At 44.9% G+C, this 72,089-nt stretch overlaps 1 protein-coding gene across 1 annotated transcript; it reads right to left on the reverse strand.

Annotated features, from left to right (window-relative positions):
• Window positions 1-9,664: 9,664 nt before the first annotated feature.
• On the reverse strand, window positions 9,665-12,287 carry LOC142488476 (speriolin-like protein). Its single transcript, XM_075588996.1, has 4 exons — window positions 11,993-12,287; window positions 11,578-11,625; window positions 10,547-10,689; window positions 9,665-10,116 (listed from the first exon to the last, which is right to left on the reverse strand). The coding sequence occupies exons 1-4, from the start codon at window positions 12,231-12,233 to the stop codon at window positions 9,784-9,786; spliced, it is 765 nt and encodes a 254-aa protein (XP_075445111.1). The 5' UTR covers window positions 12,234-12,287; the 3' UTR covers window positions 9,665-9,783.
• Between the last annotated feature and the right edge of the window lie 59,802 nt (window positions 12,288-72,089).

Consider the following 72,089-nt stretch of genomic DNA (forward strand, 5'->3'; position numbering starts at 1 on the left):
CCCTCCTTCATCGTGACGCCGCGTTGTCATGGCAACGCAGGGCCAGCTTGATGGCGGTTCCATCGGTGCCATCGCATCGAGCGACGCGTTTACACAGGACCCGCGCTCTTCCCTTCTCTCACCTGGTCCGGCAGGATCTCCCAGCATCTCTCCCTCCGTGCCATGACAACGTGACACCGCATGGTGTCATGTCAAGGGACGCCGCAGCGTTGTGATACCACGTGACGCGGCCACGTCTGAGGATGAGAAAGGTCCGCCGGCCCCGCAAAAGCCCCTTCACCGAGCCCCACAAAACTACAATCCGGCCCTGTGGCAACGCAACGTCACATGACGCCGCTGGAAGAGGGCCAGCAGGTTACTGAAATGCCCCGGGCATTATTTCACTTCCAATTCGCCCCTACCTGTGGAGGAAAAAAATCTTAAAATGTATATTTACACACTGAACGCCAAATCGAGGCAGAGTAATGTTTCCTCGCAGAATTCACATTCATTGTTTCAACATCATACCACAGGTATGTACTTAAGAACAGTTTGTATTATATGTCAAAAATGCCAAGCCTGTGTGCACGTGACTTGTGTATGTGAAAGGAGCTAAAACATCCAGCTATCCAACTGACTCACTTACCTCCCCGCAGGGCACTAAAACTGAGCTGCCACCATCAAGAATCATTGAAGCGTTTACCATCAGGAGTCCTTGGTCCCCTGACAACTGGCAAAATATGTAATTAACAACAGCAAACAATGTAGCAAAATGTGTCTGAATATGTGGTTAATCTCTTCAAAAACGTACTCGTTTCAATTAGAGCCCAAAGGCAGTACAGGCATACCCCAGTTTAAGGACACTCACTTTAAGTACACTCGCGAGTAAGTACATATCGCCCAATAGGCAAACGGCAGCTCACGCATGCGCTTGTCAGCACGTCCTGAACAGCAATACCGGCTCCCTACCTGTACCGAAGCTGTGCCCAAGCGGGGAGACTATAGAGCCTGTTACAGATGCGTTATTTACATCAGTTATGCACGTATATGACGATTGCAGTACAATACAAACATCGATACGTGGAAAAAAGGTAGTGCTTCACTTTAAGTACATTTTCGCTTTACATACATGCTCCGGTCCCATTGCGTACGTTAATGCGGGGTATGCCTGTACTTATTAAATTTTAGACTTAATATAGGAAAAGTGGTACAGTGCTTGCTTACAGAAAAGGAATGATACAAAGGTGTAATATATATATGGAGACCGTTTAAAAAAAAAATAAGGTATATAAAAAAAAATGATATACAATCCACACGTGATCCGCTCAGCCTCATTGGAAATGTGGGTGCAAGAAAGGGAATTATTTGGGTAAGTTTAAGCAAGGAAAGGTCCCTCATAATATCTGCATTCACAACTCAAATAATGTAAAACATACTGTAACTTTTATTATAAGTAGGTGCTACTATAAATCACCTTTATGAATAAAACATCCTGAACTGACCAAAGTCAGTACTAATTAAAATAAATATAAGAACAGAGAAACTATACCTTACCCACGAACAATATCAGTTCTCTCCAAAGAGGTCTTGGAGTTTGTAATATGAGAACTCACATGTTATGGAGATAACACTCTATGTTGAATTTTAGTTTTGATACTCAAATGAATGTTATTTATGCTCAACACCGCTAGTGTGACCAGCACAGGCCAACCTTGTGTGAGTGTTCCTTATCTCCCACTCATTAACCTTCATGTGACATGTATGGCTTGGTGAGAGCATGATTTTAACTGAATGCGAGCGTATAAAATACGCTTAAACTCTCCCTAGAACGTTACCCTCGCCGTTGCATTCGTACGACTTTAATACGTCTGGACATCTGTCCTGATAGGGCTAATTTTAATCTTTGAGGGGGAAACAAATATCTGACATACTGATGCAGCAGCGAGTATCCGAACACTTGCCTTTGAAAATCTGGGGCAATCTCCCAGTAATGCTGCAACATTTCTGTGACATTTCTGCAGACAGACTAATGGCCCATCGGATTAACACAGCGGGGGTCCCTGGCAGTCTCATTCAGTGTGCAACTGAGGCAACCAGTCATATTTGGTATTGCCCGCCACGAAACTATATTTCCTGCCTCTTGTGTATGTGCCTGCGTGGGTGGGAGAGGGGTGGCACGCTGATCTTCTCCGCTCTGCTAAGCTGCTGTGCCCGGGGTAGTTATCTCCTGGGAATGATCCTCAGTTAACCCCTTGTCCTGGCTTGTGCTGCTTTGGCTGGGGCTGGCTGGCTCTACTTCTCCTCCGTGAAACCCGGATGTGACGTCGGAGTCTGGACGTGACGTCGGAGTATGGATGTGACGTCAGACATCGGTCCGTGTGCACTGGAAGGATTCCCAAGGCTAGCAAGTTCAGTCCCAAAATGAGCAGGCAGGGCTCAGAAGCAGTGATTGCTGGAATGCTCAATGCTTTGTGACCCTCAGTAGGCTCCTCCTACGCGTTTCACCATGTGAATGGCTTCTTCAGGGATCTGGCACAAGCCAGGACAAGGGGTTAACTGAGGATCATTCCCAGTAGACAACTACCCCAGCACAGCAGCTTAGCAGAGCGGAGAAGATCGGCATGAGACTTTCATCAGGCAATTAATTATACCTTTATATTCTCTTCTTTTTTTTTTAAATCATTTTTTTTTTAATCAATTTTTATTTTTAATAATTTTGTTTTGTGTGAGTGCACAATATTGTATTGCCTTGTTTATGATCATTTAAAGTGATTTATAAAGTATTTATTTGGATTGCGCCCTTCACATTCTTTTCTTCTCACTGCGCATGTGCGCCAGACTCCGGCCGCCACTGCGCATGTGTGCCAGACTCCGGCCGCCACTGCGCATGAAAACCCTGTAGGCGCCAGCAAAGAAGTTTCACTTCAAAACCGGCAGCTTGGACTGCTGCTTTAAGATAATCTGGAGAACAGGTCACATTTCGGGTACCTCTGCACACTTTCTCCAGTCACTACTATGATATACATTGTTTTTCATTGTTTTGTTGGCTCATACTGTAAATGCACAAGCCAGGTCACCCCAGCTGACCTCACCGGCGTTAACCCCTTGGTTGCTGTATTGTTACTACAACTGAGCAGACTAAAGGCATTAATGGGGCATCAAACATAATATTAGACACTATTAAACAACAAAAACCCAATGACAGAAGATTGAAAAGAACATAGTCATAGTGTGTGAACAAAACAGGTAATCCAATCTAGTCATACAAAACTTAAATTTATTAAATATCAAAAAGTAGACAGAAAATATCCGGACGAGACCATATATTAAAGCAAGTAGGAAATCCTGAATGGTGAAATAATAAGTGCAAATAGCGCTCGTGCAAACAAAATACAGTGAAATACAATAAATAAAACCTGTGATACAGAGAACGATGAAGGTAGTACTTAAGCTGCCTGAAAGGTTGATCTGGTATCTCCCAACCAGATGAGAAGTCTGCAGAAAAGAAACCTATGGCGCTGAGGAAAGAATGGAAGTAGAATCTTGTGCAAAAGTTCTTGTCTTGTGCTGTAAACCTCAGAAAAGGAAGACAAAGAAAGGCAAAAAACACTACAATAGTGTATTACCCAGGGACATAATATGGTAGGTATAATAAGAGCATTTATCCTAAAAAAACAATGGGTATAAAACAATTAATATAAAACAATTAATCAAACAGATGTATAGGCATAAAAAACTTCCAAGCGCTTGTGCTTAAGGAAGATGAGCTGCTCCGCCGTGGTAAAATTGAAATCCTACTCACCGGACATGAGTAGGACATGCGCAATGGTTTAGGGTCTTTATCTTCAGATGACACCGCTCGCCGTGGGGTGCAACCGCCTGTTGATGCGGGAGGATCGCCTGAAATACTCGTGGACTCCTTGCCGACAGAGTTCGATCGATCGCCTCCTCCGCTGACGTCACCACCTGGATAGCACTGCTGCGGTGTCCCTGAGTTGCCAAAAACCTTTCCAACGCGTTTCGAAACTCCTATTGATGGGTTTCTTCGTCAGGGAAAGTAGGAAATCCTAATGAAAGAACCAATTAATGAACTTATGTCAGTCAAGCTCAGGCATAAGGGGAAACCAAGTTTCCAACTATTACCTAAATCAATACCCGGATACGACGTCAATCCTAAAATAGATAATAATGAAAGGCTGAAAAGCTATATAGGACTTAACACAGCATGTATCAAAACATATAATGATAGTAAGGTTCAAAATACACAAGAGACTCATGAATACCTCATAAATCACTGTATCTGGATATGGATTTACGTCTCAGCCAAAATAGAGAGGAAGGAGAGAGATATTTTGTAGACACAAAAAGTGCATCTATATCAAGTCCCGAACATTCCAGGTCATGGAGCAGCGTGGTAATCACGTGAAACAAGAAATTCAGTACAATTAATCATACGTGTCAGCCCCAGGAACTTTAGACGGTATAACACATGACCTCTCCACTTGGATCAGCTGCGTAGAGCCATCCATGAAGCCTAATAATATTAGGCTCGATAAAATAGAAGATCGTGGCAAAACCATATTTTAAAAAAATGAAATGATCTGCTGTTTGCAATATTTTCACCATACCTAAAGAATACTATACTGCCCCGACCCTCCCAGGACTCTTGCTCTTTTTTTCCAATTAGCCGAATGCTCAGTTGTGCAGTGGCTTTCTGTGGGTACTCTTTTCCACAAACACCCATTAAGGTCGAAATGGCTGTCTGTGGGTGGGTTCACTGGCTATGCATCTTAACCCTGGCTAAAGCTTTAAGCTGTGACCATGCAGCAAGCTTAAGCCTATAGGAAACCATGTTTAAAATGGTTTTGAAGCAAAAAGTGGCACTGTGTGCTCATTTCCATGTCATTTCCCAGAATCCCTTGCTGCAGTGGAAGTGCTGTGTGCAGGGTGATAATGGTGAAAGGCGGGGTTGCTGACCTGTCTAAGACATGCAAATGAGCATACAGTAATATTTCCATTATATATATATTAATTAGGCATTCAAATATGTTCTTAAACGTAACTTCATACATTCAGCTACCGTACTTGTCTATTTGAGGAACCTTTTTCTTTTTTTTATCATATAACATTTCATGTTGACCCTTTGCCTTCAAGGCTTAGCAACAACAATTATGGTGCAGCAGCATGTAAGAGGGGAACTGTAAAACAAAAAGTCCGACCAGGAAGGAAACTCGTCACCTCTGAAACCTGTATTTCTGGTTCTAACCTTGAGTGCCATAAAAAATGAATTAGGTCATAAGATGATGTTTGTATTTTCTTTAGAAACAATACATGTCTAAGGCAAAAGGATATAAAGTAGCACTGCTTAGTGCCTGGAGCTTGGGAAATACTAGACTTTGTATTTATACAGTGCCTACCAAATACATAGATGGGAGGATTAACCCTTGCCAGTGCAGGACGCACTGGCAGCGAATGGTTAAAACCAATGGGGTTGAGAGAATCAGACATAGGACAGTGGGAAAAGGAATCAGAGCCGGCCGGTCAGAGCTATGTTGGTGAGGCAGGGGAGGTGGATATTCATTCTCCTGTTGCTTAGTTTCTCACCACGAGTCTTGAACAAGTGTGAAAATAGCAGGAGGGATTGGTCGAAGTGTTCTGGGGCAGGGGGGGTGCAGAGCCCCCCTACTCTTTATTTGCACACCCAAAGTACACGTACTTTTTCTTTACAGACTTACAGTTTCACACTTTCGTTTGAAAGAAATAGGAATATATTTGAGAAACCGCTTCCTGTTACTACGTATCCTGCGTGTACAGTGCTCAAATCTTTCCAAAATACAGTCCAAAGAGCTTTGTCCCCACGCTGAATAACGAAGGCTCTTTATTAAATTAAAGACCGCACCATTACTTATTTTTAAGCCACCTCGACCACTGGTAGGAGGGGATATAATGCATGGTAAATATATATATATATATATATATATATATATATATATATATATATATAAAATCGGTAATAGTATACAGGCATACCCCGCATTAGCGTACGCAATGGGACCGGAGCATGTATGTAAAGCGAAAATGTACTTAAAGTGAAGCACTACCATTTCCCCACTTATCGATGCATGTACTGTACTGCAATCGTTATATACGTGCATAACTGATGTAAATAACGCATTTGTAACAGTCTCTATAGTCTCCCCGCTTGAGCACAGCTTCGGTACAGGTAGGGAGCTGGTATTGCTGTTCAGGACGTGACGACAGGCGCATGTGTGAGATGCAGTTTGCCTATTGGGCGATATGTACTTACTCGCGAATGTACTTAAAGTGAGTGTCCTTAAACCGGGGTATGCCTGTAGTCAGTTTACTGAACAGAGAGACAGTGATCTTGCAGAGGAAATCCCTTCTAAATGTGTATTTTTCTCAGGAAAAAAAGAAAAAAACACATACTGGGAAAAAAGGTATTGTAGCCCTGGTAAGATTATGGGCTATATTTCTATCCTCCTCCTGTGCAGTAATCCCTGTTAAGGGCAGGTTTGCCAGGAGTTATCATGGGTTTCCCCCATCTCAAGCACTTGCCCTGAGATGGTGAAGGTAGGTCACCTGACCCTGTGTCCAATCAAGAAACACAGGGGCGGTGCCTGCTGAAACCATAAAGAGCAGTGCACTTCCTATTTAAAAAGCTAGTCTAGTTAGTGTGTGTTAGTAGAGTGAAGAACAAGGTTAGAGCCTGATGAGTAGAGCTGATAGATAGGTGGACCAAGTACCTCTCACCCTGCTTAGGGGGTGAAGGAACAGCTAGCCCCACTCTGGGTGCCCCTGAGGCTCAGAGTGGAGGCAGGGACATCCTGAAGGAGTACAGCTGGCTGTATTCTGTCTGCACCTGATTGTATGCTGTTGAGAGACGCCAATAAAGAGCTGCTGCTATTTGGAAGAGACCTTGTGTGGAGACTGGAATCTCTCATCCCTGTGGTAGGGATTCTGTGGTAGGGATTCCACCCTGTATCCCTGGGGCCTACTACAGATGGAGGCGCTGCACCATTGAAGAAGAACAAAGGCATTCACCCCAGAAACCTGTCCTGTTGTCCCCCATGTCACCCACATGTCCCCCATGTCACTCAGGCCCTCCTGTTGCCAGCAGGTATGCACCACACTCAGACATGTAGCCAGACCAAGAAACACCCTAGGGTACCCGATATGAGATTGGGTGGGGTTATTGGGCTACAGTGTGAAGGGGAAGAAATAAGGAACAATAAAAAGGAGTAGAAGGCAGCACTCAATCAATAAGGCAGCATTTTAATTTTTCAGAAGCATGTAGCTGGTTTGTTTCTGGTCTCCATGGGCCTTGCATCAGGCTGCTGGGTACCAGTGACAACTGAAGTGCCTTATATCAGGGGCGCTCAACTCCAGTCCTCAAGCCTCCCCCTCCCCAACAGATCAGGTTTTCATGATATCCCAGCTTTAGCACAGGTGGCTAATTCAGATGCTCAGTCTACCTATGCTGAAGCAGGGACTGATTGAGTCACCTGTGCTGAAGATAGGACAAATTGAGTCACCTGGGATATCCTAAAAACCTGACCTGTTGGGGAGGGTGGGGGGGGCTTGAGGATTGGAGTTGAGCACGCATGCCTTATATAACCCCCATAGTAATTAATAATAATAACTTTATTTCATATAGCGCTTTTCCCCCAATGGGACTCAAAGCGCTTCACAATTACAACAGGGCCAGATCATTTAGATTTTTTTTGTATATGGTTTTCCCACTATCTTCTAATTTATTGCGTCTAATATTATTAGGCTTCATGGACGGCTCTACGCAGCTGATACACGTGGAGAAGTCATGTGTTATGCTGTCTAACGTTCGTGGACTTTCTGGGGCTGACACGTATGATTATTTGTACTGAATTTCTGGATTCACATGATTACCTTTCTGCTCCCTGACATTGGATGTTCGGGACCTGATATAGATGCACTTTTTGTGCCCGTGAATATTTATCTCCTTCCTCTGCATTTTGGCTGCGTTGTAATTCCATATCCCGATGCAGTGATTTATGAGCCATTCATGAGTCTCTTATGTATTTTGAACCTTATTGTCATTGCATGTATTGATAGATGCTGTGTTTAGTCCTACATAGCTTTTTTATAAATGTGTGCGGTACACTGCCCATGTAGGATTGTTACAGACACAGTCCCTGCCCAGATGAGCTTACAATCTTATGTTTCTGGTGCCTGAGTTAAAGTGACTAGGTCACAAGGAGTTGACACCAGGAATTGAACCAGGCTCCCCTGCTTCAAACTCAGTGTCGCTGTTTACAAAGTCAGTGTCTTTACTCACTGAGCCTTCAGCCCTAAGGTGACATGTATGTATTTCTCAGGATACATAAAAGTGAAGGCAAGAGGGACCTTTGTATCCACTGTAATCAAACTATGGAACCGGTTGGAAGCACAGGTGGTTGAGGTTCTTATCATCGGGGAGGGGGGGGAAGATTGGGTCTCTGGAAAGGAAACGCTTAAACATTTAATTTCCAAATAGGTTTATGATTGATTGCAAAACAATGGGAGCAGCCAGAGCCCCCAGGCACACTTTGCAGGTTACCTCAACACAACAAATACTAGAATTACCATTGTGTTCATATGGATTGTGTGTATTCAGGATCTGGGGAATTCAGTGATAAAATTGCCAGGCACATTATAAATCCTTATTATATTTAGTCATGATCAATCTCTATGATTGTCACGTACATTTTTAGCGTGTGCGCGGGTGTGTGAGGCGTTTTCAACAACTGACCGTCCAGGAGGAGTATACAAATGAACAAGAATCCAAAGTAGTGTCCACAAATGAGGGCAAGCCCTTCAACGGTGATATGTTTAATGAGTGCGCAATGATAGTACTTTAAATGTTAGATTTAATATAACAAAATGTGATACAGCGCTTGTACAGGGAAAGTAAAGGATTACAAAGTTATATACTGTACAGTACAAATAAGATCAGACAGTAATGTAGAAAACCTACAGTATACTGTACATCACGCTCAGGGTTGTCACCACTCCGGGTTTGACCTGGAGACTACGGGTTTCGGCTACGTATCTCTAGGCTATGGGTTTACCCGAAAAATCTCCCGGTGGCGGCATCTCCCCCTGACATAACGCAGCATTCCGTTGCCATGACCAAAGGGCATCACGGGACGCCTCGGCGCCATAAAGCGTCCCGGTGTCATGGCAAATTGCCGATGCATGTTGCTGTGACATCACGTTGTCATGGCAACACGCGTCATTTGACATTGGGGGTTGCTTAGTTTATGCTCTTCCCCCCCGCCCCTTTCCCCTTTTCTCAACCCCCTCTTCTTCTTATACTGTATATGACTCTCAGACACCGGGTGCTTTGCTTATGCTCTTCCTCTCCCTCTCTAACCCCCCCCCCACCTCACACTACTACCCTTCCATTCTCTCTTCCCCTCTCTCCTTTTTATACATGACTCTCAAACAACTGGGTTGCTTAGTTTATGCTCTTCCTCTCTCCTCCCCCCTCCCCTCCTCACGCAACCTTTCCCCTCCCGCTCCCTTATACATGACTTTCAGACACCGGGGGCTTAGCTTATGCTCTTCCTCTCTGCCAGCCCCCCCCCCCCCCAACTCTCCCGTCCCACTCTCTCCTTATACACATGACTCTCAGACACCGGTTGCATGGGCTTGGTCTTTATTATCATTGTGGTCTTATTATCATTGTTTTCTTCTCTGTATCTTTGCCCCTTGGAAATGTTTCTGCTGTCGCTGTTGGGTGAGACCGCTGGTCCTGCCTTCACCTCCTCACCACACAAACACTGGCTTCCCATCTTCCTTGGACAGGTTGGACAGACATTCCAGCAGGATGAGAACGTCCTTTAGATCACTCGCTGGAACAGTTGAGTTGGCAATTTTCTTTAGGTTCACTGGGTCTAAGAGGTGCTGCAGGTCGATGGAGCCGGGAATTGGGTACTCCTTGATGATCCCGTACACATTGACAATGTACTCTGCGAAGGTTGGGTGTATTTTCGGTTCGTAGCCATGCTTTTTGAGCTTCTCCATGACCTCCTGGTACTTTTTCATAAGCTCAGATTTCTTCGCCTCGTCAAGCTGCCCTGACTTGTCCTCGGTGCATGTCTGTGAAGGAAGAACACGACGGGAGAAGGTCACACGAGTGCAATATCACATTGCTCATTTCCCCACTTTGGCTGACACAAGAGAAGTGTCCTCATCTCAACCTGGGAATGTTTGTTTTTTATTTGTTTTATGTTGCCCTCAAAAATATTGGAAGTTCGCAAACGCACACAATTGTGAAAATTGGAATGAATCAGTGCCGGTTTGAGGGCAATGATAAGAGAAGTCAGTAAAAGTTGGTGATCTATATGGTTTGTACTGGAAATTGTTGGTGAACAAGGCGACTGAAGTCCTGAAACTTACACATCAGGGATATTAATGCAGCCCTGTCCTGTGTGTTGTGCTGTGTGTTACATGTTGAGCTGTGTGCAATGTGTTGTGCTGTGTGCCTCTGTGTGTATAATGTGTTGTTGTGTTTGCGTGTCACTCTTACCTCAGTGATTTTCTGAAGGATGTTGGTGACGGTGATCCCGTAGAGGCGCACGCGGTCCTGGAAGATGGACGCCAGGATGCGGCGGTCTAGTTGGAATGCGATCTCCCCTATTATGCGCTGCATGCGGTGCAGCTGCTGCGAGTCTGTGGAGGACACGGGTGTGAGGGTACACTATTAGTGGCACCCCCAATACCACAGCACAGACTCTCGCAGACAAAGCAAAGCCAGAGATCTGCCCTACACACAATTTCCCATAGCCTGTGACAAGACCCCAGTGCTTTTTACACCACTGCTCATTACAATAGTGGAATATATTATTGGGATTTTGGGATGGGTAAAAATGGATGCCCGTGTGCTTCCTTTTTCTGTGTTGTTACTGATAGGCTCACAGACAGGAAGTTGCCCGGTAGCCATGTTTGTTACTGTTTCTATAGACTGTTCTGCATCAACTACAGCACCTGATTACACTAACTGGAATAAAGTTCCCCTCATTATAAAAATGGTCGCTACCCCTTGGTCCTAGCTTGGTGCTAATTTTTGAGACCCTTTGATCTGACATGAAATCTTTGTTTTTAGAAAATTAGGATTAGGTGTCCCACAATCCTGAGTTTTTAGGGCTGTGACCCTGTTCAAACACCCAGATCAAGCCCTTAATAATGTATTGATTGACCCCCTTCACTGTCTGCTATAACACAATAAGCACATGGCATAAAGAGCGTGTTAAGTCACATATAACATGCAACATAATGAGATTAGGACACCGTAACGTGCCACTTACATTGTTACTCTAGGAATAAATACGCCAAATAAGCGTCATAACAGGGTGGATATGTTCTGTTCAGTAGTATTCAGGTGGGAGCGATGTATCAATCTCTTCCGAATGACAGGAGGGGGTCATTCGATATTTGGGGGGGGGGGGGGGCAGGGTTGGGGCTATTTTGGTTTTGCACTGTACTCTGGGCTTGTAGATTACATATTGTTAGCCATCTTTAGTACACCCACTGCATGAAAGAGGTGGTGGTGATACTTACTTTGTGGGGTGTGCATTCCTGCACCGCCATTACCATTACCTCCTTCTTCTATCCGGGATATGAAAAAAAAGAGAGAGAGAGAGAGAGAGAGAGAGGTGAGGGGGGTGGAGAGACTAAGAGTAGCAGCATATTGTTGTCCCCGGCAACCTGACATCCATCCTTTCCTTCGTGACATCACAGGCACTTGAAATGACCTCACTCACTTCCCTCCCTTACCTCCCACTTACCTCCATTTCCCCCCTGCTGAACCTGATGCCCCTTTTCTGTCCCCCCTCTTCACACTTTCTCCCCCACCATCTGTCCGCCTCTTCCCCCTTTGTTCCTCACAATTTCCCCTCTAACTCTTCCCACTCTCTCTCCTCTAACTCTCCCCACTATCTCCCCCCTCCACCCTCTTTCTCTCCATCTCACTCACCTGTTGATTTTAACTCCTTACTTAACGATGAATCCTCCTTATCCTCTTTACTTGCCGATGAATCCTTCCTACTACGTATCGATGACTCGTCAATCCTACGGCCGGTTTTTTCCAAGATGTTCCGGAGCTCCACGTTCTTCTGCAGGAGCCCCACCAGTTTCCTGAGCTCTGTGTTCTCCAGCACTAGACGGTCATTCTCTTTAATAATGACGTCCATTTCCTTGTTGTCCAGCCCCTCCATCTTGATAAGTAACGTTCAAGGTAGGAGCAAATCAATAACAGCAGGGGGCCCTGGGCCCACCTTATATACAGCCAAAGGGCTCTATGACCTCACTCTTATTATTACAGCTCCCATGACACGGGGGGAGGCTAGAGTCAGGTGCTGGGTCATACATAGGTATATATGTATATGTGTATATATATATAGTGTATAATGACCTACGTAAGGTTTTCTCTTTAAGACATATTTAATGTACTCATTCTAAAAAGGGGGTTTTGTTAATACTCTGAGATGAAACTTAAAATATAGGATATTATTAATATTTTTATTATCTTTTTTTTTTTGGTTTTCTTTAAAGCTCCAGCATAGTTTTCTGCGCTATACAATGAGGGTAAGGACGTTTGGTAAATACATAAACCGTTACATACAAATAAGGGCAGACATACAAAGGGTACCGAGGGCATTCCTGATCTTGAGATCTTATAATCTGGAGGGAATGAGGGACAATGTTGAAACAAAAGGTAAAGTGGCTGCTTATTGTGGGACAGAGTAGGCCTCGGGGTAGAGTATAGTCCAGCCGCACAGCTGATCCCATTCATGTTTGGGGGGGTTGCTTGTCAGGGGATGTTACATAGCATGCACAGTTCACCCCAATAGGTTTAAGGGGGGGGATGGATGATGTTAGGAGTATACCAGATAGGCTTGCTTTAAAACATACATACTTTATTTAAGTGTTGTAAGCTCTGCCTCTGTGTTTGTGTTGTTACATACAGTACATGGTATATATGTTCTGGGCTTCCACAAAGGCACAGTACAGTTTAACCCGTTGGGTGCCCTATAGACATAGTCACTACGTCATGGGGTCTGGCACTGCAGGGCCCCCCGTAATATAATGGCTACGTCCTAGAGGACGTGTATGCTTTAATAAATGATTTCTTTTTTTGAAATCCATGTGCCCCATCTTCATTCCTTCTTGTATGCCGTGGATTGGATGCAGCCGATCGTACATTGATGGGAGCACCGGTAACTGTTTCAATCTCTTTATTATATTATGGTGTGCAGCATTTACTCCTTGTCATATTACGTCCTAGAGGCCCCGCTCGATTTTGGAGGGGAGATCACGTTCTGTGCTCCTGTGGATCTGTCACAAAGTGGAACTGAAGGAGAGGACACCTCCCCCTCTGTTCCATCATCAGTGACCCAGCGATCACGTGATCGTGAGTGTCGGTGGGAACGTGGGACTCTGGTGACGCAACCCGACCAGCATGCAAAAGGGTTAAAAATGGATTCCACAGCTCTCAAGGGGTCAGTCCTTTCCTAGGACCAAAGTGTTGTAATGACAGTGACATGTTTATGGGGTCAGTCCCTTCCTAGGATCAAAGTGTACTAACAACAGTGACGTGTTTAAGGGTTCAGTCCATCCTAGGACCAAAGTGTACTAATAACAGTAACATGTTTTGGTTTAAATATATTTCTTTATTGACTGAACCATTTTCGGACGTACAATTATGACCATTTTATAAAATCAGTCATCAGCTGAACAAATTGTACCAATATTTTGTTAGTGACCGATGAATGTCCTTGATCTTCTCGATATAGATGCTATAGTAAGGAGTACAGAACTTTAACGATCACATATATTATTTATTTCTTTATAAAATATTTTACCAGGAAGTAATACATTCATTGAGAGTTACCTCTCGTTTTGCAGTGTGTCCTGGGCACAGAGTTAAGACAAATAATACATGGTTACAAATACATAGTTACATAAGTGAACAGGGTATACATTATATACAAGACATTGCATGCACAGTTAAAGATAACAATATATATACCCAGCTACCTGAACAAGCTCCTCACCCCTACCACATGCAGCACCTATCACCTGAGATCAGACTCCAAAAGACTATTCATGGTCCCAAGGCTCAACAAAGTATCCGGACGTTCCTCCTTCTCCTTCCGTGCATCCCAAAACTGGAACAACCTACCGGAGACTCTCATATCCACCACCAGCTTAAGTTCTTTCAAATCTAAGGCTGTCTCACACTTTAATCTGGTCTGTAACTGTTTCATACGCTCATAGTCTATATTTTCTTTAACTGTGCATGCAGTGTCTTGTATATAATGTATACCCTGCTCATTATGTAACTATTTGTAACCATGTACTATTTGTTTTACTCTGTGCCCAGGACATACTTGAAAACGAGAGGTAACTCTCAATGTATTACTTCCTAGTAAAATATTTTATAAATAAATAAATAAATAATAAAAACCTCAAGACAATGTCACGTTTGTGTCACAATCAGGTTCACAGAATTTTCCCTATTTTAAAGTGTTTTAATGCTAATAAAACAATCTAACCAAATGACAAGGGAAACAAACCAGTAAAGCAATGTCCTTAATTAACAGGCGTGTGCAGCCTTATATAATAAAAAAAGAAACCCTACAAAAGTCGCCCGCAACGAAGATACAAATCGTATATTTTCTAAATCTGCCTGTAGTGAAAAAGAAAAATGAAATGTTCATATTCCAATAGTGTGAGGGAGGAATAAAACGTGTGAAGTACGAGCTGTCTAAACTAATAAGACTTTAACGGTTAATGCGAGTATCAAACTTCTCCCACAAATGTCCCGTTGCTTTGAAAAAAAGATAGAACATATTATGTGTAATATTATCCCGATATGTTCTCAGAGCACCATACGCCATCCTCGTGTACAGGGCTCGACAAATTGCAAAAAATGCTACTCACCAGACCAAAAAAAGCTACTCGCCCCTGGCCACGCCCCCGTTTCTTCTTTTTTCTTAAATGGAATAAATTCCTAATAAGAACTGAGAGGCTGGGAGAGCAGTGGGGTGCAGGGGAGCAGTGAGATGCAGGGAGCGCAGTGAGATGCAGGGGAGCAGTGAGAGGCTGGGAGAGCAGTGAGAGGCTGGGAGAGCAGTGGGTGCAGGGGAGCAGTGAGATGCAGGGGAGCAGTGAGATGCAGGGGAGCAGTGAGAGGCTGGGAGAGCAGTGAGAGGCTGGGAGAGCAGTGGGGTGCAGGGGAGCAGTGAGATGCAGGGAGAGCAGTGAGATGCAGGGGAGCAGTGAGAGGCTGGGAGAGCAGTGAGAGGCTGGGAGAGCAGTGGGATGCAGGGAGAGCAGTGAGAGGCTGGGAGAGCAGTGAGATACAGGGAGAGCAGTGAGATGCAGGATGAGGCTGGTAGAGCAGTGAGAGTCTGGGAGAGCAGTGAGATACAGGGGGAGCAGTGAGATGCAGGGAGAGCAGTGGGAGGCTGGGAGAGCAGTGAGATACAGGGGGAGCAGTGAGAGTCTGGGAGAGCAGTGAGAGGCTGGGAGAGCAGTGAGATGCTGGGAGAGCAGTGAGAGTCTGGGAGAGCAGTGAGAGTCTGGGAGAGCAGTGAGAGTCTGGGAGAGCAGTGAGAGTCTGGGAGAGCAGTGAGAGGCTGGGAGAGCAGTGAGAGGCTGGGAGAGCAGTGAGAGTCTGGGAGAGCAGTGAGATGCAGGGAGAGCAGTGAGATGCAGGGAGAGTCTTTGAGAGTTGGGAGATCTAGTGAGAGGCTGGGAGAGCAGTGAGAGGCTGGGAGAGCAGTGAGAGGCTGGGAGAGCAGTGAGAGGCTGGGAAAGCAGTGAGAGGCTGGGAAAACAGTGAGAGGCTGGGAAAGCAGTGAGAGGCTATGAGAGTAGGGAGATCTAGTGAGAGTCTGGGAGAGCAGTGAGAGTCTGGGAGAGCAGTGAGAGTCTGGGAGAGCAGTGAGAGTCTGGGAGAGCAGTGAGAGTCTGGGAGAGCAGTGAGAGGCTGGGAGAGCAGTGAGAGTCTGGGAGAGCAGTGAGATGCAGGGAGAGCAGTGAGATGCAGGGAGAGTCTTTGAGAGTAGGGAGATCTAGTGAGAGGCTGGGAGAGCAGTGAGAGGCTGGGAGAGCAGTGAGAGGCTGGGAGACCAGGGAGAGGCTGGGAAAGCAGTGAGAGACTGGGAAAACAGTGAGAGGCTGGGAAAGCAGTGAGAGTCTGGGAGAGCAGCGAGAGTCTGGGAGAGCAGTGAGAGGCTGGGAGAGCAGTGAGAGGCTGGGAGACCAGGGAGAGGCTGGGAAAGCAGGGATAGGCAGTGAGAGGCTGCAAGAGCAGTGAGATGCAGGGAGATGAGACTGGGAGAGTAGGGTGATCTAGTGAGAGGCTGGGAGAGTACTGAGAGGCTTGGAGAGCAGTGAGAGGCTGGGAGATGCAGGGAGAGTAGGGAGATGCTGGGAGAGCAGTGAGATGCTGGGAGAACAGTGAGAGCCTGGGAGAGAAGTGAGTGGGTGGGAGAGAAGTAAGAGGCTGGGAGAGCAGTGAGAGTCTGGTAGATGCCGAGAGAGCTGTAAGATGCAGAGAGCAGTGAGATGCTGGGAGAGCAAAGAGATGCTGGGAGATGCAGAGAGAGGCTGGGAGAGCAGTGAGATGCTGGGAGAGCAATGAGGTGCTGGGAGAGCAATGAGGTGCTGGGAGAGCAATGAGATGCTGGGGGAGCAGGGAGAGGCTGGGAGAGCAGTGAGATGCTGGGGGAGCAGTGAGATGCTGGGGGAGCAGTGAGATGCTGGGAGAGCAAACCAGTAAAGCAATGTCCTTAATTAACAGGCGTTTGCAGCCTTATATAATAAAAAAAGAATCCATAAAAAGGTCGCCCGCAACGAAGATTCAAATCATATATATTCTAAATCTGCCTGCAGGGAAAAAGAAAAATTAAATGTTCACATTCCAGTAGTGTGAGGGAGGAATAAAACGTGTGAAGTACGAGCTGTCTAAACTAATAACACTTTAACGGTTAATGCGAGTATCAAACTTCTCCCACAAATGTCCCATTGCTTTGAAAAAAAGGTAGAACATATTATGTACACCGATTTGATCCTAGGGGATCAGAAGCACCCCAAATTAATACACTCAATACGTGTTGTAATAGTAGTCAGGACAAGAATAGTCCTTCAGAAAATTCTGATAAGCAATCATGAATGATTTAATTGGACCAGCAAAATCTTAAAAACCTCAAAATAACAAAATTTTATTACATCCAAATAGATAATATTTACACAAAATAAGTATTTACACTAGGAACAAATAAAATCCTCGGTGTGTTGTGGTGATGGATATCAGTAACTCTATTGTAATATTCTATGCATCTGCAATGGATACACAAAGAGAGAGTTAGTTGATACTGCCGGGGAATCCAAATGTATAGGGTTGTATATAAGTGTATATCCTACTGCATTGAGGTATAATAAACCCTTATACCAAATCCTGAGTTAACACAGTGAGTGGTAAGAAAGTAGTAAGACTGGCCCCCAAGGGTATTCAATACCCATACAATGGACAAGATGACTCAAGATACAGAGTTAGTACGTTGGTATGTAAGATAACATATTCAAGGCAGTACTATAAAGTAACAAATACTCTCCACTTGCAATTAGTGGTATATAGTAAAAGTAGCTGACAGTATATAGTTATGCTTATAAATGTTAGTATCAGTATATATCAGTGTAAACCAACTACAGTTCGATATGGCAAGGAAAAAATGATTGCTGATGCATTGTAAACAGACACAGCTGATTCAGTAGCCGCTTGCAGGCACTAGCACGTTTCCCAGTGGGAAGGACTCCTCTTGTATCAGTTACAACGTGACGCTGCGATGTAAACGCGGAGCCGTGACACAGCAACCAAAAAACATATGGTATCAAAATACAATGGACACGGAGGACCAACAAATCTAGTGGAACCAAATGCCCCAAGACAAGCCGTGTCTTCTTGAGTTCACTCAGCCTCTGTTCACTTCCTCACTTGCGTCACATGACGCGACGTCTTATTACCCAACATATGTTTCGCACGGAAGCTGTGCTTCATCAGGGGGAGTGCACTGGGCAGTGAAAAGAGCAGCAAAAAGAGCATACGGGAGTCAGTCTGGTTTGTACCAGGAGCGAGTGAAGGTTTCTTGGTGGGGTAAAAGGATTGCGGTGGTCGTAGCTAGTCCCGTGGTTGTTGGCTAAGAAAGGGTTATTTGGAGATACCCATGGTGTGTTGGTTTTACATGTTGGGCTAATGATTTGGCTGAAGTGCAGTTGATGAAATTGATGAGGTCTATGAGAAGGGAAATCTCCCAGTTGTGACATCTGAATATCCCGTTTCTGGTGTGGTCAGAAATTTCCCCCACATTTTTGCGCCCCTATTTTTATTTTTGAGGTTCTTTTGGACCAAGAGGAGTGGTTACCCTTGAATTTTGGGGTAGCAGGAGTGACTGCCTGTATAACTTTATATCATCTTTACTGACAATTGTGAAAACTATATTTTATCAGCACATACTGTACTCACCCACCTAATCCCCCACACACATATATATACTCGCCCACCTAATCCCCCACACACATATATACTCGCCTACCTAATCCCCCACACAGATATACTCGCCCACCTAATCCCACACACACATACACTCGCCCACCTAATACCCCACACACATGTACAGTTGTGTGAAAAAGAAAGTACACCCTCTTTGAATTCTATGGTTTTACATATCAGGACATAATAACAATCATCTGATCCTTAGCAGGTCTTAAAATTAGGTAAATACAACCTCAGATGAACAACAACACATGACATATTACACTGTGTCATGATTTATTAAACAAAAATAAAGCCAAAATGGAGAAGCCATGTGTGAAAAACTGAGTACACCCTTACTGCTTCCATAGGAATTAAGATGCTAAGTAGCAGACAGGTGCTGCTAATCAAGTGGCCTTGATTAATTGATCATCAGCAAGTGTGACCACCTCTATAAAAGCCGAAGTTTTAGCAGTTTGCTGGTCTGGAGCATTCAGGTGTGTGTTAACACAATGCCAAGGAGGAAAGACTTCAGCAATGATCTTAGAGAAGCAATTGTTGCTGCCCATCAATCAGGGAAGGGGTATAAGGCCTTTTCCAAACAATTTAAAGTCCATCATTCTACAGTGAGAAAGATTATTCAAAAGTGGAAAACATTCAAGACAGTTGCCAATCTTCCCAGGAGTGGACGTCCCAGCAAATTCACCCCAAGGTCAGACCGTGCAATACTAAGAAAAATTGCAAAAAAAACAAGAATTACTTCTCAGACTCTACAGGCCACAGTTAGTATGTTAAATGTTAAAGTTCATGACAGTAGAATTAGAAAAAGACTGAACACGTAGGGTTTGTTTGGAAGGGTTGCCAGGAGAAAGCCTCTTCTCTCTAAAAAGAACATGGCAGCACGGCTTAAGTTTGCAAAGTTGCTTCTGAACAAACCACAAGACTTCTGGAACAATGTCCTTTGGACAGACGAGACCAAAGTGGAGATGCTCCACCTTTGGCAAAAACCAAACACAGCATATCAGCACAAACACCTCATGCCAACTGTCAAGCACGGTGGTGGAGGGGTGATGATTTGGGCTTGTTTTGTAGCCACAGAACCTGGGAACCTTGCAGTCATTGAGTCGACCATGAACTCCTCTGTATATCAAATGTGAGGCCATCTGTCCGACATTGGGTCATGCAACAGGACAATGATCCCAAGCACACCAGCAAATCTACAACAGAATGGCTAAAAAAGAAAAGAATCAAGGTCTCGCAATGGCCCAGTCAAAGTCCAAACCTCAACCTGATTGAAATGCTGTGGCTGGACCTTAAGAGAGCTGTGCATAAACAAATGCCCACAAACCACAATGAACTGAAGCAACGTTGTAAAGAAGAGTGGGCCAAAATTCCTCAACAACGATGTGAGAGACTGATAAAGTCATACAGAAAACGATTACTTCAAGTTATTGCTGCTAAAGGTGTTCTACAAGCTATTGAATCATAAGGTATACTTAGTTTTTCACATATGGCTTCTCCATTTTGGCTTTATTTTTGTTAAATAAATCATGAATTTACCCCATTACCCCCGAATTACCCCATATCCACACACATACTCACCTACCTAATCACCCCCAACATATATACTCACCTACCTAATCACCCCCATACCCACACACATACTCACCTACCTAATCACCCCCATACCCACACACATACTCACCTACCTAATCACCCCCATAGCCACACACATACTCACTTACCTAATCACCCCATATCCATACACACACTCACCTACCGAATTACCCCATATCCACACACATACTCACCTACCTAATCACCCCCATACCCACACATATACTCACTTACCTAATCACCCCCATACCCACACACATACTCACCTCCCTAATCACCCCCATACCCACACACATACTCACCTCCCTAATCACCCCCATACCCACACACATACACGTTGTAATATGTCATGTGTTGTTGTCCATTTGAGGTTGTATTTACCTAATTTTAAGTCCTGCTAAGGAACAGATGATTGTTTTATGTCCTGATATGTAAAACCATAGAATTCAAAGAGGGTGTACTTTCTTTTTCACACACATGTATACTCGCCCACCTAATCCTCCACACACACATGTATACTCGCCCACCTAATCCTCCACACACACATGTATACTCACCCACCTAATCCCCCACACACATATATATATACTCACCAACCTAATCCCCCACACACATGTATACTCGCCCTCCTAATCCCCCACACACATATGTATACTCACCCACCTAATCCCCCAGACACATATATATACTCACCCACCTAATCCCCCACACACATATATATACTCATCCACCTAATCCCCCACACACATGTATACTCGTCCACCTAATCACACACACACATGTATACTCGCCCACCTAATCACACACACACACACACACACAAACACACACACACACACACACACACACACACACATATATATATACACTCACCCACCTAATCCCACATACATATATATACTCACCCACCTAATCCCACACACATATACTCGCCCAACTAATCTCCCACACATATATACTCACCTACCTAAAATCACCCCCATAACCACACACACACTTACCTACCTAATCACCCCCATACCCACACACACACACACCTACCTAATCACCCCCATACCCACACACACACTCACCTACCTAATCACCCCCATACCCACACACACATACTCACTTACCTAATCACCCCCATACCCACACACATACTCACCTACCTAATCACCCCCATACCCACACACACACTGACCTACCTAATCACCCCCATACCCACACACACACACTGACCTACCTAATCACCCCCATACCCACACACACATACTCACTTACCTAATCACCCCCATACCCACACACATACTCACCTCCCTAAGCACCCCCATACCCACACACATACTCACCTACCTAATCACCCCATACCCACACACATACTCACCTACCTAATCACCCCCATACCCACACACATACTCACCTACCTAATCACCCCCATACCCACACACATACTCACCTACCTAGTCACCCCCAACATATATACTCACCTACCTAATCACCCCCATACCCACACACATACTCACTTACCTAATCACCCCCATACCCACACACATACTCACCTACCTAATCACCCCCATACCCACACATTCTCACCTACCTAATCACCCCCATACCCACACACATACTCACTTACCTAATCACCCCCATACCCACACACATACTCACCATACTAATCACTAGAGATGGGCAAAACGTCCTAAATCTGTCCCCAGAATTTCCCATTTTTTCCCTTCAAAATCTATTTCGCGATGTAAAATCCGCAGTTGGATTGTTCCAACTCCAATCCCTGCCAATTAGTTAAAATCCTATGTGCCTCATTTGTGCGGCTTAAAAATAACCCCACCCCCCGGCGGGATTACCGTAAATCAATTCCGCTGATTTTTTTTGGGGGGGGGGGGGGAACGCTGACGTATTAATCCGTCGTTAAAAATCACAACAGGAGCTACTGAATGCCACGTGACACTGCCACGCCCACTTATCTGCACAACGGTTTGAGAGAGAGAGAAGGTGAGACAGGACACAGGCAGGAAGCTAGCTGCAGTGAGAGGGTGAGAGAGACACACACAGACACAAACACCACGCAGAACACAGACACAAACACACACAATTCTATTTTTGTGAAATATTCTTTTTTTATTAATATTTTTTTCTTCGTTTTTTAGTTTGTTACCTTTTTGTTTTTTATTTTTTATAAAAAGTGGTGGCAGCGGTACCCAGCGACGGAGGGGCTCTGCCCGTGCCCGTCCTGTGAGACCGAGTAGCCCAACTGTTTTAGGTTCAGCTGGCAGTGCGGGCGGAAGAGCCTTAGTAGTGGTTGATGTACAGTACCAGCGACGGGTTCCTCCTGGTACCAGGAGTATGTGAAGTACCGGGCCTGCCTGAACGCGTGTCCGAGGACGCGTCTGCTCCTGTGCCTGTGCCTGAAGGAAGACAACACATGGAATAACAAAGCAATGTAACTGAACAGTAACCGTGCTGAATACACATTCACCATGTACAATCCCAAGCTACTAAGAGTAAGGCGTTTAATATAGTGCGTGCGAGTCAATTAGCATTGGCTGTGTCCAGGCCTGGCGTTCTATACTTCAGCCGCGCGCGCCCGGCAGTGAGCGGTGGCGCGGCAGATCACAGCATATACATGAAAATTTATATTTCCGCGCTGCTGCCGCGGCACGTGACGTTGCCAAGCCTATCACAGCGCGGCTATCACTGTGACGCCTATAGCCATGCCCCTTAGCCGCGCACGACACCGCTTACAACATATAAACGAACCGCGTGTGCCACGTGCATGCGCAACGCCGAGCGCTCTGCATTACAAGCCTAACATGTTGTTTGTTCCCAGTTTAAGTTCAGTTTGTAGGGTTCGGTGAAGTAGCTGGTACAGCCCCCTTTATAAGTAGATTTGAAGCCCTCCACTCAGTTTGCGGTGAAGATCTCTTGTCCCTGCACAGGAAGATTTCCGGCCAACAGAATGGGTAAGAGAGAGGGCTGGGCTCAAAAAGGGGTGTGCCAGAGCCTGTTCCAGAAGAGGAAGGGGATGTGACTTTGTAAATGGTTGCTATAGAAACAAAAAATGCTTTTTACATTAGAATACATTAAAAATGTCATTCACAGTTGTTCTTTTTAATGCTACAAGTATTTTCTCATAGTACAGAACTAATTTTTTTTAAGGATATTGCTTGGTCTGCAGCTTTAAGGAGATGCATTTATACAGCTAATGAAATAGTACCTCCAAAGTGAGTTAAAAAAAAAAAATTACCTGTTCCTCCAGCAATGTCGTGTACCTCATCATGTGCATGAAATGCCCAGGGGGCTGCTACTACATAGGTCAGACGGGGTAGGGGCTAAACAAGAGAATGAACCTGCATCGCCACAGCATCACACGCGGTACAAGAGACAGTCCTGTCGGCGAACATTTCTCTGACTCTGGCCATAAGATGAACGATCTGAGGGTTGCCATACTCAAAGGTAATCTTAAAACACCGAAAGAGAGACGGTTGCATGAATACAAATTTATGCAACTGTTCGGGACACTTAGCAGTGGCCTAAACAGAGATCGAAATTTTATGAGTCATTACTGACACAAGTGAACTCTCTTCCCATGAGCGCTAAAGGCCATGTCTGTACATACTGTGCTATATGTATGTACACACAGCTGTCTCTTACACATACTAATACTCCTTGTTTTTCCATCCTTATACACCAATAGGGACCACATAGTATCTAAACACACTTTTAGTTATGCTACAATCTCTCACATTTCCACACCTACCCACACCATTTATATTAACTCCCACTCCACACACACCTTTTGTAAAGCACTGTATACACTGTGGGCTCTCCATTCATTTATATTCACACAGATACACACACACACTCTTACATCACTAACTTTCAGGAACCATTTAACACCTCTAGCCATAAATCACATCCACACACGGGGGAGGGACAAGCACAGATAACATTCCAAGAGACACTGTTTTTAAGTATACCCTTTGCTTGCTTCATTCATTGTAACATCGCCGGAAGAAGAGATCAGTGTATCTCGAAAGCTCGCACAAATAAAAGCATTTCGTTAGCCACAGAACGGTATCATCTATTTTTTGATTATTGAAGCTCGGCTAACACGGTACTGATACCTCTACATATATATATATATACACACACACTAATTTTTTTTTAAACACTAACATGGAAGCATCAGAAATAATGTTCAAAAGATTAAAAAAAAAATTCACATTTAATCACGTGACAATTTGAAAGTGTAATATATATATACTTTGATACTGCACAGATACAGGAGGAAAGAAATGAATGTAGGAAAGGACTTGTTAAACGGGTACGTCAAGAAAGACATCTGTAAAAACAAACACAGACTTGGCTGCTACATGACAGTTAGGTGTAATAGGATAAGACCAGCCAAAAAATATCTTTAAAGAATCAACCCAGTGTAAGTATTTTAATCCTGCTCACAACTTTCCAGTTGCTTTCAATTACATTGGGATATTATTATTATTATTATTTTGTGATCATACTGAAACATAACTAAACCTAAATAGCGCCAGGTCAGTTTAATCTCCCATCTCTGTCCATCCTCTCACAGAGCTGCCAGACCTGCTCTACTCCTCACCACTCTCCTGGCCAAGGCAAATAACTCCTCCCACTGTTAAACCGGTGTTATAAAGAGGTAAAAAAACACTGAGCAGTACAGAGAGCAGTTTACTACAGAATATCGCGATCTTGGCATTTTGTAGACTATGGAGACATAGTATATGGCACGGCAACCCAAACGCACCTTGGCAAACTTGATACCCTCTACAACTCAATATGCCAGGTTGTCCCCCAATGCAACTACAACACACATCACTACGAAATGCTAAAAGAACTAGATTGGTCATCACTCGAGTCTAGGCGCAAAGTTCATCTCCTGTCTTGTATTCAAATACTTTCTGCGCAAGCTACCCATCTATCTGAACAAGCTCCTCACCCCTACCACATGCAGCACTTATCATCTGAGATCTGACTCCAAAAGACTGTTCATGGTCCCAAGGTTCAACAAAGTATCCGGCCGTTCCTCCTTCTCTTACCGTGCACCCCAAAACTGGAACAATCTACCGGAGACTCTCACAGCCGCCAGCAGTCTAAATTCTTTCAAAACTAAAGCTGTCATATTTTTATCTGATCTGTAACTGTTACATACGCCTATAATATATATTATCTCTAACTGTGCATGCTATGTATTGTATATAATGTATACCCTGTTCACTTAATGTAACTATTTCTTTGTAACCTTGTGTTTGTCATTATAACTCTGTGCCCAGGACATACTTGAAAACGAGAGATAACTCTCAATGCACTACTTCTTGGTAAAATATTTTATAAATAAATAAAATATTAGGTAAGTGCCTTAAAAAAGAAATGGTACAGTATTGGGCATCTAAATATGTCAGCTATTGGGGCAAGTTTTTATGATATAATTTTAGTAACACAAAAATGGGGGCTGCACTGCTCAACAATATTGTAATGAAGATATATAAATTGCCTGATTAATTGACAGGATATTATAAGGGTGCTACCTACGCAAACAACGTAATTCCAATACTAGAAGGGAGGTCTGTGCAAGGGAACACAAACCCACCAAAATAGTTGCGTTATAGGCGCACACCTAAAGAAATTATAACAACTTTTAATACAGCAATAGTGTGATGGAAGGGAAGTTACTTGGTTGCTAATCTGTAAATCTGTTGCTGTAATGCCGATGTGCTGCCTGTACCTAGTATGCTAAACTGCCTGGTTATGACGTCATCATGTCATGACACCTACCGGTTTTGCTCACTACAGAGCTTCATCAGGGGGGATACTAGGTGCAGGCAGCACATTGGCATTACAGCAACAGATACACAGATTAGCAACGAAGTAACTTCCCTCCCATCACACTATTGCTGTATTGAATGGAAGAGTAGCCGTTTGAGGCACTGTTATTAGAAATAATAGATACAGAGATTGCGCTGGGACTATGCTAGCTGGTTAACGGAGCCTGCTCCGTACTGCGCCTCACCCTACTGTATCTGCAGGCCGCCCACTCTCACTCAGCGGGTGTTACCGGGTGTTTATTACCCTTGCTTTCATTCCTAGCCTCGTTGTTATAACACAGGTTTTAGATCTTAGTCCTTCCCGGTTTATTAATGTGCAGGATGAAGGTAACTTGTGTAGTTTGTTAACTCATTAGGGTGTGTCACAATTTTGGCTGTGTCCCTGTTAAGCTATTACTTGGCAACATTGAGGTTATTAACTATTAGAGCTCCACAAGCCCCTCTATAGTCTTAACAGGTCACTACACAAACACCATGTTCCCTCCTGGTTTTTTAATTTGTTTGACCACTTGCACAGGTATTTGCACATTTACACACTATGCCGATTTTTCTTTGCCATCTCATTTTAATATACCCATTAAAAGTTGTTATAATTTCTTTAGGTGTGCACCTATAACGCAACTCTCTTGGTGGGTTTGTGATCCCGTGCACAGACCTCCCTTCTAGTATTCTAATTTTAGTAAGAATAAAAATATCACTTGTGAGCACATTCACATGTCTCAGACAGGTCTGCAACCCTGCTTTTCCCCATTATCTTTTAACACATACTTTCCCAGCACGCTCAAACACCAACACCCACTATATATATATATACACACACACACTATACTCACTATATATATATATATATATATATATATATAAAATCAAAAAATAAATAGATGATACCGTTCTGTGGCTAACGAAATGCTTTTATTTGTGTGAGCTTTCGAGATACACTGATCTCTTCTTCCGGCGATGTTACAATGAATAAAGCAAGCAAAGGGTATACTTTAAAACAGTGTCTCTTGGAATGTTATCTGTGCTTGTCCTTCCCCCTGTGTGGATGAGATTTATGGCTAGAGGTGTCAAAAGGTTCCTGAAAGCAAGTGATGTAAGAGTGTGTGTGTGTGTGTATCTGTGTGAATATAAATGAAAATAATATTCACACAGATACACACACACTCTTACATCACTTACTTTCAGGAACCTTTTGACACCTCCAGCCATAAATCTCATCCACACCGGGGGAAGGACCAGCACAGATAACATTCCAAGAGACACTGTTTTTAAGTATACCCTTTGCTTGCTTCATTCATAGTAACATCGCCGGAAGAAGAGATCAGTGTATCTCGAAAGCTCGCACAAATAAAAGCATTTAGTTAGCCACAGAACGGTATCATCTATTTATTTTTTTATTATATATATATATATATATATATATTGTGTGTGTGTGTCAAAAGGAGTGCTACTGAGCGTGGCAAATATATACAACAAAAGACCGGGGAGCCCAATGCTACATCCGATTGACAAAACAAATATGATAATAAGTATAAAGTTAAATACATCAATAATAATATTTTCTGGGTTATTTAGTTAACCCTTTGGCCAAAGCGCTATAAGCCTGCATGCCAACGTCAAGGCGTAACCAAATATGCAGGTCGTAACACTAAACTGTGAACCTTTCCTTTTATCTCTGTATGAGGGGAAACAACCACAATGGATCTTGTCCATACAGCAAAATGAGAGAACACCCCAAGTTAAAAAGGTGGGGAGGGGTGAGCTTTGGGAGGAGGGGGGCCAGCTTTGGGAGGAGGGGCCAGCTTTGGGAGGAGGGGGGCCAGCTTTGGGAGGAGGGTCCAAACAACTGTTGCCAGTTAGAAATTTAATTAATGCACACTTTCCCAGTACGATGAAACCCCACCACCCACCACATTGTGTGTGTGTGTGTGTGTGTGTGTGTGTGTGTGTGTGTGTGTGTGTGTGTGTGTGTGTGTGTGTGTGTGTGTGTGTGTGTGTGTGTGTGTGTGTGTGTGTGTGTGTGTGTGTGTGTGTGTGTGTGTGTGTGTGTGTGTGTGTGTGTGTGTGTCAAAAGGAGTGCTACTGAGTGTGGCAAATGTATACAACAAAAGACAGGGGAGCCCAATGCTACATCCAATTGACGCTTTGGCCAAAGGGTTTAACTAAATAACCAAGAAAATATTATTATTGAAGTATTTAACTTTATACTTATTACCATACAGTATATGTTTTGTCAATTGGATGTAGCATTGGGCACCCCTGTCTTTTGTTGTATATATTTCCCCGTTATCTCTTAGCATACAGCGCTTCCACTGCAGCTAGGGATTCTGGGTAATGACATGCAAATGAGCACACTGTGTCACCCTTTACTTCATATCCATTTTAACAAGGACACTTATAAGCTTTTGCCTGCCGCATTGCACAGCTTTCAGCACAGGGTAAGGCCGCGATTATACAGGAAAACGTGCGCGGTGCCGTGTGCCAGAAAAACAACTTTAAAAAAAAAACAACAGCAGCGCACATTCCTGCTGAGGCGTACGCGCCGCGTGGAGCTGCAGGGCGGCTGTCTCCTGGCGCGGTCTGCAGATTTGTTCTTGGCTGGCGACGCCCGCGTCACGTGAGCGGTTCCAGCCAATGAGGGCGGACCGCTCATGGCCACGCCTCCTTGCCTGCTCCACACCGGGGCTCCCTGGTATAGTCACGATGCTGCTCGGCGGCAGCGCTGGGTGACGTCACATAATAGCGCTGCCGCCCTGCAGCATTTGGTACAATTGGGCCCTTAAAGAAGTGCATAGCCAGTAACCGTACTCACAGAGCCGGCGGTTTGGACCTTTTGGGTCTCGTCAGTGTGAGGAGGCTGGTTATACTGGCATTGCAATTTGAAGCTGGGATAGGTTTCAACTACATATTAAATAAGTAAAAAAGTGGCAAAAACCCGCCACCATACGGTGTAAAGCCAGTGCCGGATTTCCCACTAAGCTCGGGCCTAGGGCGGCAAATTTTCATTTTTTCCCCCCATATACCGAGGCCCAGCTCTCTTCCCCACTGATTGCCGGGGGAGAGCGTGGGGCCTCTGTAAAGGTCATACGTCCTCCTTCTGTAGCATTGCAGCATGAAATGGTGCTGTGGTGTCACATGGCGTCGCGTAGCCTTGGAAACGCATCATCACATGACGTTGTGGAGGAGGAGGGGCGGCCCTGTAGGCGGAGGGAGCCCAGGCGGTAAAAAAAAGTAAGTGCCTATGAGCGGCAACATTTTAAATCCGCCGCTGTGTACAGCAAATAGTGAATGGGTAGGAGAAATCCTGTAGCCGGTGCTACAATAACCCACTTAGAGTGTTTCCGTATATACAGGAATGCAGGAGGCGGTAATTATATCCCGTGGTCCGAAGGAGTATAACATTTATAAGCATATTGTCAGGTTATGGCCAATGAACGTGTGACGACGAGTGTCTCCGGTGTGAGGGGGAGGGGGAGGGAGGAGGGAGGAGGGGGGGAGGGGGAGGGAGGAGGGAGGAGGGAGAGAAGGGGGAGGGAGGAGGGGGAGGGAGGAGGGAGAGGAGGGGGAGGGAGAGGAGGTGGAGGGGGAGGGAGGGGGAGGGGGAGGGAGAGGAGGGGGAAGCCCGCTAGTGAGGCGGGTCGCCGGCTCTAACCCCTCCCGCATGAGCCCCTGATGTTAGCCGGTAACCACACTGACCTCTTCATGACCCAAAAGTGAAAGTGTCTCGCTCACGGTCGCTGAGCCTGATGTGCTCTCCTCGGGACGTACTGCCCTCGGGAACTCCTTGATGTGTGTGTGTGTGTGTGTGCTCCTGCGCAGGTAGGTAAAGGTGAAGAAATGGGAAACCGCGGCGGAGCACTACAAAAACAGGTCGCGAGGCGTAGAGATGAAGAAAGCGGCAGGCAAAAAAGACAATGCATCCTGCCGGTGTGAAACGCGTTAGGGGACATTTTTTACCTGCCGCCGAATCTACATTTTGGTTAATTAAAGTTTTTTTCCTCTCTACTCTGCGCCTCTCTAAGGCTCCGCCGCTGTTTTCTATTTCTTCACGTGTACAGCAAATATAAATATCACGTGTGAGCACATTCACATGTCTCAGACAGGTCTGCAACCCCTGCTATTCCCCATTATCTCTTAGCTTGCTGGTTCCACTGTATGGCGCTTATTCAATATCCACCTGTTAAATGTCTTGTTTTTTCTATAGAGTACGGCAGAATAACAGCACTCAGCATTCTAGTCTTTGCACACAACAACAAACAAATATAGTAAAAATGGCGATGACGTTCCCAATAGGTTTAGGATATAGTCATTGATGATTGCATAATCTTCTTAATCTTTTCTATTAAATCCTGGTATCTTCTGATGTTAAATCCTCATCTCTCTAGATCTTAACTCGTCTCTTCTCCTTGTCCCCGCTTGCTACATCATGGTGGTATAAAGATGATCTTCTATCTCAGCTTAACTGCTGTCTATTTATCCAGATAAAACCACCCAGTCAGCCATCTTAACTTTAAGTGTAATGTCCTAACATGGTATTTACATACAGTATGTTGTGCAGTACCACTGATGTCACAATATCTCCTTGTGATAATATAAGGCAGTGGTGTGCAAACTGGGAGGCACGAATCTTTATTGGGGGGCATGTGGTTAGAGCCGTAAAATTACTTACTGGTACTTGTCCACGCGTCTCCATGGCAATGCTGCCTCAAATGACACCCGTTACCATGGAGACGTGACGTCAAGTAAAGTATGCATCTTCTCTCAGCTAAGAGCTACAATAATCACTCAGTGTCAACCTAAACAGGGCAGTTCAAGCAACTTAAAACCATCGTATGACCTGTCTATCTACACTAGTTGTTAGGAATAGGACAATCACGCCTCTTTTACTTAAAATACTTCACAGGTAACTGAATCTAGGGAGATTTAGCATTATAAGTTCAAGAAGGACCTTCCGAGCTTATTCCAGTGTTAAGACACATCTCCTTATCTCGGTAAGACATATTTTCAACAATTTGCCCCGTAATTACCATCCATATGCTAAAAGTTTAGAGGGAAAGACAATCTTACACCTCCAAAGCCCCCAACTTTCGGCGGAAATCTCCAATCATCTGCTTCAGCGGATATATAACAAACCCGGACGTACTGTATGTTCTGAATACAACAGGAGTCGTTTATTTTATTTAATTTTTTTAAGAAATTGGAACTGTTAGTTTGCAAATGAAAATGTAGTGGTCCTAAAGGTTTGTAAATAGGAAGTACATCACACTGTGACCAGTGCAAAACAAACAAACATTGAATGGAATATTTACTTAATTCTTCAATTAACGTGTTAATGCAGAGAAATGTCTTGTTTTGTTTCTTCGAGCTGTGTAAAAAATAGGCAGATCATGTGTCCTTAGCCCTTTTTTGAAACTAGTTCAAATGGTCATGTTAGTATAGAGCAGAGAGGAACATGTTCGCCATCTAGTGGATGACTAGCAAAATACACTCGATAAGAAGATGCACATGTAATAATATGTTTTATTGTGTACCGCTGACATTGTAAGTGGCGCTGCACATACCATTTTTGCAGGCAGGGGTCCCTGCACCCCTTGAGTTTACAATCTATGATTTTGGTGCCTGAGGCACAGGGAGATAAAGTGACTTGCCCAAAGTCACAAGGAGCAGACACCAGGAATTGAACCAGGTCCCCCTGCTTAAAACTCAGTGTCATTGTTTTCAGAGTCAGCGCCTTAACTCACTGAGCCGCTCCTTCTCCCTGTGTGCCAATTTACTAGACTATCTTTGCAACCTTTTAAAGAAGTTGCACGTTAGCAAGAATATTTAGTCAATTACAAAAAAATCCACCAATTTTCATGCAGTTCCAAGACACAGTCGCATTTACAAAAAGCAATATTTTTCATATCTCAAATATTTTACCAGGAAAAAAATACATTGGTCCTGATCCACCGAGGTCCGTTTAGTGACTAAACGTAACGTTACCATAAGGCCTTATCATTTATGTTCAAAGCTCAATAACATTACATTAAGTCCCGTTTACGGCCAGAAAGGGCATTGAGGTACCTATAATGTTTGTTGGTGCTAATGATATGTAAAAGAGACGTTCCCCCAACAATGAATATCTATCTTTTAACCACTGGATATCCATGACATATTTGTGAGTAACTAGCATCCCATGTGAGAAAGCCACAGCAACAATTAATATAATCCACTCAAACTTAGATGGCTCCCATGATCTGTGCAACACTATGAGGTTTGGCAAAATCCTTTCCGGGTTTTCAGGTTCTGGTTCGGGATTTTGCTCTTGCTCGCCCTCTGTGGCCGAATCGTCCATCTTTGTCTCTGGCAACTTCCTTTAAAAGGACAGCCCTCTGAGCAGGAAGTTGCTGAGCAAAGTTTCAAGTTAATGATGAGTTTATGGAAGGCGCTTATACCTATTGTCTTCCACGTTACCAGACACGACTCACGTACTTCGACTATCCTTGTCTACAGCCCACACCGACCACTGCATGTACCTCGACTATACTTGTCTTCACATATACAGAGAATTAGGTAATGCTCAAGTGCCTGGTCCTGTCTTCATAATCAAAGTACAATAATACAAAAGGTTGACAGAGCTGGGTACTATTAGCAATAAAAAGGAAATTCCAATCACAATCCTGAACCTGAAGGGGGGGCCCTATAACACCCTGAAGGTAAAGGGTTAGCAGGTAAATACTTCTCTCCTCCTCATTAGGTTGGCCCCAAGGTAAGGATAAGTACTCACTATTGTACCCAGCAGTCTTCCTTGGCGTGCAGCTGGTCCAGATCCAGAGATATCCAAAGCAATATATAAGTGCAGCGCACAGCAAAAAGAGAGAGCAGGTCTGGCAAAAATGATTAATTTATTGATTGTGCACCATTTGCACGAAACGCATAGAAGGCTTGCACGCTCCGTTTTTTATGCACAATCAATAAATTAATCATTTTTGCCAGACCTGCTCTCTCTCTTTGCTGTGCGCTGCACTTATTGCTTTGGATATCCTTGTCTTCAGCCTGCCTCAGCCTCTGCATCCACACCGACTACGCATCTCTGCTGCCAGCCCTGACCTTCAGCCTACGACTCACTACTCTATCAGGACTCTGTACCTCGGCTCAGGTCGGTTCTTTCACCTTCCTACCTCAGCCCTGCAGGTCCGCTTCCTGCTTGTGACGAGCATCATTACAAACACAATAATCACAGAAGGAATTAATGAAGAAAATAGACCTATAGGTGTATCTGCATGTCTTCCACACTCCCCCTCCCCCCAAATCTTCTTTATTCACCCCACTGTCACGTGACCTAACCCGCAGACAAGGATTTAGAAGACAACAGTGACTGCAGCATGTTAGGATCTCAAGAAACATCTCTCAATGATTTACAGGGTGACGCAAATATAATTTTATTTGTTTTATTTTGTAAGGCAGTGGTTTAAAAATTTAAATATATATATATACAGTATGTGGGTCGAACGATTCGTGCCATTAGCACTAGATTTTCAGAGCATAGGAGAAGTATTATTAATAGCAATCAATCACATAGCCTATATAAGCATTTCTCTCATACTCATATCAAAGATCCGTCTTCCTTGAGTATCATTGGATTGGAAATTATTCCCCCTTCATTATTAAGAGGAGATAGATTCAAAGGGCTCTGTCTCGAGAGACCTTTTGGATTTATACTCTAGGTACTTTGTCTCCTGGGGTTTTTAATGATACTATTGACTCCAGTACGCTGGTTTAAATGTATAAGCTCTCTCTCCAGTTCCTTTGTGGCATGCCATCCTGTAGTCATCCGAATTCGTCTTTCATTCCCTATCATTTTAATTCCCTCTTTATTAAACTCTTTTTTAAGTTAATTTTCTTTTCCCCTTCCCTTTCCCCCTCCTCTCCTCTTCCCCCCTCCTCCTTCCCCCTCCCCCACATTTTTGTCCCCATCACCTTATATTTAATATTTTTTATTTCTCTATTTACATATTTTTTTTAGCTTCCCCATTAATTGCTAAGTGGCAAAGCATGCCCATAATATATGGGCATGCTTTAACACTGTGCCAATCAATGGGCTGTGGGGGTAGTGTCCCCAGGGTGGGTGGTTAGGTCTCCCAGGTGGGCAGCGGAGGAGGGTGGGTTAACCCCTTAATTACTATAGTGGTTACTAACCGCTAACTAAGGTGATTGAGGAGTTATGGGGCCATTCAATTGTATTTTTGATTGTATTGTTCCTGCCAACAGAGGACAAGGATTGGGATGAGGATGAAGACAGCCTTCATCATGGCATGGGTAAATGCAAGTTTTATTTACTTAATGCTGGCTGATGTTTTATTTTTAAATGGTCAAATGCACTATTATCCATAGCTGGATAATAGTAATTTTGCACATTACTGTACTGTATGTATTGGGGAGGGTGTATTTTTTTAATATATTGCACATTTTTTTTAATGCACAGGATTGATACCACAGACCAGCGGGGACCCGTGAGGACGCCCAGACACTCGTGGGGCACCCGGACACCCGCGGGGATCACCCAAGGACACCCAGACACCCATGGGCCCCCCGGACACCCGCAAGGACTACCCGAGGACCCCCGGACACCCTTGTTTGAGCAGAGCCACAGCAAATCGCACACTAAAACTCGCGGTAACGTGATATCGTGCTGCAATGGCTGCAATAACGTCTGCTATATCTGCAGCTGTGACGCAAGCCAAATTTTAATTAGAAACACGGTTTTTGGATACTTTTTAAGGAAAGATGGGATTGGGTTGAAAACTGGCATTTTTATTGGTCTTTCCCCCTGACTTCTATTGCTGGGAAGCAGTCTTCCCGGGACATGGAAGAGTTCAGCTCTATTAAAATAAATGGAACTAAAAAGTCCTCCAGCACAAGGGAAGGCGGCTTTTGAGCACATACGGGTACTGTTAAGTACTCCCAGAATCCCATGCTGGTCTCATCCTTACTGTTTTTATTGGTTTCTCTTATCAATCAATTCGTTTTATATTTTGATGAATATATGATCACCAGATTATTATGTATGTGTGTATGTATATCTATATAGTGCCATCCATGTACATAGCGCTTTACCGCAGTAATACACAATGACAACATAGGAGACATAATAGGAATAAAGGTTTCAGACATAAAGGAAAACATTAGGAGAAAGAGTCCCAGTCCCAAAGAGCATGTAATCTAAGTGGTAATTAGGGAGAATTTAGAGACACAGTAGAAGGGTGTTCTGGTAATTGCCTCTGCAAGGGGTCATGGTAAATGCATATGAGATGTGCAGTATAGTACTAGCCAAGGGAGTTACGCAAATGCTTCATTAAAGAGCTGTGTTGTAAGATAGACTTTAAAGGTGGAGAGAGAGTGTGTGCTTCTGATGTTGAGGGGAAGGACGGAGGAGAAATTAGCAAACAAGACACTGAAAGTATGATGGGAGAGATAAGAGGAGATCTAGGATATATCTGTGTTACAGTTACGAAGAGTATGGCAAATGTGGAGGAGAAGAGGGAGGTCCACAGTATCAAAAGCTGTCCTATAAGCAGGGTGTAATTACCTTGTTCTTTGGCAGCATGAAGGTAGTTCGTTATTTTGGTTCGGGCTCTTTCAGTGGAGTGAGCAGTGCAAGAGAATAGGAGGTAAGAAAATGGAGCAAGAGAGAGAATACAAGGCGTTAAAGGAGTTTAGAGGCAAAAGGTATTAGGTAGACATGGTGATAGAGAGACAGGTAGGGTCAAGCTTGCTAATTTTGTGTAAAGGTACAGTATAATTGGGGGATGCTTGAAGGAAGTGAGAAAGGTACCAGAGCTGAGGCAAAAGTTGAAAATATGCGTTAGCGTAGGAATTAGAATGGAAGCAAGAGGTTTGAGGAGATGGGAAGGAATGGGGTCAAGAGGGCATATACATATATATACACACACACTATATGTACCACCTCTACCCCCAGCCAAAGAAGAGTTGCCTCACCAAAACAGTCCCAAAGTGTGTGTGTGTGTGTGTGTGTGTGTGTGTGTGTGTGTGTGTGTGTGTGTGTGTGTGTGTGTGTGTGTGTGTGTGTGTGTGTGTAACTCAGCGGTTTACCTTTCATCTCGGGGTGCTGGAAATCCGTGCAGGGCTGGTATGGTGAGCAAAATAAAGATGGCGGGCACCAGGAACGTTTGTTGAACTTTATTTAACAGGTGACTTCAGGCTAACAACAGGACAGGTTTTCTTAGGTTACTAGACACTTGCACTCAGGTTTCCTCAACCATGAGGTTTGTAGGTGTATTAACTCTTTTGCAAGCCTTTCTCCTGCTGCCAAGGACAGAACCGGAACCCGTCTCCCCGTAATTCCCAGCAGTCCCACCCAGGTCTCCTTCCTAAGCCCAGCAGTGAGGAACCTACTCCCTACCATGGCAGGACTCCCCTTTAGTGCTGTATCTCTATGGGCCCCTGTTACTGGGAAACTTGCCATAACTCAGAAAACAGATAAAGTTGTTACCCTTTTTACAGGGCTATGAGAGCCCCGGAGACCCCCTCGTGTTCCTCCTCTCAGGAAAATATCCAGGTCTCAAACATTTATAGTGAAAAAGGAATACAAGTGCGCAGCAAAAACTAACTCAAATGTGATAATAACCAATGTCTACAGTGAATAAAACAGTATTGTCGTCCCCTACACCTTAAATGACTGTGCACAAGTGTATGTTAACCAATGTGAAAGAGTATGGAGAAATATTAAACCATACAAACCCGTGTATTAACGTAGTTGGCGTATGCAGCTATAATGAGAGAGTGGCTCAGCACCCTCACGAACTAGAAGATAAAAGACAAAAAACAGCGCAAAACGCAAATGGTGAAGTATATCAAAACATTTTAGTGTAAAAAAGGGGGTAAGAATTCTGCGTACTGTGGCAGGACGGCCTCGCGGCGGGGTCAGTAAGACGCTAGACACGATGGGAAATTTTAAACACTAGTGGTTTATTAGCCACAACCAAAATAAGTACGGGTGCACTGTCCCTTTAAGAAACTACTTTCTTGAAAATTAAAGCCTAGTCCCGTTAGGGACACTAACTCACTTCTTGAGCCCTTTCTAACAGGACAGCCAGCTAATCTGGTCATGCCCAAAACATGCTACACAAAGGATAACGATACGTATAAGAATAAAGTCTTATCTGTTTTGCCGCTCCAGTAGCAACAGGAACACGGTTCCGGGGAGCAGGCTGTGTCCAGCCTCGCAGCGATCTTGATCTTTATCCTGGGTTGGGGTCCCAGCTGGTCCCAGCAGTCTAGCTCCTCACAGGACTGGGGGGACCAGATCAACAGCAACGGCTTCCTAGCCGGGAGAGTTCTCTCCACCTTCCTGTGGAAAAACAAGCACTCTGTGTGTGTGTCACTTCCTGCTTTTAAACCTGCAGTCTCTCAGGCCTCCTGCTTAATTAGACTGCAGGTGTGCTTCTTTCTGTCTGAGGAGATTAACACTCTGTGAACTGGCTGCAGCGTCTCTCCATTCACTATTCCAGCCTACTGAGTTAGTGACTCTGTCACATATCCCTCTCCCCAGCGAAACATTGTCCTGTGGAGCGGCCCGTGCACCATTCCCGTGCACCAGCATCTTTGGCGAAAACGTCTGACGTCGGCCCTTCCCTCCCCCCTTTTTTTTTTTCTTGCCTTCCAATTTAGGCATTTTCTTTTTGGGGTAATTACCAGGCCATCTGGGCCTGAGGACTGGTACCTCACTATCTCATTGTGTTCAGAGACTCCTTCACCCTGTAGAAGAGCCTTGACTACGGTCAGCTCATTGCATACTCTTGCCAGTGACTGTTTGGCTTTTTCCTGTGAAGACAGCACCTCCGCTTTAGCGGTGATGGGTTTTGGACCTTTTTCCATCAGCATACCTTCAGTGTTGGGTTTCACATCATTTATCTTCAGAGCTTCAAATTGGGTGGGGGTCTTTTTAACCCCAAGTGCACCCCATGATGTCTCTCTTTTACAGTCGGCAGACTCGAAGGCTTGGGCCTGTCTTTCTTGTCCCCTTAACTTACTCCGTTGGGAGTGTTGCTGAACAAACTGTGAGGTCTTTCTCATCTTACAAACATGGACACTCATTAGTCCCATTCTCGACTGTCTCTTCACAGCGGCTGCCTTCCTTGCAAGGAAACCACTATGGGTCCCATAGTACAACTGGCTTCTTACTGTGCTACTGCATAGCACCTTGGTCTTCCCATCCTGTGCCTTGTGAAAAGTAGACTGTAACACTGCAACGGTATTGCAGTCACGCTTCCTGGTGCGCCTCACTTGCTTTATCTCTACCACCCTTTTTCCTATGGACTGCTTCTGTGACCCAAGGGTCTGTCTTAGGGTTGTAACCTCTTTCTCCAACTTCAGCTGAGGAATCTCCTGCTGGGCAGCATTAGAGTCCAACGTAGCATCCTGCTCAGTCTTCAGAGCCTCGAGTATCTCATCCAGGTCACGCTTTTGTTTCTCTGCCATCTTGCGGCCAGCACGCTCAGACTCCAGGTCCTTCCTCAGGTCATGAAGCTGTCCTTCTGCATTTCTTTTTTCACTCAGTGCAGCTGCCAGTTCATCTTCTTTGGCGTCGATTCGCGATTTCACATCTCCTAGCTGGTTCAGCGCAAGTCTTAAGTCTGTTTCTTTCACTCTATTTCTGACCTGCTACTGCCAGTGCTCCTCCCGGACCTTGTCCAGCTCCAGCTGCAGTCGGGCCATCTCATTGGATGTGTGGTCCAGAAGCTTACGGGTATCAGCCATCTCGGTTTTATAGCGCAATGACAGGCAAGCCACCTGTCGGACGGTCACCTTCTCCCGCTCGGCGAGCTGTATCTTGTGCTCAGCAACCTGCGTTTGCAGCTCTTCAATTTCATCCTGAAAATCCCCTCTCAGGGCCCTCACCTCTTCCTAGTGCTTGCTCTGGGCTTGCGTCAGCTCCTCCTTCATCTTTTGGAGCACCGCAGTTTTTGTCGCCAGTATCGCTGTTGCTTCTGTCTTCCAGGCTTCTTTCTCCTTGGCATACTGACTCATGGAGATGGAGTTGCCTCTCTGCTTCTCCAGCTCTTGCTCCAGTCTTTGGACCTCCTCATGTTCCCTCTCACACAGAGTCACCTGGCTTCTAAGCTCCGCCTCCAGCGATGCTCTTGTGGCGCTCAACGTGATCTTCAGCTGCTCCAGGGCGAGGCATTTTTTTCCAGCATTTTCTCTGCCTTCTGCAGAGCAGCCTGTACTTCATTTTTGCACTTGGTGAAGCTTCTCAGTCCCATCACTGACCTGACCAGTCAGGTTTAAAACCTCTTCCTTCAGGTTTATATTCTCCATTTTCACAGTCACTATATCCCTTAGGACCGTTTCCTTGGCTTTCTTCAAAGTACCCAGCTCTGCCCCTAGCGTTGCTCTTGTGGCGTACAGCGTGGCCCTCAGTTCCTCATGCTGTTCTGTGGGAACATATTGGGTACTCAGCCGTTCCTGTAGCACTCGCTGCTTCTCCTTGGCTGCTTGCAGACTTGCATGTAGCTCTTGCAGCTGGCTCTGCCATAAGTGCGTTGCCTGTGTGTGCTGCTGCAGGGAGACACGTTGCATCCTCTCTGCATTCTGCAGTGCTTCCTGCACCTCTAGCTTTTCCTGGATCAATTGCTTCTCCACTTTTCCTGCTTGGTGGAGCTTCTTATCACCTTTACTGATTTGATCAGTCAAGTCTGAATTTTTCTGCGTCAGACTTACATTCTCCTTCTTTACAGTCTCTAAATCCCTCAGGGCATTCTCATGGGTTTCCTTCAACATACCCAGCTCTGTGTTTAGACTGTGGCCCTCCTGGCGTGAGAGTTCCAGCGCTGTTTTGAGCGTGCTAGCTTCTTGGTGAGAAACTTCTAAGTCTTTGATGAAGTTTTGCACATCTCTCTGGGACATCTGATAGCACAGTCTCCAGTCAGGACTTGTTCTCTCTGATTCCATGTTAGCAATTGCGGTATTGGCTTTATTCAAACTTGTCGTCAGCTCCTCCAACTCACTCCGCAAGAGATGCTCTGTTTTCTTTAAAGCCGCATACTCTTGTATAGCTGGGAGTATACACCTCTGTACCTCGGCATTAGCTTCTCGCTCCCTATTCAATTGTTTCTGCAAGACATCATAATCACGCTGGGCAGTTTGGAGTGCAGAAATTAAGGCCTCTTTTCCCTGGATCAAGGATTCAGCTTCCCTTTGCTCCTCCTTTTCCTTTGCCACCGTTCCTGTGACGATTCTGCCCATCACTCCGGTCTGCAACACATCTCGGTGTCTTGCTGACGCCTGTTGTCCTGATATCGCAGGCTCAAGTGGTTCGGTCACTTCCTCTGTAACTTGAAAAATATTTTTATTTTTCTTCTTTCTCTTTGTTTTATTAGTTCCAGAGACATCAGTGGTACTGGGCACACACACACTGGACACTTTTGCAGCTTTCATCTGCAGGTACGTCTCTCTTCTCGGGACCACATATGCATAGTCATAATCATCATATGGCCTGAAGGGACACTGTTTTGTATGGTTAAGTACATTGGAAAACTGACACATGACGGCGGCCATTTTAAAACCCCGTTTTTGGGGGGGGTTTTCTGCTTGATTTCAGTGTCTCAATACATCTTCATCTACTGACCCCAAGAGGCCTAACATCCCCCTTCTGACACCACCTGTGGCAGGACGGCCTCGCGGCGGGGTCAGTAAGACGCTAGACACGATGGGAAACTTTAAACACTAGTGGTTTATTAGCCACAACCAAAATAAGTACGGGTGCACTGTCCCTTTAAGAAACTACTTTCTTGAAAATTAAAGCCTAGTCCCGTTAGGGACACTAACTCACTTCTTGAGCCCTTACTAACAGGACAGCCAGCTAATCTGGTCATGCCCAAAACATGCTACACTAAGGATAACGATACGTATAAGAATAAAGTCTTATCTGTTTTGCCGCTCCAGTAGCAACAGGAACACGGTTCCGGGGAGCAGGCTGTGTCCAGCCTCGCAGCGATCTTGATCTTTATCCTGGGTTGGGGTCCCAGCTGGTCCCAGCAGCCTAGCTCCTCGCAGGACTGGGGGACCAGAGCAACAGCAACGGCAACGGCTTCCTAGCCGGGAGAGTTCTCTCCACCTTCCTGTGGAAAAACAAGCTCTGTGTGTGTGTGTCTCTTCCTGCTTTTAAACCTGCAGTCTCTCAGGCCTCCTGCTTAATTAGGCTGCAGGTGTGCTTCTTTCTGTCTGAGGAGATTAACACTCTGTGAACTGGCTGCAGCATCTCTCCATTCACTATTCCAGCCTACTGAGTTAGTGACTCTGTCACAGTACATAAAATTAATAGATCAATCGCATTTACGTGTACAATACACGAAGTTACCACACTGCTGGCATCAGAATGGGCGATGGAGGAGGGTCCCTCTGGCAAGTATTCCTGTGCGATCTCCGGATAGCGTCTGGGCCTCTCAAGGTAATGGCAGCTTACACAGGACATCCAAATGGGTGATCGGCACACACTCAGGGTGATCGGCAACTGGCAGTGACGATTCCCCTCTCAGTGTCCGCACTTCCACGTTACGTCACATGGGGGGCCGTGACCAGCAGTATTGACACCCGAGCGGTATCTCGGGAAGGTATAGCAAGTAAATGGATACAGATAGGGATAAAATACCTTGGAAGGGCTACTAATACAGCATGTTAATCCTACGCGTTTCGTAGCTAGAAAGTGCTACTTCTTCAGGGATCCCGCTCGGGTGTCTATACTGAAGGTCACGCCCCCCATGTGACGTAACGCGGAAGCGCGGACACTGAGAGGGGAATCGTCACTGCCAGTTGCCGATCACCCTGAGTGTGTTCCTGGGTGTATCGCAATCAACTGTATCCTGCTTTCTCTACCCGAATGGACTAGCACGACGCTATATACGTGCTGTAGAGACTTATCTACATCTACTACACACATAGTGTGTTTGCCACAGCCGAGGATTTTACATCAGCTCAACATCAGTTTTCCCAATGAAACTCCCAACCGATTTGGATGTCCTGTGTAAGCTGCCATTACCTTGAGAGGCCCAGACGCTATCTGGAGATCGCACAGGAATACTTACCGGAGGGACCCTCATCCGTCGCCCATTCTGATGCCAGCAGTGTGGTAACTTCGTGTATTGTACACGTAAATGCGATTGATCTATTAATTTTATGTACGCAGAATACTTACCCCCTTTTGTACACTAAAATGTTTTGATATACTTCACCATTTGCGTTTTGCGCTGTTTTTTGTCTTTTATCTCCCAAACATTTATAACCTTGATGCCCACCTCTGTTGCTTGGCAGGAAGGTGAAAACGACTTAACTAAATCATCACTTAAAACGCAGGGATGCTCAAACTTTTACCCCTGCGCACCCCTTGCCTGCTCTCCTCCCCAGCTTGCGTCTTTCCACCCCCCGCTCGCGTCAAATGACGGCACGGGGTCATTGGATGTCATGTCGCCATGGCAACGTGACATCACATGACCCCGCGGCGTCATTTGATGCCTGGTTACCATGACGACGCATCGCTGGAAGGCAAGATACGTTTGCTACGGAGGCCTCGCGTGGTCCCCCAGCATTTAATTTAAGTGCCTTCGGGGGAGAGCGCGGGACCTCTGTAACCGCCGCATGCCCCCCAGAAAATCTCGCGCCCCCCCCCCCAGTTTGCGCAAACCTGCCTTAAAGGGTTGATTTTTCCAGTACCTTCTAGAAGGAAACAACTGACCAATTACTGAGCTAAGTGAGTTGCCACAAAGAATTGGTTACTTCAAATAAAATACCATGAAATAAGTTACAACTAGGGTCTGTAAAGGATTTAACCCCCTAACTCCCTGTAGGGACCAGGACTCACTAGGAATACTTTTAGCATAACGGAAGGGTGACACACACGCACACACACACACACTAAAGCTGGGTATCTGTTTTCACTGCTCTAGTTGTTTTCCATGATCTCTAACTTTTAAACTGCGTGTTTTAGTCTAAAAAATATAGCTACTGTACCAACCTCCCCCCCCCCCCCCCCCCCCCCACTGTGTGACATCACAGGACTCCAAAGAGCCTTCTCTATGATGTAGTCATCTTTGCAATGCGTTGTAGGCCCCACGTGGCAGCCAATGGGTTAATTATTCTGCCTCTGCATTTCCAAATGAAGGCATTGGATCCAGTCCTCCCCCACAAACACTGATAAAGCGCAGTGTTTTGTAGAGGGCAAGGCCGAAGGTATCATCTCAGGGTAAAGACTCATTTCATCAAACCCAACCACATCTTCCACGGAGAGATTCGTTTTGCAACTGCAGCATGTGATACAGTTTCAAGTCCTAGAATGGGAGGATAATGGAGCCTCTGGGAGCACACGCATGTGCTGCTGAGAAAGAAAGTGTGTCACTTACATATCCAACCAGCCAACTCTTCTTACACTCATGTGGAAGCAAAGTTACATTCTAGGCTTCCACCAAAATAATCATAATACCGTATAGTACATATAATATACACAGTATTATAGTATAGAACATCTAGGAAACAGGATGGAGTCAGGAAGGAATTTATTTTTCCCCTTAATGGTTTTTTTTGTTTGCCTTCCTCTGGATCAATAAGTAAGTATAGATATAGGATAAAGTATCTGTTGTCTAAATTTAGCATAGGTTGAACTTGATGGACGTACGTCTTTTTTCAATCTCATCTACTATGTAACTATGTAATATAGTATACACAGCAGAGTACATAGAATATACACAATATTATAGTATAGTACATCTTTTAAACACAATATAGTGTACACAGCAGTGTACATAGAATATACACAATATTATAGTATAGTACATCTAGTAAACACAATATAGTGTACACAGCAGAGTACATAGAATATACACAATATTATAGTATAGTACATCTTGTAAACACAATATAGTGTACACAGCAGAGTACATAGAATATACACAATATTATAGTATAGTACATCTAGTAAACACAATATAGTGTACACAGCAGATTACATAGAATATACACAATATTATAGTATAGTACATCTAGTAAACACAATATAGTGTACACAGCAGTGTACATAGAATATACACAATATTATAGTATAGTACATCTAGTAAACACAATATAGTATACACAGCAGAGTACAGAGAATATACACAATATTATAGTATAGTACATCTAGTAAACACAATATAGTGTACACAGCAGAGTACAGAGAATATACACAATATTATAGTATAGTACATCTAGTAAACACAATATAGTATACACAGCAGAGTACAGAGAATATACACAATATTATAGTATAGTACATCTAGTAAACACAATATAGTATACACAGCAGAGTACATAGAATATACACAGTATTATAGTATAGTACATCTAGTAAACACAATATAGTGTACACAGCAGAGTACAAAGAATATACACAATATTATAGTATAGTACATCTAGTAAACACAATATAGTGTACACAGCAGAGTACAGAGAATATACACAATATTATAGTATAGTACATCTAGTAAACACAATATAGTATAAACAGCAGAGTACAGAGAATATACACAATATTATAGTATAGAACTTCTAGTAAACACAATATAGTATACACAGCAGAGTACAGAGAATATACACAATATTATGGTATAGTACATCTTGTAAACACAATATAGTATACACAGCAGAGTACATAGAATATACACAGTATTATAGTATAGAACATCTAGTAAACACAATATAGTGTACACAGCAGAGTACAGAGAATATACACAGTATTATAGTATAGTACATCTAGTAAACACAATACAGTATACACAGCAGAGTACATAGAATATACACAGTATTATAGTATAGTACATCTAGTAAACACAATATAGTGTACACAGCAGAGTACATAGAATATACACAGTATTATAGTATAGTACATCTAGTAAACACAATACAGTGTACACAGCAGAGTACAGAGAATATACACAGTATTATAGTATAGTACATCTAGTAAACACAATACAGTGTACACAGCAGAGTACAGAGAATATACACAATATTATAGTATAGAACATCTAGTAAACACAATATAGTGTACACAGCAGTGTACATAGAATATACACAATATTATAGTATAGAACATCTAGTAAACACAATACAGTGTACACAGCAGAGTACAGAGAATATACACAATATTATAGTATAGAACTTCTAGCAAACACAATATAGTGTACACAGCAGAGTACAGAGAATATACACAATATTATAGTATAGTACATCTAGTAAACACAATATAGTGTACACAGCAGAGTACATAGAATATACACAATATTATAGTATAGTACATCTTGTAAACACAATATAGTGTACACAGCAGAGTACATAGAATATACACAATATTATAGTATAGTACATCTAGTAAACACAATATAGTATACACAGCAGAGTACAGAGAATATACACAATATTATAGTATAGTACATCTAGTAAACACAATATAGTATACACAGCAGAGTACATAGAATATACACAATATTATAGTATAGTACATCTAGTAAACACAATATAGTGTACACAGCAGAGTACAGAGAATATACACAATATTATAGTATAGTACATCTAGTAAACACAATATAGTATACACAGCAGAGTACAGAGAATATACACAATATTATAGTATAGTACATCTAGTAAACACAATATAGTATACACAGCAGAGTACATACAGTAGAATATACACAGTATTATAGTATAGTACATCTAGTAAACACAATATAGTGTACACAGCAGAGTACAAAGAATATACACAATATTATAGTATAGTACATCTAGTAAACACAATATAGTGTACACAGCAGAGTACAGAGAATATACACAATATTATAGTATAGTACATCTAGTAAACACAATATAGTATAAACAGCAGAGTACAGAGAATATACACAATATTATAGTATAGAACTTCTAGTAAACACAATATAGTATACACAGCAGAGTACAGAGAATATACACAATATTATGGTATAGTACATCTTGTAAACACAATATAGTATACACAGCAGAGTACATAGAATATACACAGTATTATGGTATAGAACATCTAGTAAACACAATATAGTGTACACAGCAGAGTACAGAGAATATACACAGTATTATAGTATAGTACATCTAGTAAACACAATACAGTATACACAGCAGAGTACATAGAATATACACAGTATTATAGTATAGTACATCTAGTAAACACAATATAGTGTACACAGCAGAGTACATAGAATATACACAGTATTATAGTATAGTACATCTAGTAAACACAATACAGTGTACACAGCAGAGTACAGAGAATATACACAGTATTATAGTATAGTACATCTAGTAAACACAATACAGTGTACACAGCAGAGTACAGAGAATATACACAATATTATAGTATAGAACATCTAGTAAACACAATACAGTGTACACAGCAGAGTACAGAGAATATACACAATATTATAGTATAGAACATCTAGTAAACACAATATAGTGTACACAGCAGTGTACATAGAATATACACAATATTATAGTATAGAACATCTAGTAAACACAATACAGTGTACACAGCAGAGTACAGAGAATATACACAATATTATAGTATAGAACTTCTAGCAAACACAATATAGTATACACAGCAGAGTACAGAGAATATACGCAGTATTATAGTATAGTACATCTAGTAAACACAATATAGTATACACAGCAGAGTACAGAGAATATACATAATATAATGTATACAGTAGAGTACACATACAGTAGTATACACCACAGTGCACAAACTGGGGGGGGGCAAGATTTTTTAGGGGGAGCGGGCGGTTACAGAAGCCCCGAGCTCTACCCCGAGGCATTCAAATTAAATGCCCGGGGATCGCTTACGGGCTCTGTAACTCACCTTGACTCCAGGCGACACGTCTCCATGGCAACACAGCGTCCTTTCTGTCACATGACCCCATGGCATCATTTGACGTTGGCACAAAGGAAAGGGTGGGCACCAAAAGTTTGCGCACCTCTGGTATACACCATCAAGTACATATAATATATACAGTGGACTATACACAGTAGAGTACATACAGATGTAGCAAGACTTATTGTCTCCGGTACCGGGGCAAGCTGCATGACTCTGACCGGCACCGGAGGATTATCACAATGGGGAGTCCGATCCGGAAGCACGGACCCCCCGCAGGCTGACCGCAGCAGACACTGTCTCAGGAACCACTGCTTTGTGCTTTCCCAGCTGCAGCACCAGAGACAGTAAGCCGTGCCACATCTGTATAATATACTATACACAGATATTGTATACACAACACACTGTAAGTTTCCACCAGAAGAATAATATAGTACAGCACATATAGTATAAACAATACATGTGTAACCTATATGCATTATACTGTATTATTATGAGGGGGAGAGAGAGGGATGGTTAGAGAGAGGGATGGGAGAGAGAGGGATGGGGGGAGAGAGAGGGATGGGGGGAGAGAGAGGGATGGGGAGAGAGAGGGATGGGGGAGGGAAAGAGAGAAAGGGATGGGGGAGGGAAAGAGAGAAAGGGATGGGGGAGGGAGAGAGAGAGGGATGGGGTGAGAGAGAGAGGGATGGGGAGGATGGGGGAGAGAGGGATGGGTGAGAGAGAGGGGGATGGATGGGGAGAGAGAGGGATGGGGAGGGCGCGAGAAAGAGGGATGGGGGAGAGAGAGGAATGGGGGAGAGAGAGAGGGGAAGAGAGGGATGGGTGAGAGAGAGTGATGGGGGGAGAGAGGACGATGGGTGGAGATAAGGAATGGGGGGGAGAGAGGGATGGGGGGAGAGAGGGATGGGGGGAGGGAGAGGACGATGCGTGGAGATAAGGAATGGAGGGGAGAGAGCGAGGGATGGGGGCGTGGGGGGAGAGAGAGGATGATGGGTGGAGATAAGAGATTGGGAAGGGGGAGAGATCTGGTGTCCAGGAATTGATAAACCAGTAAAGCAGAAGGTTATATTGTGTAAATATTGTAAAGAAAACAAACCAATTCATGGCAAAAAGCATTTGATAGCAACAACCTTACCAGCATCGCATTGGCAAAGACTGGCAGGTAATCTCCGTGAATTAAAACAGGAAGATTTTCTGGTTGTGATTGGTTACTACTCTAGATAGACTACAAGATCTATTGTGATTAGGAAGCTATAAAACATAAATGGGCCTAATAATAGACATCAGCGTAGGACCAGTCAGTTTAAAGACTTTGCGCAGGACCAGTCAGCGTAGGACCGCGTAGGACTACCATCAGCGTAGGACCAGTCAGTGTAGCACTACCATCAGCGTAGGACCAGTCAGTTTAAAGACTTTGCGCAGGACCAGTCAGCGTAGGACCGCGTAGGACTACCATCAGCGTAGGACCAGTCAGTGTAGGACTACCATCAGCGTAGGACCAGTCAGTGTAGCACTACCATCAGCGTAGGACCAGTCAGTGTAGGACTACCATCAGCGTAGGACCAGTCAGTGTAGGACTACCATCAGCGTAGGACCAGTCAGTGTAGGACTACCCAGAAAGAAACATATAAATACAGATCATGGTGTGGTATGAAAATACATATGAGTCAGAAATCCGGAAATGCTTGGCTCTTATGAATAACCAACTATCCGAGTTTTAATGATGATTTTTAGTTTTTATAATATGTTTTAATTTATATTTTACCTTTTAGAACCTCTCATATGAGAGTGAATAAAATTAATATGTGTATTTATATGCGCCGTAATTTTTGGACCACAGTATTGTGTACCCATGTGGGAGAATCTGTGCGTAATGTAATCAAGTGTTTTTTCAATTAGTGTCCTAATTGAAGATGCTATTTAAGTAACACCCATTATGGGACACAATCATTGCTCCTGAGGAAGCTGCGGATGCAGTGAAACGCGTTGAGCCGATTCAAGGAAGGAAGCAGTCTGTCAACCTGCTCCTACCCCAGAGGTGCAGCTACGGTTAGGCGAGCCCTCCAACCCTCCGATCTTCCCGCCCGTACCGGAAGTCGTCACCACCAGGCCAGGAAGTGACGACAGACGCCATCCATCGGCACCGGACGAGGGGGCACCCTCGCGGAGGGAAGTCTGAGTGGAGTGGAGGACCTTTTCGTTTTTTCCATCTGCCAAGCCGCCGCTGCCCTAAAAGATACCTTTATGTGACTGTGTTCACATTATATATTGTGAGTACATATGTTTTATGCTACTACGATAAAATTGGTGTTACCTGGTGAAACCCTATGTTTTCCTCTCTTCTCTGAATGAATGCGATTGCTGTACTGTGAAAGTGAAGGTCCCAGCAGGCATACCATTTAAACTACCAGTCTGCTGCAGTCTGCGATCCCAAATAGAAGAGCCAGTATATTCATCTTTACCTATACAAACGCTGGTTTAAATCTTACATCTTGTAAGTAGGTTATTCATAAGAGCCAAGCATTTCCGGATTTCTGACTCATATGTATTTTCATACCACACCATGATCTGTATTTATATGTTTCTTTCTGGGTGTTCCTGACGATCCTGCTCCCTTCCCTCCCCCTGGATCCATACGTTTTGTGAGGGAATCAGTGTATATTCCCTGGAAGGTTGAGAGTTTTTTCAGTTTCACCACTTATATTTATAATTTTTTTAGACCACCTGCACTGTGTTAAAGCGCCACTCTAAATCACTGGGTTTCACGTTGTTTCTCTGCACTTGATTTGGGGGCTGCTGTACATTATATGCAAATATATTTTTCACAGTTATAAGATTTATATTATTTGAAATAGCACACTTATTATTATTCTTATTGTTTAGATATTATGGAAGTTGTCTCACCAAACATTTTTGCTAAAAGACAAAATAGACATTTATTATTTAGTGACACTAATGTTATAAACACACCAATGAAAGATGATTTTTTAGATGAAGAATTCGTTAAACTAGAAAGACTTTTGATTAAAGACACTAGGAGATGGCTTGACCTTAAATTTCTAAATAGATATATGGATTGCAAGCGCATCCCTAGAGGCCTAAGATTCACAAAAAACCCATCATCAAATTTGGATGATGAGGATTTTGTGAAAAAATGGCATGAGACAATAGATAATTGTTCCTTTAATCTTATGACATCCTTGATAAACCAACATAAAAAGCATATTAAAAAAATTGATGAAGAGGTTGTCATAATTGAGGAAAAATTGGCACATATGGAAGATACCATTGAATTCAAAATTAAAGATCGTGAACTAAAAAAGAAAATTGATAGACTAGAACAAGATCTTTATACCAGCAAATCAAACAAATTTCAGAGAGATGAGGAAGATTACCTTAGAGGGGAACAAAGAGATTGGAAGAAAAAGAAGAATTCTAAACCGCAGAGTAGACCTGAGGAAAGAATAGTTAGAGAACCCCAGAATACATCAGGGAAATATGGAAATAAATCATACCCTGATAATAACAAACACATCTTTATACCTAGGTTACCATGGAGAGACAATTATGATTCCAAACTGTCACACCATAGTTCCAGGAAAGATCTTACACCAAAACAGCATTTTAATCAGGAAAGAGAATTAAAAGAGAGAGACCTCTATAGAGAAAGAGACTATCTCAATGAGAGAGTACCTCAAAGAGAGAGGGAACAGGCATTGGAAAGGGAAAGACGTAGGGAGAGAGAAATAATTAGGGAAAAAGAACAGAGAAGAGAGAGAGAATATAAGGAAAGAGAACTACAAAGAGAAAAAGAACAGAGAAGAGTAAGAGAATATAAAGAAAGAGAGTTATATAGAGAGAAAGAATTACAGAGAGAAAAAGAGATTTCAAAAGAGAGAGAAGCAAAAAGGTACAGGGAACAAAAAGAGAAGGACAAAGAGAGAGATAAGAAAGAGCGTGAATATCAAAAAGAGAAAGAACTAAAAAGAGAAAGAGATCTAAGAAAGGATAGAGAAGATAGAAAAAGAGAAAGAGAGAGATATGATTCTGCTAAATATGCAAAAGCTAGTAGATCTCGTTCACCCATTGGAACAATGGGGACTAGCGATCTCCTAGATATAAGCATTTGGGAAACAAAAAACCCATTCACTCCCCTCTTAGAGAAAGAAGAGGGGAGCAATTACCCCAAAGGGGAAAGAGACAGAGAGGAAAACGGGGGGGAAGAAAGAAAATAGTGAGAAAATCCCACCCCGATACAACTAAGAACATTTTTAATCTCAGTAATGTAGAATTAACATCCTCACAATTAAGTGTCATTTCCAAGGGTTTGTCCTTTGCTCCAACCTGTGGCCCAAATAATTTCGAACTCTTTGTGGACGCAAATAAATATATTAGAAAATTAACAGTTAAAAGATTTTTCCTAAGTAAAAATGTTGAGTCAAGGATGAGCAATCCTAAACAACTTATTGAGACAGAAAATGACACAATTAAACACACGAGTTTTAGAAATAAATCTACTTTCAATCCCACCCATTGTAAGGGTAACCATATAGAGGTTTTTTATAATCTAATCGTTAAAGAATTCGAAGAACTCTCAAAAAATAATAAATCAAAAATGAGGAATAATATGAATAAAGAAGAGAGAGCTGCCTTAGAAGAAATAACAAATAACACCAATATAGTTATTAAACAGGCTGACAAAGGAGGAGGGGTAGTGATCCAAAATAGAGATGACTACCTAAAGGAAGCCAACCGCCTCTTAGGAGACAAAAAGACCTATGAAATTCTAAAACATAATCCAACTATTACCTTTACAAACGACCTAAAAACACTTCTAGACAGGGGTAAGGAATTGGGTATACTCAATGAAAATGAGTATAAATTCTTGTTCAATGAGTATCCCCAATTACCGATATTTTATATATTGCCTAAAGTCCACAAATGTATGCAACAACCTCCCGGAAGACCGATTATTTCCGGTATTAATTCATTGACATCAAATTTGTCGGCTTATATTGATACCTTCCTACAAAACCATGTTAAAAATCTTAAATCATATCTGAAAGATACCACAGATGTGTTACATTTATTAGAGAGTATCACTTGGAATGATAAGTTCATTATGGCTACTATAGATGTCGCATCTCTGTACACGTCTATAGAGAAAAACCTAGGATGTGAAGCAGTAAACTTCTTTCTCAAACAAGATCAAGATATGAGTGATCAACAAGTCCAATTCATTCTTGACAGTATATGTTTTATACTTGATAAAAATTATTTTTGGTTTGATAACAATTTTTACATTCAGAGATGTGGTACCGCCATGGGAACGAGGTTTGCTCCCAGTTACGCCAATCTCTTCATGGGACTCTGGGAGGAGCATCACATATGGCCCGGTGGCGTCCTGGGGGCGGACCTTGTCCTATGGCGGCGCTACATCGATGATGTCATTTTAATTTGGGGAGGCACCCAGGAGAATTTGGACTCCTTTTTGTCAAGTATAAACATAAATAATTACAATCTACAATTCACCTCTGTTACAAGTAAAACCACCCTTAACTATTTAGATCTCACTATCTATATAGAGAATGGTACGTTAAAAACTAGGTCCTATTTTAAGGAAGTGGACAGTAATAATTACATCTTACGTACAAGCTGTCACCAGAATTTATGGATGGACAATGTCCCATATAATCAGTTCAGAAGGATGCGTCGTAATTGCACTGATACAGTAGTATTTAACGATCAGTGTAACATTCTAAAAGAACGCTTTGTTGAGAAACACTATAAGACAGACCTCCTGGACGCAGCATTTGACAAGGCTAACTGTCTAAATAGACAGGACTTAATAGTACCTAAAAATAAAGACAAAACTCCTAATATAAATTTCGACACAGCATTTTTAACTTCTTTTAATAAAGAGTCAAACAATATCAAGAAAATTATTAATAAACACTGGCATGTTTTATTAAATGACCCTATCCTGAAAGACAATATGCCACAGCACCCCAAGGTTATCTTCAAAAAAGCAAAAAACCTGAAGGGAATGATAGCTCCAAGTGCTTTAAAAAAATTGGAAACAAAGAAAGATGGATGGCTCCAAAAATTGGAGGGTTTCTATGGTTGTAGTTCTTGCAAAGCCTGCGGACACAAAAACCAAGAAAAAAAGAAATTCATGAGTAACAATAAAAATGAAGAATACAAAATAAAACAATATATGAATTGTACTTCAAATTACATTATTTACCTCCTCGAATGCCCATGTGGGCTACAATATGTGGGTAAAACCACAAGAGCAATTAAGATACGCATCTTAGAACACCTGAGCAATATCAGAAGAAGTATCCAGTCCCATAATGTCTCTAAGCATTTTTCTATATTCCACAACTCCAATACAGCAGGATTAAAATTCACTGCAATTGAGCATGTAGTACAACATTGGAGAGGAAGGGATAGAAATCTAGACTTAAGTAGAAGGGAGATGTACTGGGTACATAAACTAAATACACTGACACCTAACGGTCTTAATGTGGATTTTGAGATTGCACCTTTCCTCTAAATATTGCACTTGCACTTTAATTATCTTGATATATGTAAATAATCTAATTTAATTGAAATTTTATTAATTTTATATATATATATGCTGTTATCTGATTTTATATACACTGCATTTACTTTGCTAATCTATGTTCTCTCTCTTTCCCTCTATGTATGGACCTTCTCTAATAATTATCAACTATCCGAGTTTTAATGATGATTTTTAGTTTTTATAATATGTTTTAATTTATATTTTACCTTTTAGAACCTCTCATATGAGAGTGAATAAAATTAATATGTGTATTTATATGCGCCGTAATTTTTGGACCACAGTATTGTGTACCCATGTGGGAGAATCTGTGCGTAATGTAATCAAGTGTTTTTTCAATTAGTGTCCTAATTGAAGATGCTATTTAAGTAACACCCATTATGGGACACAATCATTGCTCCTGAGGAAGCTGCGGATGCAGTGAAACGCGTTGAGCCGATTCAAGGAAGGAAGCAGTCTGTCAACTTGCTCCTACCCCAGAGGTGCAGCTACGGTTAGGCGAGCCCTCCAACCCTCCGATCTTCCCGCCCGTACCGGAAGTCGTCACCACCAGGCCAGGAAGTGACGACAGACGCCATCCATCGGCACCGGACGAGGGGGCACCCTCGCGGAGGGAAGTCTGAGTGGAGTGGAGGACCTTTTCGTTTTTTCCATCTGCCAAGCCGCCGCTGCCCTAAAAGATACCTTTATGTGACTGTGTTCACATTATATATTGTGAGTACATATGTTTTATGCTACTACGATAAAATTGGTGTTACCTGGTGAAACCCTATGTTTTCCTCTCTTCTCTGAATGAATGCGATTGCTGTACTGTGAAAGTGAAGGTCCCAGCAGGCATACCATTTAAACTACCAGTCTGCTGCAGTCTGCGATCCCAAATAGAAGAGCCAGTATATTCATCTTTACCTATACAAACGCTGGTTTAAATCTTACATCTTGTAAGTAGGTTATTCATAAGAGCCAAGCATTTCCGGATTTCTGACTCATATGTATTTTCATACCACACCATGATCTGTATTTATATGTTTCTTTCTGGGTGTTCCTGACGATCCTGCTCCCTTCCCTCCCCCTGGATCCATACGTTTTGTGAGGGAATCAGTGTATATTCCCTGGAAGGTTGAGAGTTTTTTCAGTTTCACCACTTATATTTATAATTTTTTTAGACCACCTGCACTGTGTTAAAGCGCCACTCTAAATCACTGGGTTTCACAGTGTAGGACTACCATCAGCGTAGGACCAGTCAGTTTAAAGACTTTGCGCAGGACCAGTCAGCGTAGGACTACCATCAGCGTAGGACCAGTCAGTGTAGGACTACCATCAGCGTAGGACCAGTCAGTGTAGGACTACCATCAGCGTAGGACCAGTCAGTGTAGGACTACCATCAGCGTAGGACCAGTCAGTGTAGGACTACCATCAGCGTAGGACCAGTCAGTGTAGGACTACCATCAGCGTAGGACCAGTCAGTTTAAAGACTTTGCCAAGATGTACTCATTTTACCACCCGTCACTACTATCCACAAATAAATGAGGGGGGGCAGTTTAAAAAAAAAGGAAAGAAATACTGAAACATGATCCGAGTCTTGCACTTTATGGACCCTAGGTGATTACATCAGTTGGGTACCAGGCCATGCTGCGATCGTTCCAGGCGGGGGATGAGGAATGAATGAGGGAGGCTATTTCTTTGTTGCACTTACCCGAGGCAGGGTCATGTAACCTTAAACGTTGATACTGCCGTCCCCCAAAATAAATGCACTCAAGAACAATGGTGCTGATAGGTACTATTTAATGTGAGCACTCAGTCTGCTTTTTGCCTGAGACACAGTCACTAAGTCTTGTAGTGTACCCAGTTGAGGTCCATCATATTCCCATACAGTATTATCCATTGATACCTGAAATAATTGAACTACACCCACTTATCTACTGTATAAGAGTTCAGTAAAGCCACTGATAATAGAAATGACTGGCTTGCAGTATAATAATCTGGGCGTGAGACCAAATTTCAGAACACTGTCTCTTATAGAAAGATAAAACTGCTTCCATTTACAATGGACATTGCCGAAAAATTACAGAGAATGGAAACTTCTGTTCATTGACATTATTGGCTCGAACACTCTATTAAATTAATTTAGCCAGCCTTAATCCCATTGCTCTGGCAGCGGAGTTAAAGTGCCATCATTATGCAGAATCAGTATTGGAAAGTCAGATGATATTAGTTAGACGAACTCATTTAATGCAAAGTTTCTCCATTTCATTGCGGTGCAGAGGATTCTCCACAGGACCCTAACCCAATCTCCGATTTAGCAACAGGATACCGGAGCTCTGTGTGAGGATCGATGAGACATTATATGAAGAAATGTAACTGTCTATGCGGAAAAGGAATCGCCCTTTCCAAGATTGCAATATTTCAGCAGCTGATGTTGCTCTGTGGCTGAACTGTTGTGTAATCGGGAGCTTATCGGAGGTTCTTAGTGAGGTCACAATGAGAAACAGAGGTGTACAAATTACTGTCATGTACAGCTGCTGCGTGTATATGGTTTCACCTGGCTCGTGATCACCCAAATAAATCCATCCAACCCAAGTTTTGAAATAAACTACGGTTGTTGTTGTTCAAATATGATGACCGACCGGAGCCCGGGGGACAGTTAGAGTAAATCGTAGTTGGGATATATAAAGACGCTCGTCTCTGATAGGAAACGGACCCGCAGGGCTGAGTTAGGGGTATATAATCACCAACCAGAGCCAGGGGACTCAGTCCTGTTAGCGTTGTCATAATTCAGGCAGAGGTCAAGGCAGGCGTCAAAGGTGAAAGGTTAGGATACAGGCTGGGGTCAAGGCAGGCGGCACAGGAGCGATGGTCAGGGTCACGGGCTAAAGGTCGGCAACAGGGAGTGCAAAGAGCAGGGAGGGCTCAGGAACAGGGCAGGCTCAGTAATCAGAACACAAGGGGGCCAGGAACACAAGGAAAAGCATACCATGCACAGACAGGGGAACTGCGGAGGCTTGCCAGTTACCAAGATGGCCACAACAGCCACATAAGGGCATCACTAGATAATCAGGTGGTATTCTGGAACCATGGTCACGTGTAGGATGTGAATGAGGCCAGATAGCTTAACTCATCCCTGTTTGAAAGCACAACAAGGTCCTTATGTATTTTCTTAACTTTATTGGGAAAGTCACAGCAAATAAAGGCTACTTGTAGATGTTGTGGAGTGGTACGAGAGTGCTTCTCTATGTGGAATGCTTTGTATCACGGGAAGATAAAAACACGAATGGCCTTGCCAGGGGATATATAGCATAAGGCCTCGGGCATGGTCAGCGCTTATGCGCTGACCCGTGCTGACCCGTGCTGAGCCGTGCTGCTGCTCGGCACTGAGCCCCTGCAGCCGCAATGAGAGCGGCTTTAGCAGGGGCTCGCACACGCGGCAGCACGCTTGGGGAAGCGTGTGTCTGACGCAGTTTTGAAATTTCCCCGCTTGCCGGAGCGCAGGGCCGGTCACGTGAGCGGTTCGCCCAATGAGAGCGAACCAGCTCCGTGACGTCACTGGCCCGCCCCCGTCCCCTGACGGCGCGCTGTGTAAGGCCAGGGAAAGCACCGCTTTCCCTGAGCCTCAGCGCGCCTCCGCACTGTTTGGGGCACTATGTCCCAGGCCTAAGAGGTACTCACTCAGCCCGCCTAGGATGGAAAAGGAAGTGAGTAATCTTTGTCACACAGGAATAGTCACAGGACTCTGCTACCTGTAAATACAGACAGGGGAGTATGGAAAAGTCCACTTAGCCAGGGGGATTAAAGAGGTTGGCAAGGCAACCAGCTACTGGCAGTGTAAGAAAGGAATATGTAACAATAATGTATCGGTTACACAGGCCCTGTCAGTTTTCAGAGCAGGGAAAACATGCAACTGAAATATAAAGGGCTAGCAGGCAGAGCTGGAAATGGGGAGGGGGGGGGGGAACAGAAATGAACCATCCTGTTCCAGGACAGGTGGCAACCCTATGAGTGAACAGGAGCAGGAGGTTGAGCAATGCAGCTGGTAAAATAATAACTCTCCTGTTGCCTGTTGTAACATTGCATATGTACAGATTCAGGGTGTTTATAATACTTGCTCAAAATTATAATTGAAAATATCTGTATCTACAAGTAAGCAGCACTCCTTGCATGGTGAGCACTGGGGCACACTTTGCACTTTCTACTACCTGGAGCATGCATATGTCATTTTTAAATAAAGATTTGTCATAGATGTGTTGTTGTTACTGTCTAAAACATGATGGTAAATGTCTATAAAAGTGCTGTGCTTTTCCTATATTTTGTTTTTGTTTGCTTTGTAAGATAACATATAAAATGGTACCTGCAAAATCTCAAACTCACTAAATTAATGATGTCTACTAAGATCATTCTTGATCCATTAGCAAGTAAGACAAACTGTCGCAAATCTGCCTTTACGTACATCATTTAACAGAGAAATTATTATGAAGTTTGTATCCATTAACCCCAAATTTGGGATGAATGGATAAAGAAAAGAGAAGCTGTAATTTTAGACAAATCTATGATGTTTGCTAATAATGTTAAAAAAAAAAAAAAAAAAGGAACTGATACAATTGAGCAAACAATGTCAGTCTAAAATAAAATGATTAAAGCAGCAGTCTCCCCGAAATGCCATTTTCACCTAATGAGTGTAAATCTCTGCACTCCCGACTTCTTGGATGCCACGATACATCAGAAATTCATATCTAACAATACCAGTAAATGAAAACAAAATTCTAAGGGGTAGATGTAAGGATTCTGCTCGATCCGTGCCGGGTTTTACTGCGGTCCGGGTTTTCCAAGTCGCCTGCCCTCTCTGCTCACTGTGGCCATGTTGGGTTTTGGCAGCCTGCTATATAAGGCTGCAGTGCCTAATGGGAGTCACCGAGGAAGGTTCTACATTTGCAGTCCTTGTTGTCTGCGCTGTCACACCTTTACCCTTTTGTCTATCTGGATTCCCCTGTTGCTGACCCCGCACCATGACCCCGACATCGCTGCTTTCTGCCTGCCCTGACCTCTGCCTGTCTACTGGACTTTGCACCACTGCCGCCAGCCCTGACCTCCTGCCTGCTCACCGACTACGAATACTCTAACAGGACTCTGTCCCTGGGCTCCGGACGGTTAATTTGCATCCCTACCTCAGCCCTATCCGCTTCCTGATTGGAGATGAGCACTGTCAGAGTAGATACTCAAAGCTCCGTTAGATCTGGGCTATTATTAATGATTACTGTAGCTAACGTCCATTAGTTTCCTTGAGTTTAACGTGTGGCCACAAAGCTACTTCATAGAAAACTAACGTCCATTAGGCCTCTCATTTGCATATGGCTACCACGGCGTTGCTAAAGTCGGGGTAAGACAGTTCCCAGTGCCAACTGGCTGTAACGCTAAGCCATATGCTAAGGAAGATGCCAGGTATATATTGGTGGGAGGGGTAAGCCCTTCATTACCTTAGCAGTTAGTATAGCAATGCTTTACTAGACACTAAGGTAGCCGAGGGGGGAAGTAGTGTCTTTTACTATTTACAATTGAAAAAAATATATATATAGCTTACTGTTGATTGCCAATGTGGTTCTCTAGGCTCCCATTGAGACAAAATACAGGAAGCCAAAGTCGATAACTTCAGAACCCTGGACAAGGCTAAATCATTTTTTGCAACACCCCTGACGTAGTGATTCGCGTCACGAAACGCGTAGGTTGATCTTTTTTGATTACTGGGAGCATTGGCTAAGCTGATCTGTAGTTACTTCCCCTATTTTGAGCACTATTTGGCCAGGGGAGCGCTCGGACATTCTGCCGTGAGTGTGGGCAGCTGCGAGGACTTCTAGTGTCGGCGCGTCTGCCAGAGACGTCACCCAAGTGCGACGAGACCAGCGGGTCTGCGATCGGAGCAGAGGTGAGTGTGGCGGCAGAGCCTTGCAGAGCATGCCACAGAGTCTCTATAACAGCCTGACACGGAGGGAGCACAAAGTTGTTCACAACGCTGGTTTACCATCTGCCCTGTCGTGAGTAGGAGTCCAATTTTACATCTACTGGATGAGAGCTCCACAGCCTTTGTTCTCTGTCATATAGACAATTGTTTGTCTTTTTTATATATATATATTTTTTTTTTTACTATTAAATTGTACTAGTTTATGAGCTATTCTTTGTTTGGTGTTTTAGGTATAGGATCTTAGTCTTGTTGTTTTAGTGGTGTTTTATACATTTGTTTATTGTTCATTTATATTATTATTTTCTTTTTATTATTAATTTAGTATTTATTTGTCAGTGTTAAACTATGATTGCTCTTTGTGCTTGTTTCCACATGTTGTGAGACTTCACTCAAGATTCATCCGGACACAAATTGGACATTTAGGACTGGACTTTTTGGTCAGAGTTCATTTTTTGGTGTTTCATGGATTTTACATCCAAGGCGCCAGTTATTTACTTTTGTTTTGGTTTATGTTGAAGATCTGTATCGGTCTCAATTTCCAGGCAGCCGAGTCTTTGTACACTAAAGATTTTTTGGTAACTACTTTAGTGTTATATTTCACTAATATTTTTGTAGCATTAGCGCTGTAAACACGTATATTTTTTAATTGTCATGGCAACGCATCACCATGTGACATCGCTACATCATGATGCCACGACTGCACCCCCCAATCAGAGTTTCTGATTGCCCCCCTGATCTGGACATTTTCTATCACTACTAAAGACTGAGTTTTAGATGGCGATCAAGTTTGGATAGAGCTCAAAAACCCAGCTGCATGTTGGTATGGTGGTCATCCATACATTGAAGTGGTCCTTGATACTGAAAAGTTCTCGTAGCTCATGAGAAAATATTTTTTTTTATTTTTTCGTTTAAGAAGGGAACCTATAGTTTTGGTTATAAGGCTAAGGGCATTGTTCAGTATGTAGCCAGGTACCCTCCGGTCTCCCCGTGCTCCCGGTTTCCCTCCCCCCCTCTCCTTACCATCAGAGATGTGCGGCAGGGTGACAGAGTCGCTGGCGGTTCCCTCTGAAGGGCGCCGCCATGTTGGTGTATGCGCGCACACGCGCGGCGAGAGTTGCTCATGCGCGGAAGTGGCAAGGAGCTGCCCGAGTGCTGAGAGGTCGCGCATGAGCAGGGCAACTCCGCGGCGGCCATTTCAGGGGGCGCACGAGTGCAAGCTGCAGAGCAGCAGCCATTAGAGGGAGAGCATGAGGCTCCCTATGTTAAAGGCTGCAGATAGAACTACAAGCCCCATGATGCTCAGGGGCAGTGACACCACCTGACACCAGGGAGCCAGTAGGGCTGCAGAATTCTGCTGGAATAGCAGGAAAGACTACTGCATGCTGGAACAGGAAGCAGCCAGTAAAGACCAGGAGCCTGAAGCTGCAGGTTAGATCCAAGGAGCAGTGCTCCAGGGATTAGGCCAGAAGTAAATCCCCAGGGCCCAGTTAGTTCCCTAAGTCACTGTAGAGAAGTAACTGTATTGTGTAGGGAACTGCCTTAAGACAGGGACTCCTTCACTGTACTCCTAGTGAGAAAGATGTTGCAGGACAGTGCCTGACTGTCAGTACAGCGTGTAGCTGGAAGAGACTCTGACTTCATAACAGAGACTGTTTGCAAAGGGATAATCTGGCTGGGAATCCCTCCCCTGTGGAGTCAGCGTGTGCATTAATTTCTGCAGACAGCAGTGCAGCGCGGCGTGGGATCACGTTGCGGTATTGCAGACTCATCAAGGATTCTCCTGGTTAGGACCATAACCAGGAAGGTATTATATTAAAGTGCACCAACGGGCCCCAACACAGGGAAGCGCTGTCCCTCACACACACTCTAAAATATAGCTGGTGGACACTAAGAGGTTAAGTGCCCTGGCACCGGGGTACATAAGAGACTTAAGTGTTACAGGACTGATTCTAAGCACACATTCAGCTCTATATGTGATATGATATAAATGCTGTGTTTGCAGAGAAATGTTATGTTGGTTATGTGTTGAGAATAATTATAATGCTGATCAGTAAATGCTGTTTATCCAATCCCGTGTGGTATTGTATATGTGGGTTCTGGTGAGGGCACACTCCCACCCCGTTGGGATCCCTCATCAGTGGAGGCACTGCACCAAGTGTAAGTACACCCCAGGCTCCCAGGGGCGGAGGCTCAGGGCTCAGGTTAGCCTCACAGGTGAATGCAGTACCAGTAGTGCCGTACCCCAGGGGTACACCCGGTACGAGTATATAGCCCTATGAGACCATTATCAGCCCAAAAAAAAACATTGAAACCATGGGCATTTTCAGCCGATAGCAGCCCAAATGGCGCTTCGTTCTGTATTGAATACCCCCAAACTGGTAAAGAGTAAGAATCGATACCTCCTAGTATCATTACACTGCATTCTCTGTGGCCATTGCAGTTATTTAGGAAATTTCTTAGGGTTTTTAGTGCTCTTTGCTTTAAATGATAAGATATTTATTTTCCAGAGAGGGTCCCCAAAAATGCTACTTTAAAAGACGACTCAAATGTAAAACCAAAGTGTGACATAAAATCCCTGTAACCGCGATCTAAGCCCTGTATCCTCCACTTCTCGTGCCTGATTAACTTGTGCAACGTGTGAGTACTTCAAGCACATGTTCTTCATACACAAGTGTCAATTCTGGACTGCACGATGTCTCTTTTTTTCTCTTTTACCCTGAGGGAATATCTACATTTATCTGCAAAAGAAAGGAGCTGATGAGCCACTGTTTGGAGGAGGCTATATCTTTTCCACCTTCCTGTAAGTGGGCTGACATATGAGCCAAGACTCCAGTTATACGCCCCTCTTTATTACAACAGTGGACACTATATATTCTCTTTTCGGGTGATCCTGCCCCTTCTGGATTTTTGTGGAGTGACAAAATCCTTTGAGTCGTTGCTTTGCATCTCAGAGGAAAATTAATTTGAGAAGCTGTAATCCAAAGCAAAGGGGTTTTTTTTTAAAAGAAAGCCTTCAGGAAATAGGCAGATCTATGCTGTAAACTTAAAGCATATTCAATCAAAAATATTAACCAGCTATATCCAAGAAATTCTCATTTCCACTGTATCTTAAACTCACCAGGGGGTCACCGTTTCCGATTTGTTTTTTTTATTCTCATTAGTAGGAAATGGATTTGTAATCAGTTCAGCTCTTATCCACTTAGCCACGTCCCAGGAGTACACTGCAGCTGAGCTCTGATGGGCTTGAAGAGAAGGTTCCTATTAATCGTGTTTGCTTCTGACATTCTTGCATGGGATGGGCACACAGGGCTGCAGACAGAGTTCCCGGGGTCCAGGACTAGAGTTACGACCGGGGCCAACCTCTCCCCACCCCCTCGTGTCGGCAGTTTTGCGAGACCCCTCATTTCACATCTCACGAGCCCCCTCTATTTCCCCCCTCTCTTCCTCACTCCCTCACCACTTCTCTCCTCACTCCCCCTCCCCTCCATCAATTACCCCACTCTCACTCAAAAAAAAACAAATACATATTTAAAAAAAATGAAAAAACACCAAATAAATACAAACTTACCTACCTGGGGGATGGTCTCAGGCCTCTGCTGCCCCGGCTCTCTCTTAACATGTTTGCCCGGCTGGCGGTCTTCTCGTTGTCGCAGGGCCCAGCTCTCCCCAGCTGTGGGCCTACCTAACTGACGACTTCTGACGTCAGCGCTCACCGGAACTCTCTCTCTCTTGCCGGTGCGCACCGGAAGCTGAGCCCAGCTTGCTTCCGGTGTGCACCGACCTCAGAGGCTCGGCAAGGGACAGTCAGTGAGGGAGGCCCAAAGCTGGGTGAGAGTCACGCCCTGCGCCAACTAGAGGACCGGCAGCCAGGCTCCCTGCAGCCACCCTGTCGGCAGCCCTGTGGGCACATAGAAATACAATACGCAATGTAGGAGTGAGAGACAGATCCCATTCACAGACAGTAATGGGCTGAAATTAGCAAGACTGAGTTTTTATAAACTGTACGGGTCCAGGGGGTTGCCTCCGCCACGCCGCGATTCCCGCTTACCTTCTCCTGCGGTTGCCGCAGTTCCAGCACACCATCAGTCCCCGGCTCCCAGGGGGAATTTAAAAAAAAAAAACACAGCTTGGACTGAATGAATGAAACATTAACCGGAGCGACACCACATAATGTGTTTTCCGAAAGCAGCCCATTTACTATCGTAAAAACATTGACTTCTCCTTGCCCTCCTGGTATTGTAATAGTTAAAAGCAGTATCTGTTTTTTTATAAACATAGAGAAGCTGACTAGCATTGTGTGGCGATTTGTAATCTCTCTAGAACGATTGTCTCTCATGGAATATATTCGGAGTAATTTTATAATAGGAAACTTATGTTTGGATGAGTGGGTTTTGTTATGTCAGTGTAATTGCTACGTTTGTTATTGACAAAAGTACTGAGAATGATGTTGAGGATCTTGCCTTGGAATTTCTGATCTTCCAACGTTAAAAGTTATTTCTTCAAAGAAGCTAAAACAGCACCCTTGTGATATCCTCTTCACAGTGGCGATTTTTTTTTTAAATGGCGCCCATCGGCACTTTCCTGTTGCCGCCCTCCTCTTTGACCGCTGCGCCGTCCCGTTTCCATGGCAATGTGACGCCATGTGACATCACGTTGCCGGCCGCGCATGCGCAGGCGCCAAGTGGCGATCGTGCATGCCGCCTCCAAATTCTGCCGCCCAAAATGTTGCCGCCTTAGGCCCGGGCCTAATGGGAAATCCGTCACAACCTCTTCATAACCACCAGACTCATTCGTTTCCATCGTACATCCTCAGAACACCAGCCCTCTTACCCACTGATTTTCTTTTGGCCGCCTTCCATTTCTACATCTAACAGCTCCTTGGAACTATTGTGTATGTACTATGGCCTTATGGGGTTAACTGCGTGGGCCTACAGAGAGTAACACCCCCTCCCCATCACATAGTGGTGGGTGACTAGGCAGAATATATATATATCCAGTCATTACATCACTATCACAGGGCAGAGCTATATCTATCTATCTATCTATCTATCTATATATCTATATATATATATATATGAACAGAAAAAGAGAGAGAGCGCACGCCCCATAGCATAATACTGCGTAATTTATTATAAAAAATGGGGAAGGGATGGAAGGGGGGGGGGGGGGGAATCGCACTCACAGGATAAAAAATATTAAAATGCAGTTTGTGAATAAATTCACCACCATCCGGTACTGCTGAGCAAGGTCCCTTCACGGTAGCTGTTCCAGATCACCTCCAGATCACCTCCAACCGGATAAGGATGCCTTTGTACCGACTGTGTACTGATCGAATTCAGCTCTCCACTCCGAATGGCCGCTGTTATCTTCCCGCGCTTCGTGTGGCCTCATGCGCGTGAGAAAGTCGCCGATTGGTGACGAAACGCGTCAGGGAGACTGAGGAAGCGCGATTACGTCACGAAGACGCTGCGCACGCGCATGAGGCCACACGAAGCGCGGGAAGATAACAGCGGCCATTCGGAGTGGAGAGCTGAATTCGATCAGTACACAGTCGGTACAAAGGCATCCTTATCCGGTTGGAGGTGATCTGGAGGTGATCTGGAACAGCTACCGTGAAGGGACCTTGCCCAGCAGTACCGGATGGTGGTGAATTTATTCACAAACTGCATTTTAATATTTTTTATCCTGTGAGTGCGATTCCCCCCCCCCCCCTTCCATCCCTTCCCCATTTTTTATAATAAATTACGCAGTATTATGCTATGGGGCGTGCGCTCTCTCTCTTTTTCTGTTCATAGATATCCGTGGAGGTGGTTTATCCCTTGTGAGAGCAGCAGAAGACCCTGTGCACATATCTTATATCTCCCATTATGGACTGACTATTGAAGGACTGGTTGGATTTTTATTATAACTTTACACTTATTTTGCTTCATATTTTCACTTTTCACCTTTTTAGCACTTTTTGCACATTTTTTATATTTTTATTTTTCAATTTTTTACTCACATTGATGTATTATTCTATGATGTTGTTTTGAGTATATTTGTATATTTAGTTTAGTATTCAAACAGGTGCACCCATATATACATCTTTATTTTTAAACACATTTAGGAATCTTACACATTTTTCATTTACACGATATTAGCACTACAGTTTATTACACAGAGTAATAGAATATTATTTTGGCGCCACAATTTTTTGTTTTTTTATATATATATATATATATATATATATATATATATATATAAAAGAGGCTTCTAGGAGGTCCCAGGAGGAGTTGTAGAGGAGGGATCTCACTGTGAATAGTGTATATAGGTTTAATATGTGGATATGTCTAGTATATGGTAAAGATTCCCTTTATTGTTTTCTAGTTGGGGGCAGTGCCCTGTGTACACAGCGTTCCCAGGAATGGCTCCACACTACACTAAAGATTCCCAGAGACGCAGCCTATGAGTTCTACTACTTTAAGGCAGCTCTCCTGCAACCAGGGCACTTCTGTAGCCATTAGTGCCAAAGGCTGGTTTGTGACGGCTGCTTTTCACACCTTGGTCCATTACATGATATTATTATGCATTTTCTAACCAATGTCGGCCGGTATACTGTATACTGCACTGAGTGGGATCCACGCCCTCAACTCTTTGTGTACCGGAGGGGCGATCACGAGATCGCAGCGTCACTGATGAAGGAAAGGCAGAGGTAGAGTCCTCCTCTTCTGTTTCCCTGCCGGCCAGATTGCGTTCAACACTCCAGAGGAACGCAAAACGCGTTGTCCCCTAGGCACAAGCAAATAGCATATGGGCATAGTGACTACATCATGGAACCCAGGGAGTGCCAGACCCCTTAACGTGGGAGCTACATCATTGGGGTACTCGCAAGGGGTTAAGCAGGCAAGAGGAAATGAAATACATCAGTCTAGATCAGCACAGCACACGACAGCAATCTACACATATACAATAAAATGCATATTTATAAGTACTATATGCATTTCAGAAAGACAGGTGTCAAAGTAAGGTATATTACAGTGGGGCTGTTATTATTAAAGGACTTCACTTACCATCAAATTATTTTAAGCATATCCTTTAAAAATGATTGTAACAGGGACTTATCCCTGTTGAAGAAACTATCTCTAAAATCCAGCAGGGATCGGGTTAAGTGAAGCAGGCGATTAACCAGACTCCACCTGGCCAATTAAGTCTGTAAGAAAAGCTTCCTGATGGAAACAGGAGTGAGATTTCCTTAGCTCACATTTGGGCTGACAGAAGGAGAGCAGAGAAGCCTGCACACAGACACTGTCTTGAGCACAAAGGTGTGCTGAGATCAAGACACCCAGAGACCTATATTTCCTGGACACAGAGGACCCAGGAACTTGCCAGAGACTGACATGGTGGGCCACCTGCTTAAGGTACCTCCACAGACCTTTGGGGTGATAGGCTGGTAATGGGAATATCCCTCCAGTCCTGCAGATAGGGTCTGGGGAAGTAAGTTAGCCCTTACAAAGGGATAGGGGTTTGCTGTTTTTTAGTGCTTTGCCTGGATAAAGGAACAGGCTCAATAAAGCCAAGCTATAATTTCACCCTAAAACAGTCTCCATTTGCATACCTCTGCACACATCTCTTACAATGATATTATCGCTTTAGCTGCCAGAGATTCCTGCCGCTAAAGGGTTAAGTAAACTGAATATCTTTATGTTGCCAAGTATGGACACGCAGTATAATTCCACCAAGACCTCCTGTCTCTAGCACAATAGGAAATGATTTTCCTATTTCTGCATAGCTTGTGACTTCTCTCTTGCCCCATTAGATTTGGAAATCTGCCTTTCTCTCCGCAAGTTCTAATTGCAGAAGCAGGATATTAAACACAAGATAAAAAAAAAACCTGTTAAATAAAGCTCCATCAGCATATTTTCCTCTGGTAACACTGCACGGCTTGTAATTATAATATCAGTGATCAGTCTATTTTAACACATGGTTACCATTGGTTAAAATCAAGTGGATCTAAAAATTGATAAAACAATAAATCTCTTCTGCTTTTTCTTTGACAAACAAAATAGAGCAGGGAAGACGCAATGACATAGCAATGCTTTGTTATAATTTACTAGTACAACAAAGAAACAAGAGCCATTAGATTCTTATAGAGGTATCAGTAATGCTTAGTACACCATGCAATCCATAGCGCCTCAATACATTATGGTAAAGGTGCTGAATTCCAGTCCTCAAGCACCCCCCCCCCCCCCCCCCCCGCAGGTCCGATTTTCAGAATATCCCTGCTTCAGCACAGTGACAATACTTGTAAGGCGCTGTGCAGTTGTGTGCCAATGTCTCTTAGAGTCCCTACGACCACATGTTATAAGAGGCCCGAGTGTTGGTGTCGGAACAATGTTGGAGCTCTTATAATCTGTGTTATACTGTAGCAGGCCTGTCTCTTCGCTAAGACTTGTCAATAATGAGGATCCCTTCTCTGTTTACTCACAACTCCCTTAGTCTGGTAGGTTGCTGATCTGCTATTCCTCCACTTGTGGAGTCTGTCTATTACCTAGCCACCTAGCTCCACAGAGTTGTCCTCCTCAGGGCCTGGTTATTAGGTCACTGAAACTCTCTGAGACAGGCTCTGCTCTGTCGAGGACCGTAATGGATCAGCTTTGCCCAACTCATGCTCCCCCCTCTTAACTCCACCTTTCTTCCTTGCATTCCCTGGGTGCACCGGCCTCTTATTCGTCACACTGATTGGCTGTAATGCAGCTCTCTTCCCTTCCCTGCCATGCTTAAATTCCCAGCTTCTCTTCCCTTCCATGCCTCCCTGCCATGCGGCGAACCCCAAACCCCCCACCCCGCCGTGCGGCGAACCCCCCTGCCGTGCGGAGAGACCGCTGCTCTGTTGAGGCCCCTGCTGCCATGTGGCGACCCCCCCCCCTGCCTTGCAGAGGCCCGCCTGCCGTGCGGAGCTCCCCCTGCCGTGAGGGTGAGTGTGTGTGAGTGACAGTGGGTGAGTGTGTGAGACAGTGACTGTGTGTCTGAGTGACTGTGTGTGTGTGTGTGTGTGACTGTGTGTGTGTGTGTGTGTGTGTGTGACTGAGTGACTGTGTGTGTTTGAGTGACTGTGTGTGTTTGACTGTGTGTGTGTGTGTGTGTGTGTGTGTGTGTGTGTGTGTGTGTGTGTGTGTGTGTGTGTGTGTGTGTGTGTGTGTGTGTGTGTGTGTGTGTGTGTGTGTGTGTGTGTGTGTGTGTGTCTGAGTGACTGTGTGTGTGTGTGTGTGTGTGTGTGTCACTGAGTGACTGTGTGTGTGTCACTGAGTGACTGTGTGTGTGTCACTGAGTGACTGTGTGAGAGTGTGACTGTGTGAGAGTGTGACTGTGTGAGACTGTACTGTACTGTACAGACACACACCCACAGCCACCGTCACCTGCCCACCCACAGCCACCGTCACCTGCCCACCCACAGCCACCGTCACCTGCCCACCCACAGTCACCATCACCTGCCCACCCACAGCCACCGTCACCTGCCCACCCACAGCCACCGTCGCCTGCCCACCCACAGCCACCGTCACCTGCCCACCCACAGCCACCGTCACCTGCCCACCCACAGTCACCGTCACCTGCCCACCCACAGACACCGTCACCTGCCCACCCACAGTCACCGTCACCTGCCCACCCACAGTCACCGTCACCTGCCCACCCACAGCAACCATCACCTGCCCACCCACAGCCCCGTCACCTGCCCACCCATAGCCACCGTCACCTGCCCACCCACAGCCACCGTCACCTGCACACCCACAGTCACCGTCACCTGCCCACCCACAGCCACCGTCACCTGCCCACCCACAGCCACCGTCACCTGCCCACCCACAGCCACCGTCACCTGCCCACCCACAGTCACCGTCACCTGCCCACCCACAGCCACCGTCACCTGCCCACCCACAGCCACCGTCACCTGCCCACCCACAGTCACCGTCACCTGCACACCCACAGCCACCGTCACCTGCCCACCCACAGCCACCGTCACCTGCCCACCCACAGCCACCATCACCTGCCCACCCACAGTCACGTCACCTGCCCACCCACAGACACCGTCACCTGCCCACCCACAGCAACCGTCACCTGCCCACCCACAGGCACCGTCACCTGCCCACCCACAGCCACCATCACCTGCCCACCCACAGCCACCGTCACCTGCACACCCACAGTCACCGTCACCTGCCCACCCACAGCCACCGTCACCTGCCCACCCACAGCCACCGTCACCTGCCCACCCACAGCCACCGTCACCTGCCCACCCACAGTCACCGTCACCTGCCCTCCCACAGTCACCGTCACCTGCCCACCCACAGCCACCGTCACCTGCCCACCCACAGCCACCGTCACCTGCCCACCCACAGCCACCGTCACCTGCCCACCCACAGCCACCGTCACCTGCCCACCCACAGCCACCGTCACCTGCCCACCCACAGTCACCGTCACCTGCCCACCCACAGTCACCGTCACCTGCCCACCCACAGCCACCGTCACCTGCCCACCCACAGCAACCGTCACCTGCCCACCCACAGCCACCGTCACCTGCCCACCCACAGCCACCATCACCTGCCCACCCACAGCCACCGTCACCTGCACACCCACAGTCACCGTCACCTGCCCACCCACAGCCACCGTCACCTGCCCACCCACAGCCACCGTCACCTGCCCACCCACAGTCACCGTCACCTGCCCACCCACAGCCACCGTCACCTGCCCACCCACAGCCACCGTCACCTGCCCACCCACAGCCACCGTCACCTGCCCACCCACAGCCACCGTCACCTGCCCACCCACAGCCACCGTCACCTGCCCACCCACAGCCACCGTCACCTGCCCACCCACAGCCACCGTCACCTGCCCACCCACAGTCACCGTCACCTGCCCACCCACAGACACCGTCACCTGCCCACCCACAGTCACCGTCACCTGCCCACCCACAGCCACCGTCACCTGCCCACCCACAGCAACCGTCACCTGCCCACCCACAGCCCCCGTCACCTGCCCACCCATAGCCACCGTCACCTGCCCACCCACCCACAGCCACCGTCACCTGCACACCCACAGTCACCGTCACCTGCCCACCCACAGCCACCATCACCTGCCCACCCACAGCCACCGTCACCTGCCCACCCACAGCCACCGTCACCTGCACACCCACAGTCACCGTCACCTGCCCACCCACAGCCACCGTCACCTGCCCACCCACAGCCACCGTCACCTGCCCACCCACAGTCACCGTCACCTGCCCACCCACAGTCACCGTCACCTGCCCACCCACAGCCACCGTCACCTGCACACCCACAGTCACCGTCACCTGCCCACCCACAGCCACCGTCACCTGCCCACCCACAGCCACCGTCACCTGCCCACCCACAGTCACCGTCACCTGCCCACCCACAGTCACCGTCACCTGCCCACCCACAGCCACCGTCACCTGCCCACCCACAGCCACCGTCACCTGCCCACCCACAGTCACCGTCACCTGCACACCCACAGCCACCGTCACCTGCCCACCCCCAGCCACCGTCACCTGCCCACCCACAGCCACCGTCACCTGCCCACCCACAGTCACCGTCACCTGCCCACCCACAGACACCGTCACCTGCACACCCACAGTCACCGTCACCTGCCCACCCACAGCCACCGTCACCTGCCCACCCACAGCCACCGTCACCTGCCCACCCACAGCCACCGTCACCTGCCCACCCACAGTCACCGTCACCTGCCCTCCCACAGTCACCGTCACCTGCCCACCCACAGCCACCATCACCTGCCCACCCACAGCCACCGTCACCTGCCCACCCACAGCCACCGTCACCTGCCCACCCACAGCCACCGTCACCTGCCCACCCACAGCCACCGTCACCTGCCCACCCACAGTCACCGTCACCTGCCCACCCACAGCCACCGTCACCTGCCCACCCACAGCCACCGTCACCTGCCCACCCACAGCCACCATCACCTGCCCACCCACAGCCACCATCACCTGCCCACCCACAGCCACCGTCACCTGCACACCCACAGTCACCGTCACCTGCCCACCCACAGCCACCGTCACCTGCCCACCCACAGCCACCGTCACCTGCCCACCCACAGCCACCGTCACCTGCCCACCCACAGCCACCGTCACCTGCCCACCCACAGTCACCGTCACCTGCCCACCCACAGTCACCGTCACCTGCCCACCCACAGCCACCATCACCTGCCCACCCACAGCCACCGTCACCTGCCCACCCACAGCCACCGTCACCTGCCCACCCACAGCCACCGTCACCTGCCCACCCACAGCCACCGTCACCTGCCCACCCACAGTCACCGTCACCTGCCCACCCACAGCCACTGTCATCTGCTCAGTCAGTCACCGTCACCCAGTCACCCACCTCCGGACCCTCCCTCTCTCTGTCACTCTCTCTCTCTCTGTCACCCTCTCTCTCTCTGTGTCACTCTCTCTCTCTGTGTGTCACTCTCTCTCTCATCCTCTCTCTCTCACCCTCTCTCTCTGTCACCCTCTCTGTTTCTCTGTCACCCTCTCTGTCTCTCTGTCACCCTCTCTGTCTCTCTGTCACCCTCTCTATCTCCCTCTCTCTCTCTCTCTGTCACCC

This window comes from Ascaphus truei, chromosome 2, assembly GCF_040206685.1.
Source record: "Ascaphus truei isolate aAscTru1 chromosome 2, aAscTru1.hap1, whole genome shotgun sequence".
In the NCBI taxonomy this organism is placed as follows: domain Eukaryota; kingdom Metazoa; phylum Chordata; class Amphibia; order Anura; family Ascaphidae; genus Ascaphus; species Ascaphus truei.

Coding starts and splice junctions, on each gene's coding strand:
- LOC142488476 (XM_075588996.1), bottom strand. CDS start 12,233: ATGGAGGGGCTGGACAACAAGGAAATGGACGTCATTATTAAAGAGAAT. Junction 11,626..11,992: donor TAAGGAGTTAAAATCAACAG/GTGAGTGAGATG, acceptor TATCCCGGATAG/AAGAAGGAGGTAATGGTAAT. Junction 10,117..10,546: donor TCCTTCAGAAAATCACTGAG/GTAAGAGTGACA, acceptor CTTCCTTCACAG/ACATGCACCGAGGACAAGTC.